Genomic DNA, 72089 nt, shown 5'->3' on the forward strand with positions numbered 1-72089 from the left:
TTCAAAGAAAAATTGTAAGTTTTATGAGGGGAGGTTGGTTCTTGCTTCGTCTGCCAGCCTTGCTCTGCTCCACTCTGGAAGCTCCCCTTCGAGTTCCCCTAAGTAGCGCCTAACTGTTATGGAAATAGAATTTTCGAAAAATATGCAATTATTGCTAAAAAAATAGAATTGTTGTGGAAACATATTGATATATCAAGTAATTTTGATGAACTAGTGACTTTGACATATTTCAAAGGCATTGCAACTCTCTTATGTTGAAATTTTGAGGGTCCTCCTCAAACTTTTGCCCTAGTTTGGTAGATGATTTTTAACTGTTTGCGGATGGCAGACCCTGCTGAATCTTCTTTGGAATTTTGAGAATCCTTCTCAAAATTCTGCCGCGGTTCTTGACTGATTACGGACTTCCAGACGCGCATCAGCGATGCCTGGACTTGCTCCAAAATTTTGAGGACCCTCCTCAAAATTCCGCCCCAATTTCTGATTTTGGGGAAAATGAAAATTTTATTATGATATGACCGAACCCATAAGATTGCCTACGTATCCCCTCTTAAACGGGAATCAGGTTAAGAGTAGTTCAATTACACCAGAAAAGAAATGTGAAATAATCTAGGCATAGTATCTCTTGCTGCGTCTGAATTGATTGGTTTTGGCCAGATTTCTCCATCCATTTCTGCAAGTATGAGTGCTCCTCCTGTTAGGACCCTGTGAACCATGTACGGAACTTGCCAGTTGGGAGAGAATTTCCCTTTGGCTTCATCTTGATGCGAGAAGATTTTCTTCAATACCAGCTGTCCTGGTGCGAATTGTCTTGGTTTGACTCTTTTGTTGAAAGCTCTAGACATTTTGTTCTGGTAAAGTTGGCTGTGACATATTGCGTTCATCCTCTTTCCATCGATAAGGGCCAATTTTTCATAGCGACTCCTTATCCACTCTACATTGTTGAGTTAAACTTCCTTTATGATTCTTAAATAAGGAATTTCCACCTTGGATGAGATGACAGCCTCGGTACCATAAACCATCATGTAGGGGGTTGCCCTGGTGGATTTGCAAACTGTGGTGCGGTATCCTAACAGAGAAAATGGTAACTTCTCATGCCACTGCTTGTGATTCTCTACCATTTTCCTTAGTATCTTCTTAATGTTTTTGTTGGCGGCTTTTATGGATCCATTCATCTGAGGTCTGTAGGCTGTGGAATTCTTGTGCTTGATTTTGAAAGTTTCACATATTGCTTTCATCAGATCACTGTTGAGGTTGGCGGCATTGTCAGTAATAATGGATTCGGGAACTCTGAATCGACAGACAATACGATTATTGACAAAATCAGCGATGACTTTCTTGGTTACAGCTTTATAAGATACAGCCTCTACCCATTTTGTGAAGTAATCAATGGCTACCAGAATAAACATGTGTCCGTTTGAAGCAGTGGGCTCAATCGGACCAATAACATCCATTCCCCAGGCGGCGAATATCCAAGGTGAGATTGGTGCATTGAGCTCGTTTGACAGCACTTTTATCATGTCGGCATGCACTTGGCATTGAAAGCATTTGCGGACATACTGAATACAATCCTCTCCATGGTCATCCAAAAGTAACCTGCCCGGAGTATCTTTTTAACCAAGACGAACCCATTCATGTGCGGACCACAGGTCCTAGCATATACCTCTTCAAGTAATTTAAAAGCCTCTTTTACGTCGACACATCCCAGTAAACCCAAATTAGGAGTTCTTCTGTACAAGTTCCCTCCGCTATGGAAAAAGTGATTTGACAATCTCCAGAGTGTGCGTTTCTGAGTGTGATTTGCATGCTTTGGGTATTCTCCTTTTGATAAGTACTCTTTGATGTCATGGAACAAAGGTTTTCCATCTGTTTCTTCCATGACATGAGCACAATATGCTGGCTGATTATGGATCCTCATCGGAATAGGATCAATATAGTTCTTATATGGATGATGTATCATTTATGACAAAGTGGTTAATGCATCGGCAAACTCATTATGAATTCTGGGCACATGTTGGAATTATATCTTTGTAAATATCTTCCTCAATTCCTACACGTGGTGTAGATATGGCAATATCTTGGAATTCTTGGTGGCCCACTCGCCTTGTACCTAGTGCACAAGAAAATCTGAATCACCGATCACCAACAACTCATAAATGTTCATGTCGATTGCCATGTTGAGCCCTAGTATGCAGGCTTCATATTCTGCCATGTTGTTGGTGCAGGGAAATCTGAGTTTAGCAGATACCGGATAATGCTAACCCATTTTTGATACCAAAACTGCTCCAATGTCCGCTCCTTTAAAATTTGTGGCTCCATCGAAGAACATCCTACAACCATCGTATGCTTCGGTAATGTCTTCCCCTACAAACGACACTTCTTCATTAGGAAAATATGTCTTCAAAGGTTCGTATGCTCCTCCCACCGGATTTTAAGCAAGGTGATCTGCCAATACTTGTTCCTTGACCACCTTTTGAGTTACATAGATGATATCGAACTCACTTAGTAGTATCTTCCATTTAGCCAACTTCCCAGTAGGCATGGGTTTCTGAAATATGTACTTTAGAGGATCCATCCTGGATATGAGGTATGTAGTGTAGGCACAGAAGTAATGCCGCAATTTCTGGGCTGTCTAGGTCACAAATAATATATGGCATGCTCCTTTCTTCCTGTCTCGTCATGTTTCCCAAAACACATCCAAAATCTCCATCTAACATGGATAGATAAAGTATCAAAGGCCGTCCACGTTTTGGCGAGACAAGAACTGGCGGTGCGGATAGGTATTCCTTGATCTTGTCAAAATCTTTCTGACAATCCTTGGTCCAACATGTCTCGACATCTTTCCTCAGCATCTTGAAGATGGGCTCACACATTACTGTGGACTGTGCTATGAATCGATTGATGTAGTTGAGCCGTCCCAGGAAGCTCATCAAATCCTTTTTGCTCTTAGGTGGTGGTAACTCCTAAATAGCTTTGACTTTAGTCGGATCTAGCTCGATCCCTCAGCGACTGACAATGAATCCTAATAACTTTGCTGCTGGAACCCCGAATGCACACTTTGCGGGGTTCAACTTCAAATTGTACCTCCTGAGTCTATCGAAGAACTTCCTCAAGTCTGCTATGTGATCTGCTGCCCTCTTGGATTTGATAATGACATCGTCCACATACACCTCTATTTCTTCATGTATCATATAATGGAAGATAGTTGTCATGGCTCTCATGTAAGTGGCCCCAACATTCTTCATACCGAATGGCATCATCTTATAACAATATATACCCCACGGTGTAATGAAAGCTGTTTTCTCTACGTCTTCTTCATCCATCTAGATCTAGTGATAACCTGTGAAGCAATCTACAAAGGATTTGAGTTCGTGCTTGGCGCAGTTAATGATCAGGATATGTATATTTTGTAGTGGGAAGTCATCTTTAGGACTTGCTCTGTTTGAATCCCAATAATCAACACATACTCTGACCTTCTCGTCTTTCTTCGGAACTGGTACAATGTTAGCTAACCAGGTTGGGTACTCAACCACCCTGAAAACTTTGGTTTTTATCTGCTTGGTAACTTTTTCCTTGATTTTCAAACTCATGTCTGGTTTAAATTTTCTAAGTTTCTGCTTGACGAGCGGTCACATGGGATTAGTAGGCAACTTGTGAGCTACTATAGATGTGCTCAAACCGGTCATATCGTCATACGACCATGCGAAGATGTCCTCATATTCCTTTAGAAAATGGATGTACTCTTACTTCTTTATTTGCGACAAGTGAATACTGATGCAGGTCTTTTTGATGGTCTCGACGTCTCCCAAATTTACTGCTTCTGTTTCGTCCTAGTTGGACTTAGGCTCGTTCTAAAAATTCTCGATTTCTCTAACAATTTCCTTGGGTATATCATCTTGTTCCTCTAAGTCACTATTCTCATATTGTGTTGCCTCATTACATGTCACAGTTACTGGTTCATCAGGAAAAGTAATAATATCACTGTGGAAAGAAAACGTGTAAAGATAGTAGTGAATAATAAAGAGCAAATGCATTTGATTAAAACTTGAGAAATTGTTCAGACAAAACATGACTCGATGAATTGAGCATTTATTTTGAAATAAGTAAATCTTAAAACAAAATTACTGGAAATCTTAAATGCCTAGAACGGCTATATAAGTAAATTCTGCCAAGCTACCTAGGGACTCGGAGGGCTCGAGATGGTGTGGCCGTCCAGTTTCTGAGAACAACTCCCTTTGCCACAGTCTGAATAGTGAGGCCTTCTTCCTCCTCCTTCTCAATTATGGCACAACAATACATGTCGTCGTCTTCCAAGAACAAATCCTTCAGCCCAACTAATGCTTCTTCTTGTGTAGTTCCCCATATTATGTTGGCCTGGTGAAAAGCTTGTTCCAAACGTGGCAGTGGTTGCTCAAGAGGGTAGTACGGCCCGCGCCTCATAGGCGACCAATCATTTTACTCTTGCCATGTATACTGGTATCCGAGTGCAAAGGTGGTACCATGATTTTTCAGCCGTATCGGCTTGGTAATACCTTGGAGGTTCTTTCCCAACCCTTTTCCGGGTTCATATCCGGAACATGCTAGTATGCTTTCTATTTTGTTACTCCACCATTTATCCTTCTCGACGACATTGACCCGTTCAATATGATGATAGGTTTCCCCTCTCAACCTTCTTCTATTTCCAATGGCCGATATGGTTTGACTAGTGTAGATGGGGTTACTTCCATCTCTATGAATGATTACCTCCTGACGGTTCCATTTAAATTTTATGGTTTGATATAGTGTAGAGGGCATGACTCCAGTAGCATGGATCTATGGGCAGCCCAACAAAAGATTATATGAGGATGGCATGTCAAGCACTTGGAATTCAACGTCGAACCAAGTTGGCCCCATCTGTAAGCAAATGTTGATTTCCTCGATCGTGGCTCTCTGGGACCCATCTAAAGCCTTCACATTCATGCTTCCGATCCGCATTTCATGGAAACCTTTGTCCAACCTTTTCAGGGTATCCAGTGGACAAGTATTTAGACTCTAACCTCCATCAACTAGGACCCTAGCAATGAACTTTTCTTAAAAATGTACTGTGATATGCAATGCTCGATTGTGATTTAAAGCTTCGGGCTGTAGCTCATCTTCATGGAAGATAATCTTGTGGCTCTCCAATACTTGACCGACCATGTTGGACATTTCTCCACCGGTGATGTTATTGGGTACATAAGCCTCGCTCAGTATTTTCATCAGAGCGTTCTTGTGTGCCTCTGAATTCTGCAGTAGTGATAAGATAGATATATGAGCATGTACTTTGTTCAGATGGTCAATGATAGAATACTCTTTTGCCTGTACTTTCCTCCACAGGTCATCCGACCCCGTCTCAATGATAGGCTGCCTAAGAGTGGCATCCTTACTTAATCCTCCCAAATGTTCAGGTGTATAGACTCTTTCAGTTCTAGTCATCCCTTGTGCAGCGTCAGATTCCTCTATCTGAGTCTTCCCTTTTCGCCGAGCCTTGGCAACATAATCCTAGGGTATTGCTTTTGAGTTGAATGGGGTGTGGTTTATATCGTTACAGTAAAAGGTGTGACCACTTCTACTTCAAATGGAGCGGAGGTGGTTGCGGGTGGAGCCACTTCTACCTTGAATGGAACTGATGTGGTTACCTCAACATCAATAGGTGCCTGAGTCTGAACCATACTAGGAGTGAGCGTGACTGCAACCTTAAAGTCATCGCCCTCTCAAATAAGCCCGATTGACCCCTCAGGGTCCCATTCTTCATTTGTCTCTATCACGTATACACCATCACCTCTATGATCAGGGAGGGATTGTTACAGACATTAGGTGTGACTTCCTTTGCCTGTATGACCTTGTTGTCAATGAGTGTCTAGATCTTATCCTTCAGCGTTCGACACTTAGCAGTGGTAAGCCCTTTCATACCGGAATGATACGCACAAGTTTTGTTCGGATTGACCCATTGGGATGGATTTTCTAATGCCACAGCGGGAACAGGAGTGACCTAACCTACAGCCTTTAACCTTTCATACAATTGATCGATGGGCTTAGTAATGGCGGTGTATTGTCTAGGTGGCTTGCGGTCGAAGTTAGTTCTTGGTCTTGGATAATTTTTGCAAGTTGGTGGTGATTGGAAGTGGGATGGTTGGGAATTATATATGTGATAGACAATGGCTGGTTGGAAATATCTGGGAGATGAATGTTGATATGTAGGTGGCAATTCTTGGCATGTGGGGTGGAAGTTTTTGATATGTGGGGGAGGTGTTTGATAGGTGGGTAGAGGTGTTTGATATGCGGGTGGAGGTGTTTGATATGTGAGTGGAGTTTTTGGGCCCTGGGCCACCATTACTGCACCAACATCTCTCTTCATAGATATTCCACCTGATTGTAGTGCCTTATTTGTGGCCTGTAGTGCCTCGAAATTCGTTACCATCCCACTATTGATTCCTTCCTCGATCCTTTCCCCGAGCTTGATAATATCAGAGAACTTGTGATTTTTGATGACCATCAGTCTCTCATAATATTGTAGATCATGTGCCCTGACAAAGAACTTATTCATCTGTTCTTCGTCCAAAGCGAGCCTGACCTTGGCGGCTTCTGACCTCCAACGAGTAGCATATTCGCGGGAAGTCTCAGTAGGCTTCTTCTTGAGATTCTGAATGTTGAAGACATCCGGTGCATTCTCCATGTTGAATCTGAACCGGTCCATGAAATCCGACACCATGCTTATGCAATTGGGCCATTTCTTGGGATTCTGGCTGATATACCAAGACAAAGCATCCCTAGTAAGGCTCCTCATAAAGAGCTTCATCCGAATCTTTTCATCTTTTCAAACCCCGACAAGATTGTCATAGTAGGTCCTTAGGTAAACCCTGGGATCACCTGTACCATCGACCATTTTGAACTTGGGAGGTTTGTACACCTATGGCAATTCCACATCTAGCTGTATGCACAGATCTTCATAAATCAAACCTTCTATTCCTCTATCACCTTCAACACCTATAACTCGGCTTGTTAACTTCTTGAGTTCTTCGGCCATGTTCTTAATGAGCAGGTCCTTCTTGGAGGGCTTCCGTGCACAAGAGATTGGCTGGGTAGAATATGGTATAGTTTCCACGTACATGGAGTTGCTCTGATGGGTGCTAGGAGGTTGGGTACAGTGATGGTCATTGGTGGAGTTTTGTGATCGGGAATGAGTGGTGGTGTATTTTGGGGAGTATGGTAAGTAGTGGTTAGTGGGTATGGAATTGGTTGATGATGATGTTGTGGTGGAGTTGGTATTGTCAATGGATTGATATTTTGGGGTGGAGTTGCGTATTGATTTGGTGCGAAAGGATTTTGTGGCTATTGGTTTTGTGTGTTCGGAGGAGGTGTTGAGTTTTTTGCGCTCTATTGGTGGACATCAAGGACATTGAGGGTGAGTGACAAGTTTGCCAAATTGTGGACATGCTCGAGATCTCCTTGTAATTCTAGTATCTTTTGTTCCAGTCTCAAAACTAGGTCATTCGGGGTTGGAGTAGTGCAGCCGTCGGAAGTCTCTGCGTTCTCAATGTTTTCTTTTCGGATTCCACTTAAGTCGTCCATCTTTGATTTTCCTCTGCCTTTTTGTGTTGCTTGGAGGATGAGGAGGTGGAGGTCCTTTAGATCAGGTATGATATGCTGATGAGGCCAGTATGGGCGAACCAACCTAAGGGGATGGGAATAATAATAAAGATAAGCAAAAACAAAAAGGTAACAAGTTAGTGAGGATTTTGAAATGTTTGCAGTATTTAATCACATATAAATGTGAACTCGCATCCTAATTTGGGATCCTCGTTGTGCCCGAGGTAGGCCTAGCGACAAATAAATTTGGAGAACTTCAAATACCAATAAATGCTTCATTTCATAATATAAAAGTAGGCAAATCCAAAGTGACACTAACATAATAATAAAACAAGTCGCTGCTGTCACTTGGCCTTATTAAATTTTAGGAAAAGCAAGTAAATCTAATCTATTTGGTCCCGGAAGGACCTTCCCCAGATTCGATCTTCCGGACTCCATCATACTGATCTCCCGGCTCATGCAGTCCTAGCAGCAAGTACGTTCTGGCCAGATGTCCTCCCTCAGTTCTCTCAGCATTCTGGCAGTTTTCAATCCTCTTTATGACTTTGCCCTCCAGTTCCACTATTCCTCGCTCCAGATATTCCAGTTTCCTATTGGAAGTGATTTACATCTATTTCTATTCCGCGATCAACCTCACATTCCTCTCATGTATTTCCCGGTGCTCATTCTCAGAGTCATGAACCCTCTTGTGCAGCCTGTTGTATTTGACTTGGGCTTCAGCTTCCTTGTCTATGATTTTGTTCCCTCGACCAGTCCCCGGTGTCACCATTCCTTTCAGATTTTCCTCCAACCATGTCGGGTAGAGAGGCTCGCACCTCGCGTGATATCTGTTTGGCGCAACAGTGCTTTTCTCCATAATAATTTTGTAGTGACACATGTGCTGAGCTTGGCACTTGTAAGGGACATCGTTGTCTTGGAAATCTGCCCTGAAATGACTCATCTTGACGACCCTTGGTACAACCTATTTTCTGCCTGCTTGCCTCAAAACTTGAATAGAGACATATGGATATATCCCTCTCAACCCGATCAACACCAAGTGTGGAGCATCCCTGGACCTGATAATAAACTCGTCTGTTGGGAACCATTTAGCCATCCACTACACCTGTCCCTCGGTCATATTGTCGAAGAACTCTACCCATTCGCTGGAACTTTCTGGCTGAGCAAATCTATCTGGAATGTAGGTCATCTGCTTAGGGTGATGGAAGGCAATGTGGTCGTTCCAAGCCCTTCGCGAAAATTCTTGACGATAGCGATCCATTTGGAGATGCTCCAACAATCATAACTATAGCAATAAATTACAACCCTCGAAATGCTTGACCCCTTATTGACAGCGCTCCAGGGCCCTATAGATGTCGGCTATGATCATGGGGACTATAATATATGTATATCCATTAATCCCTTCTATCAGAGTCTTGGCGACCATGGCCAACCTAGTGTGGATTCTTTCTTTTTTCATTGGGAACACTATCAGGCCTAGAAAGCACAAAATGAACACGAACACTCTGCGATGGATGTGACCCAGTGAAGTGAGGGCGATCTCATCATGGTAAGTGCGGAAAGACTTGCTATGGCCATACCTCTCGTACAAATATTTGAAAGGTATGTAGGTATCCTTCAAGAAAACTAGGTCGGTGTTCTTTTTAGCCCCATCATCTTCAAAGATCCCCTGCCCGTACGATTTTGTGGTACCAAAAGCCCAGGACTATCCCAAGTCTATGTCACCGAAATAGAACACAGCTCTTTCACTATCCCAGAACAAGGTGGAAGCCTCGATCAATTTGTTATTTGGTTCAATATATATCAAGGAAGACAAGTTACCAAGGTACTTTTTCACATGCTTCTTGTCACTGGAGGAAAGGTCCTCCCGCCAATCTAGCAACAATGGTGGGATATTGCTAACCATACCGAATCTGGGGACCTCGTGCCTCATTTTCTGCAAAACAAAAGGGTTAGACCTTACCCCTATCGGACTCGACTATTTATACATTTATGATCAACATATTAGCATTTAGTTGTCCAAATTAATGCACAGGACGTGGTTGTGTCCGTTGGGATTATGGAAAACCGATGGACATTGGATAAGGCTTATCTTAAAGGATCATTATGTGGACAACATAACTGATCCAACTAGGTTTGACCATGATGCATGCATACTTTTAACCAGAGTAAGGTTTCTATAGGGTTTTAGACTAGTACCCTCAAGCAGACAACTTGAGGGGGAAGGCACAGAACTGTCGACTGCACTGCTGATCGATTGGTTTTACCGCAAATAAGCCTTTCCGAATTTAAGGGTAGTAAATAGGAAGAGCGCAACCACTCATTAAAGCGTTGCTATAGGATTTGAGACGCACGAGTGGAATATGATGCGGAGCATGATTTATGAAGTAATTAATAACATGTAGTCAAGTATTTTCACGTAGGAAAATAAATACAATATTTAAATAGTTGAAAGGCAGTTACAAGAAAAAGAAAATAAAGAGACAAGTCAGTTTCAGGGCAATAAAGAAATCATAAATGCTTGAAAAATAGACAGTTAAATTCAAATAAGGGAGAAGGGTACAAGATAAACACGCTTGGACTAATTTGTAAAAGACGGGTTCGTTATGGTAAGAGCCTAAAGGTATTCCCAGCAGAGTCGTCATGCTGTCGCACCCCCTTTTTTCCTCTTTTTGATGGCGAAGTCCAGGTTTTGACATTCACGGGGTGTAATGACTTATCTCCTTTTGGGAATTGGGTATTTGAAGAGTCGCCACCTAACGGATTATGGTGCATTAGGGCACTTAGAGCGATTAACTCTTGGGTTGGCTTGCATTACTAGAGATTAGGGTAAGGGCTCGAAGTAACCTCGAGGGGAAGGTGTTATTCACCCCTCTTGGTCCACAACTGTGGGTCCCGGCCGAACTTATATTCACAAATTAGTACATTACAAGTAAATAATTGAATCAAATAGGTTGCAAGTAAAGCACGTTAGATAACTCAAGTAATAAGATTTAGACAAATTGTAAAACAGAGGTTTGAATAAAAAGGGAATCTGGTAAAGAAGGGTGCTAGGTTGGTTATCCTATAGGATCACCCCACACAATTTTCGGTAAACACTCCTCAATGAGGTGCTACACGTGACATTAGCGCGTAGTCATCATATCGCATATCTACCCTTCCCATCCCCTTATTGGTCATGCAAAGTGAGTGTTTGGTCAACAATTTCTATTGCGTGCTGCTACCCGTCCCTTCTTAATGGTCCTGGAGGGAGTTAGGACCTTTACCTATAGTTGGTTCTAGACGTACCCCTAAGGTTTTAAAAGGCGAAATTTCTAAGGAGACAATCAAAAAAATATAGGACTTTCAACACATAAAGGGGGCACTTAGAGGCTCAGAGTTTCCTCCTCAAACAAACACATAAGCAGCACGACTCAAGCACAGTTAAGGTCTTTTATTATACAATATCTTAAAGTAGGATATCTAGGTGAATATGCAGAAGACAAATAACCTCTTTTAGACTTAGAAGTTATAACCACAACAATTGCCTATAAATTCTTAAAGCCTGTTAGGATCAAAAAACATTAAGCAATAGAGACAGTTTTAGAGATGCAGTTTTGAAAACGCCCTAAGGGCATTCCTATACGTGGAGTGCTGATTAGCACACTTGTATAAAAACAAAGCAAGTTTTGAAACAGACTTCTTTAATACATATAGGCATGGTATTTGATGATAGGTTGAGACAATTTTAAGGAACTTGTTTCAGGAAATATGAAATACTTAATAAAACCAATTCAGAAATGAGCTAGGCATGGACTAAGTTGATTTATTAGACTAGATTAGACTAACAAGCATAATTTCGAGTATGGCTCCCTATAGGCATGATATCTAAGTGTAATACTGATTTTAACGATTTGCAGGTACGGAAACATACATAACACGTGTTACAACTAAATTTGGATTAGGTCCTATAGGCATGGCATCTATTATTTAATCCGATTTTTTAAGACATTGAAAGCATGATTCTTATTAAGAAATTTTCCGAATCCTATAGGCATGGTTTCTAAATGTGACAAGATGTAGAACCTTATAAACATGGTTTCTACTTAGTAGAGCGAACAAATTTAAAAGTAGGATCCTAGGAGCATGATTTCTACCCATATTACCTCATAAAGCATGTATCTACCCACCTTTTTCACTAAATACCCCAATATCTATTTACAAATTATTACAGACCAATGAATGAATTATACAAGTAAATAAAAAAAATCAAGAAGCTATTCTATAAGGAGCCTTCAATTAGGCCCAGATTCCCCAAAGCCTCCAATGACCTCATCTGCCTCAATTACATAGACAATGACATAGCCTAGGTGCATCAAAGTTCCCTAAGGATCTCAAGGATCCCGGGCAGTGCTTACACCTAGACGTGGTAACCAAAATTGAACAAGTGCGGTGTGGAAGGGTCAACCTCAGTATACCAGAGTTCAGAGGGTTCTCAAGAGGATCCCAAGGCAGTAAACATACTGGAGGGGGCAAAACTTATTGACTAAGAGTAGAGTGAAAGTGATTTACACAAGTTGGAAGGTTTTAGTAAAAAAATAGTATTAAAACAAAAGTCTTTTTGAAAGTAATTTAGTAAAGCAACAGAGACTGTTTGAAAAAGAGATTGGAGTAGTTAATAAAGTCCAAACACCTTAGGATAGGTTCATACACATCCAGGAGTCAAAGCATCAAGGCAGGTGTGGTAGTCACAAACAAGGGTAAAGGGGGTTTAGGAATACATAGGACATATAATTAAGCAAAGATCTAGGAATTAATATAGTCAGGCCCAAAAGCAGTTAACTAGACATAGTTACAAAATTTAGACATAAAGAACAGACTCACATGTAGGGGGATAGGGATTTGGGAATTCATGGTGGTAAACATATAACAGGTAAGATATGATTGGTATAAACATGCTCAGAAACAAACAGAAGGGGAATTATACTGATCTCAAGGGAGGGGAAGACATGATAACATGCTAATAATGTAACCCTCAACTAAAAGTTTCACAGCAAAACCACAAATAGAAGCAAACTAGAAACAAGATAAACTGAAACAATAAGAGAATCATATTGTTGTTGGAACTTGGAATTGAAACTAGGACATACCAGTAAAGAGGATAGTGAGTAGAATGAAAGCACAAAAGAACACAAATGGTTAGCCTTGGCTTGCAGCCGGCTAACTTAAAGCATTAGCAAGTAGCACAAGAGAGAGAGTAGAAATTTTTAAGTATGAGAGATAATTTTGAACCAAGAGTTCGTGTCTGTCTGTGTTAATGAGAGAGCATATATATAGTTTGAAACTAGGTAGAATAATAATGTAAGAATCAAAATCAAGCAGTAATTATGGAACTAGGTATCAATTAGTATCCAATTAGTAGTAGTACTCCCTTAATTAAGGGAGTTAATTTCAAATGGTAAAGTCAAATAAGGAAAGAGATCACATAAGATTAACATATAACAGACAAGGAAATAGTTTTAGCATAGTGCAAGTATATAACATGTAATTAAGGCTAGGTACATAATATCCAATTAAGGAAATAACATAAGAGTCGATTGACAGCATAGTCGACCATAAAATAAAGCAAGGAAAATAACTTAGAAGTTGAAAATCAGTAGAGAATATTACAAGAGATTAGAAGGATATCAATCACAAGGAATCAAGGATTTTGATGGATAATAGTACTGATTTAGGGGGGACTTACCATAAATTTCTATGAACAAACGAAATAAACACACAATAGGCAAGAAGAGGAAAAAATCAGAAACCCTAATAGCATAGTAGGATAAAAATCACACAAAATCAGGGATTCATAAGGAACATCGTACTGATTAGAGGAGTTTAATAGAATAAACATAGTAGAGACAAAATAAGCAAAACAATTAGAAACCCTAATGAGCATAGTAAGGTAAAATCACAGAAAACTCAGAGATTCATGAGAAACAAGCAAGCATACGAACAAATCATCAAATACAGACTCAGAACCTAGGGTTAAGATCAAGAACTAGGGTTTTCACATAGACGAGTTGAAAAAGGAGTAGAAACACATAATCAGTTGAGATATGCAAAGGATAGAGGTTTAAACATAAAAAAAATCGGTTTGAACAAGTGTAGAAGAAACTCGAAGAAACCCTAACTTTAAAGAAAGTAAAAACAGCTTGAAGTCGATGATTTTTTAAAAGAGGTTCGAGAACAGTGTAAAACATAGAAGTAATAGACTCGAATCGTTAAACAATGGCCCAGATCTAAGAGATACAAACAAAATTATGGTTCCAAAAGAAACCTAAATAGAGATGGAAGAACCTGCTTAAAACTTCGAAGATCGTAACAAATATAGTGTGAGTTTGCCCAAAATCACTCCGGAGAAACCATGAATAGCCAAAACAGCAACCTAGATATAAGTCGGCATGGCCTAGGGCCCTTGAAGGCCTCAGAGAGGATGAGAAAGGCAATGGAGGAGCCATTGGAGGCTAAGGGTTGAAGACTGGTCACCGAAGAAGACCGAAGAAGGGAGTCAGTTGAAAAAGATTTAGGGTTGGGTTGAGAGAAGAGAGGAGATGAGAGGATTCCGAGGTGGCAGGCTGTAAAGAATGACTAGGGTTAGGGGTATTAGGATTAAAAAAGGAAAAAATGGGTATGGACCGTTGATCTGGGAGATCAATGGTCAGGATTTGATCGGGTAGATGGGTCCCAGGTTGGGTAAGTGTATATAGGGTATGGGTCGGGTATTTTAATAAGAAATTGGGTTGGGGTTGGGTCCAATTTGGGCTGCAATTGAAATGCCAAATCTGGCTATAATTTAAAATATGTAATTATCATTTTAAAAATATAGGGATCAATTTTACGCATATAAAATGTAATTATACATTAAATGGTCTAACATTGCAATTATATGCAATTTAGCTTAAAAATACCAAATGCAATTATAAAAAATGCATAAAAATATATTATCCAAATTTTGGTATAAGTATAGAAATTAAATGAATAAATCATCGTAACACTAATTTGGGGAATAATTATTGGGATTTTATGAATAAAAGGGGAGGAAATAAATCAATTTAAATCCTTAAAATTATGGAAAAAATTATAAAAACCTTGTGCATGCTTATATATGCATATATATGCTATTTCAAAGGTATTTATGCATATAAAAAATATATAGGAAAAAATTGGTTATCAACAGCGACGACGATGAGGTAAACTTTCTGGATGTTTAGAGAAATATGAAATCTTACTCTCCTAAAAAGCTCATGCCATTAACAAATGTGCTAATTGATGCATACCATAGTCTTATCAATGATAAAGATATATTAACTATGGAACTAGGGGAAGCTGAACAAACCAGAGATGACCTAGTAGTCGTTGTAGTTGATATGAAAGAAGCAATAGAGAATCGAAAAAAAGAAAAGAATGCTTTAGAAGAAAAAATTGCTAGTATAGAACATGAAAGAGATAATCTAATGATGGTTGTGGTGGACTTAAAATAAACCATTGAGTGTGCAAGTAAAGAAAATGAAACCTTGACTAAGAGAGTTGCTATCACAGAGCAAGAAAGAGATGACTTAGTAGTGGTGGTAGTAGACTTGAAAGAATCAACTGAGGATTTTAAATCGATAAATAGGCCTGGAAACTCTGAAAAGGGAAAGGAAGTTGCAAGTGAAGCACACATTAAGCTTGAAAATGAGTTAAATTAGGTAAACACTAGTCTGTGTGCCGAACTTGAGAAAAACAAACAATTTTAGGAAGAACTAGGGAAAGTAAAGAGTGATCTTGAGAAATCGCTTAAGTAGATATGGTCCTCGGATGCCATCACTTCCATGTACACCAACTCTGGGGGAAACTGGCAGGGGATTAAGTTTCAAAGGGAAAAAATTCCCTACAACCCTCATATCAAGTATGCTACTGTACCTGATAATTGGATATGTACCCACTACAGTAACAATGGGAACCTCAAGGAAAATTTCATAGCCAGGGTTCAGTCTCATCAAAGAAATAAAGTCTTTGCCGAGAGAGCAAATACTGCAAGAGGACCTAGTCCGTCAAATAGGAAACCATCAAATAGGAAACGCATTGTACCTGGTTGGGCTAAGAGAGCACTCATTCATCCCTTTCACTTAACAAGGGACCCAAAGTTGTTTGGGTTCCTACATCTAACCCTTGATTTCCATGTGCATGGAGAATTGAAGGGGAGCAACCAATTATGACACATGAACAACGACTGCTCAAAAGAACATGATTAGAAATACAATCAATTTTCCTTCACTAAAAAGCCCTGCAAGGAGGGAGTGTACCCTTTTGAAAATGGCTAAAAAGGGGTACACTCTAGGAATTGGAAGATTTGTGTCAAAGGAAATAAGGTGAAATTCCTGTCCAGAATATGCACAATCTCAAATCCTGTGACTGGTGAGGTGATGTTGTAGCCAAAAAACACAAAAGTACTTATGTTGTTGTGATTGAGGGTCTACAGAGTGGAGATATAAGTTGGTTGAAAGCTTTTGAAGACAATGCTGAACTATGGGACAAAAGAATGGAGCATTGCAAGCTGTCTATATCTAAACAAACTGGATCTGAAGAACCTGGTTCATAGTCTGATCAAGTTGAATAACAAGTAAGATGAAGTGTACAATTCCTGTGCAAAAGGAAAGCATGTCAGATCTTCATTTAAGCCCAAAAAGGGCAGACAACACTTCAAGAACCAAGGATGAGATTTTTCAAGAAACTGTGGCTTTTGTTAAGAAGATCCAAGTACAGATAGAAACAAACATGTTTTGCATCAGATCATGTCATGGAATAGGTTTGGATAATGCCATAAGTGGATGAATGCTATATTCAAGAATAATTACTCAACCACTTAGCTCAAAGAACACCACATCAGATGGAGTTGTTGAAAAGAAGAAAAGGACTTTTGAAAATTTGGGCACATTCAATATTAATTGATAAAGGGCTAGCAAACATCTTGACCAAAACCGCTGACTCAATTGAGGATATCTAGGTAAATTGTTATGTTCTCAACAATGGGAAGGGTCAGCTTTGAAAATAGATGGTGTATGAGATGGAGGAATCCTCCTGACGTACTCATCTCAAAAGAGAACAAAAATACTGATCAAGGTAGAGAACGCCCATTGATTCTAGCAAGGAACCAAGTCTCGCATCTACAACAACAGAAGCTGAAAAGGGAGCTGTTGGAAAGAGGGTTTTTGCATAGAGACATCACTGAATCACTCCTGTATCTCACTGCATGTAGATTAGACATCGTGGTCAGAGTAAGGTTCTGTGCAAGGTCTCAATCAAATCTAAAGGATTCTCATCTGAAGGCTGGTGTAGGAATTTTGAGATATCCTAGAGGAACACATGACCTGGTTCTCTACTGTCCTCCAAGTAATGGATATGAAAGCTCACCTAACATGGGACATTCTCTGAGTTCCCGTCTTGTCTCATGAGGCTTTAGGAAGCAAAATTCAATGACACTCTCAACAGCTAAATCAGAATATGTATAATCAGCATCCCGTTATTGTCAAGTGTTATGGACCAAGCAACAAATTGGAAGAACTTGAGTCCAACTCAAAAGGGACAAATACAATGACTGCTGAAGATCAAGTTACAGACATCTTCACGAAAAGCCTCGAGAACAAAGCATTCTGAAAAAGATCGCCTTGCACTAGGGGATGATAAAACCCAACTGAAAACCTGGTTCCTCATTATTGGTTATGAAATTCATAGTCATGTAAAAGCTAGCTAAAGTGTTTTTTGGCTAAGTCTAACTCACCTCTATACCGTTACAAGTTGACACGCATGGTGACTACAGACGTAGATGTTGCAGTGCATGATGAATAAGGGGATAAAACTCCCTTGCCAAACCTATCATGGAACCTAGTTTTTGATGCAAGTTAGTAGCTTCTTGTTCTTTCACAAACAATTTAAAACAGACAAAAACAATGCCACATCATCATCAACGTGGCAGTCTCTTTAAAGTCGTGTCTCTTCAGCAAATATGTGATAGCCCAAACGTGACTCTATTTTTTTAATTATACATTTCCCAAGCAAAAGGGTGACGCTGTTTCAGAACTGGTCCCTTATCATAATTAAATCAACATCATAACCCTTTTTCTTCTAAACTCAAAATTCCCTGTTTGTCTTATCTCTTATCAAATCCACAGTCCTTCGAAAATAATCTCATCATGTCTGACAATCAAGTAACCTTCAGTGTGCCCGACAACACTTTGATTGAGTCCTCACCAGTTAGTATTTTAGTGGTAAACTCCTCTCCTAACACAATCACTAGTCAAAACCCTAAAGAAAAGTCTCCTCCACACTCCACTCCCTCTCCTAAAGAAAACACTGTGGTTGAAATCTCCATGGAACCACAAGAAAAGGAGGGAATAGAGAATACGTTTTCCATTGTGTCAAAAGGGGTCATTGTAGAGGAATGTGTAGGAGGGTCTGAGCCTTAGAGGGAAGAGACCCATCCATCAAAAGAAAAGGGATCCATTGTGCCATTTGAACAACCGACACAAGATGAAACTACTGGGGTCCTAAATGATGAACCGGATCCCTCAGTGGAGGATCCAGGTCAGGAGTCATCTCCCTAGGTCAGTATTGATCCTGCTCTCTCTCCCACTTTGATGCTGAGCCTTTGAATATAGTGGTGCCTGAGATGAATCTTAGCAGTGAAAAGATGTAGATAATTTGGTTTATGCTAGGTTTAGCAGGGATAGGACTACACCAGTGGTAACTTCAGAGCCACCTCTTAAGCAACCTACTACACAGTTGCATCAAAAGGATGCTCTAGAGTTTACTCTCAAGAAAAGTAAAAGGAGCCCGAGAAGGAGAAGGTTGGTCAAAAATGGAAAGTTGTACAAGCAAATGATGTTCCTGTAGTGGATGTGGATGAAGAAACCAAAGAGGAACCTAGTTCCCTGACCCATAAGTCTTCAAGGAAGAATCACTCTCTCACTCAAGAAGGGTTGTTGCTGGTTCCAGTGAAGAGTTGGTAAAAAATTCTGCTGACAAGACAGTGAAGAAGCGTAGCGACAAGTCTAATGAGGAAGAAGTGGAAACATCTGGTGAACATATATAGAACAAGTAAGTGGAGAAGGAAAATTCTATTGGCAAGTCAGTGAAAAGAAAGAGGGATGATGAGGAACCTGGTTCTGTCAAGAAAGGAAAAGTGAGTGGATCTCTAAGGTCTGAGAAAAGGAAGTTGGGGAATCAGAAAGTGTTATGGGGCCGCACATTTGCCTTTAACATTCTAGAGAGTGTTGGGATGAGATAACTAGTGGATATTTGTGATTCTCAATAGTGGACCAATCTGTTTACAAGTGAGACATCTATAGTGTATGAGGACGAGGTGCAGAATTTCTACACCAACCTCTTCATAGTAGATGGTGATCAAAGCTGTGTTGTTGGTAAATGGGATGGACATAGTGATGGACTCTGCCTTATTGGGGTCAATTCTGGTTGTTCCTACCGAAGGAGTGTCTCTGTTCAGGGTGCCTGCACACCGAACTTCAGAAATTCCATTGTTAAGGACAAGGCAGTACAACATGGGGAACAAATGTATAAGAAGGCACTCCTTCCAGTTTATCAACTGCTCTTTGAGATGGTTAACAAAGTGTTGCTTCCCCCACACTGAAATAAGATCTGTTGCATCCAAATCTGACCTATTCCTTATGAAAACCTTGGATAATTTCTCCTCCATCGATTTGCCTGCCATAATGATTGAGCACATGCAGAAGGTAGAAAACCTTAAAGATGGGAATCCTGGACTGCCTTATGGACTTCCTTCTCACAAAGGTCTTTGAGTTTTTCAAAGTACCTCTAGGACAAGACAAAGTGGGCACCAAAAAGCAATCATTTTCAAAAACTACTCTAGAAAAGTGTGAGTGTATGGACAAAGTCGGAGGAGTTGGAAGCACTTCCATAATATCTCAACTGATAAATGCTCAGAATATTGCCACAGCGGAGATCTGGAAGTTGAAGGCTAGGAACGCGGTTCTTGAGAGTCAGCTCAGTCAGTTGCAAGAGGTACCTGGTTCTAGTGGTTATCACAGCACAGAGCTTGCACGCCTATTAAAGGAGAATGTTGAACGCAGGAAACAAGTGGAGGACATGAAAGAAAGACTGCTCAATGAGCAAATATCCGCAAATGCTCGCATGGAACTTGTCCTCCAAACTCTTGCTCCTCTTCCAAGCCCTCTTCTTCCAGTGTCCCTTAAAGAATGTCCCCTTAGTGTCCAGTTTCCAATGCCTATCTTATTATGTTGCTTTTGGTCATTTTTTGTTATTTCTGGAAATTGTTTTTTGTTTGTTCTAGACTGTGGATGAAAATAATGATTTTGCTCCCGCTTGTAAAAGTCCAATTTTGGTTAATGGAAGTGTTTTCCTTTTGCTATCTATGATGCTGCTCTTTTATTTCTGTCTTCTATCATAATTGTGAGCACATAAGTGGCATGAGTTAGCTATGCTAGACTTCTTATGCTACTAACCTATTCTGTGCTTTTTATGATGCCAAAAGAGGGAAGATTTAATTGAATGAATAATAAAGAGTATGCATGAATGAATGAATGAGAGCATGAATGGATAATAATCTGAAAACAAAATACACATTCAGGGGGGAACGCATTCAGGGGGAACTCACAAAAATTCAGGTACTAACTAAGGGGGAATACAGAGCTTTAGGGGGAACATAAGGTCTTTTTGGTTCACAATCTAGCCCTTTGTGGCTCTTTCTAGGATATTTAATTATAAGCTTGTCATCATCAAAAAGGGAAAAATTGATAGGTTACAAGTACTTTGGTTATAAGTACTTTACTTTATTTTTTGATGATCTAACAAACTTACTATCCAGAACCAGATAAGGAACATGTCACACATTTACAAGACCTCAAGATCACAAGGTTTTAGGTTGGGATTCAGTGTGGAAATATTATTCAACTCTTTAGAGTGGAAGGAACAACTGAGAGACCAGGTCCCTACCAGTTCCCGAGGTGACTGTACGAAGTCAGCCTTCCAGTTGGAAAGTTGCTGCCTACACATGCTATAGTGGAGGAACAGTGCTACAGTCAACTTTCTAGGGAAGACTTCTTACCTACCTTGCTTACATCATTGTAAGTGATGTCACACATGTATATATGCATTCAAGGGAGGAAAAATAAATCACTTGAACACTTATAGATTCTCACTTAAGCTCACTTATGTGACCATTCAGCTAGCAAGTTTCAAGTGCTTCTAGAACAAAGAACAAAATAACTACGGACCCGTTCCCATATCGAGTTATTATGTGTCCTTAGTTGAGTTGTGACTTTGTAATAGTTCTTCAAATTGTAATTCCTATCTAGCTTATTTGGAAGCACTCTATAGGTACCCCTTTGTAAATCTTAAACCAGTGTGTTTGAGTCTTGGCTAGAGTTAGTCATGAGTCATACAAAGTTGCTTGTAATAGAGTATTACAAGTTAGTGAGGGAAAAGAGTTTAATTCCTATGTTACAAAAGGTTGTAATCTGAAAGTTGCTCTAGTGAAGTTGAAATCCTACAAGGGTAGGTCATGGTTTTTAATCCCGTTGAGCTAGGAATTTTCCATGTAAAATTCCTCTTGCATTTAATTACTGTTGTGTGTATGCGTACTGTTTGACTTGAGAGAGAACCTGGTTCTCTATAGAGTTTGGTGGACCCTTACATTCTATCACCTTTCCTCCAATACTGCACCACATACCCAATAATAAAACAGAACATTCCAAGCCCCTTACATAATCCACTGTAAAAGCTCAATACTTAACCATACTACGAACTCGAAATCCTTAGGCACCACACTTTAAATCTTGAACTCACTAGAACTGTTATTGAGAGTCACCCACTCTGACTTGTTCCCAAATATGATAAAACTCCAAGGCTCTGCAAGCACATGAATACCCTCTTAAAGAAGTACTTGGTTGAATCACTTTCCTTGTAAACCACCTCTACATGAAGCATAAATCCTGAGTCTTTCCAAAGCCTGAACATGAATCGATAAGGCCAATTATAGCACAGATTCTTCAAATCCTTTGCTCAATTCACCACTGACGTTCTCTTTCCTTAGTTGTAATAACCCACTAATATGACGATAAACATAAACCTTACAAGTAGACAACCATGCAATCCAATCGTAGGCGGTGGGCCTTTCCCACTTAGCTTGAAGCTACTTATTACATAAACCTGGAACCCACCAAGATTCCTTATCCCCCATTGACATGATCCTGCACAATCAAACCGCCAAACTACTCAAAATTCTTTTGTTAACATTTTATGAAGACTATGAATCACTAGCCACATATACATATTCGACCTCTTACCTGATAGCTAGTAAAATTCTTCGTAGAAGCTTCGTCAACAACATGCAATCGCTAACTTGCTCATATGAGATAACTCACATGTGGAAATTCCATGTCGACACCTTCCAACGATGCTATACTAAGTACAATTACTATGAAATCCATAAACCATCTTGAACCCGTGCTCATTCACCAGCTGTACAAGTCCGTTCACTCCCCATTGACATCAATTAAAGGTGTAACAATGCATTCCAATCCGAAGTCATGTTGCATCCCTCTTCATGTGGAGCAACTCCTTTCCGTTGTATCTAATCATCCTCAGTATAGTATCCAATATTCCAAATTAAGTTCGTAGACCTAGTCACTATCCACCATGAATCCCAAATCACTCTAAACTTTCCTCAAGGCGTGTAGCTATCCTAGCACATCACCCATGTGCTACTCTGGCACTTTCCCACTTTGGTCAAACCCTCTCCTTTAAGCAACTACTCGACTTCTGCTTCACACACTTGGCCTTCTAGAAATTCAACCACCGCAAGACACCTCTCACATGTCCTTCCTAATCAATGCTCAGTTGTTGCCTTAAATAAAATCCATATCTGTATCACTTGAACCAATTAATCGCTACCAACTTTAAACATCTCCGAAGATCATCTTTTTCAAGCCATCAACTCCAGGAATACTGATTCAATTGTGAACCACCATACACCGTGATCTCTCACAGCTGCTTCCCCGGTACTACTTCACAATACCTTTCCCCTAAGGCAAATTGAAGAAGACCATAACACCGGCGAACTTAACACATTCAATCAAGGATGACGACACCATATTACAGATAAAAATTCCACCACGCTCGAAAATACCAAGTCTTGTTACTCCATGAACCCAAACATGAACATTCATAGTCCCATTGACATTCCTCTGCCAGAAATAATTGCTGAACCTCTAAGCCGTGGATTGAGAAATCCTTCTACCAAGCCATTCCTGCCGCGATCCATAAATAAGCACCCTACCAATGCTCAGTTGTTACCTTAATAAAATTCATCTTTGTAGCACTGGAATACAAGCTAGATAGGAAAAATATAAATAATTCTGAATGAGACTCTGCTGGCTGCGCATCGCAATATGGAATGCAGCTCGCCTATGTCCCCACAAATAACCACACTCTGCCCCCACAAGGCCACTAGACCTATATGTAGCTGCACAAAAATGTGCAATAAGTGTAAAATGAGTACGTAAATTAATGCGTACACAGTAAGTATCCAGTCTAACCTCGAAGAAGTAGTGACGAGGGGTCGATACCGACACTTACTATGGGCTAATAATAAAATACTGATTTTATAATTAAGCATGGATTGTATAAAACAACTGAAAACTCAATAACAAGAAGTAAGTAAACTATTTTTTATTAATAGGAAATTTCCGAATTTTTTTTGTCATTTAACAATTTATCTCGAGCCAATAAAGCAATATCAATTATTATTAGTTGCAAAGATTTATCATGCGCAAATCATGACGAGGTCGTACGACCCGATACAACATAAATATTTAAACTATGCACACTCGAGGGTCGAACGACACAAACCACAGATGCGTCCATCTGCTACCCAGGCGTTTGCCCGCTAAACAAAAGAGAAAATACATTTAAAACAACAAATTCAAGATTTATTAAACGGAAATTATTCAAGGAAATACCAATTCTCATTAACGGTCAAGAAAATGATGTTTAACCTTTTACATTTCCTTCACCACGTTTCAATATGATTTAGGCAGTTAAATTAACAAGTAGGTTGCAAACATCGCAAGTATAATATGATTTGGGTCCTAGACTACCCGGACATAAGCATGATAGTAGCTATGCACGGACTCTCGTCACCTCGTACGTACGTAGCCCCCACAAATAGAAGCACATATTAAATCAATTTACCTATGAGGTTAATTCGCTCTTACAAGGTTAGAGAAAAGACTTATCTCGCTCCAGAGTTCCATAACCGGCTCCAACGCCTTTCTAACAACTCAAACTGATGCCCATCGCTCCAAAACTAGTCAATAAATGTGCAAATCCATAAATGTATACGCTAATACTCATAATTATTCAATTTACAACAATTCCCAACTCTGCTCGAAAAGTCAATAAAATTACCATTAGGCCCACGTTCCCGGATTCTGAAAAAATTTGAAGATAAACATTATCCATAACCCCACGAACTCAAATGTATAATTTATTCCCAATTCCATGCCCAAATTCATGTCTAAATCCATATATAAACCTTGTATTTAACTCACAACTAGTAAAAATCACATACCTCATAATAGATGATTAAATTTCCTCTTCAAAAGCTCCAAAAATCACCCAACCAAAATGAAATATGAAGGAAAATGGGCCAAATCCCGTCTTTAAAATGACACTACCCAACACTGCCCTTCTTCGCGATCGCGATCGTAAAGGCCAAAAATGCACTGCCTCCAACTTCCCCTACGCGTTTGCGACAGCGTGGTCATGTTTGCGGACCTTTGACCACCACCCTTTGCATTTGCATTCCAGCAGACATGTTCGCGAAGGGAAACCACTCTAGCCCCCGCTCCTTCTTCTTTCTACGCGTTTGCGGCAAACCTTACGCTTTCGCGTAGGCTGTTCCAGGACCTCTTCCGCGTTCGTGGCCCCTGTGCCGTGTTTGCGACGAAGAAACATAGTAGCCCCCAAAAACCTTCGCAAAGGACAACACTAGAACCAGCAACTTCAGTAGCCAAACATCCTAAATTGATCCGAAATTACCCCGAAACACACCCGAGGCCCCAGGACCCCGTCCAATGACACCAACCAGTCCCATAACATAACACAAACTTTATTGATACCTCAAATCATATCAAATAACGTCAAAACCATGAATTGCATCCCATTTCAAGCTTAATGAACTTTAGAACTTCAAACTTCTACATTCGATGCCGAAACCTATCAAATCACGTCCGATAGACCTCAAATTTTGCACACAAGTCACATTCGACATTGTGGACCTATTCCAACTTCAGGAATCAGAATCCGACCCTGATATCAAAAAGTTCACTCCTTGTCAAACTTTCCAAAAATCTCAAATTTCCAACTTTCACCAAATAACCCCGAAATGACCTACGGACCTTCAAAACCACTTCCGGACGCACTTCTAAGACCATAATCACCATACGGAGCTATTCCTAGACTCTAAATCCCAAAAAGACATTGATAGCATTGAAATACACTTCAACCCAAATTTATAAAATTCTTCCGAGATGCCAACTTTCCACAATAGGCACTGAAATGCTCCCGGGTCATCCAACACCTGATCCGGACATATGCCCAAGTCCAAAATCATCATACGAACATGTTGGAACCTTCAAATACCGATTTGAGGCCGTTTACTCAAAAATCAAACCTTAGTCAACTCCTCTAACTTAAAACTTCTGAAATTAGAATTTCTTTCCAAATCAACTCCAAAATTCTCGAAATTCAATTCCAACCACACGTACAAGTCATAATACTCTAAGTGAAGCTACTCATGGGCTCAAACCACCGAACGATGCGCTAGAGCTCAAAACAACCGGTCGGGTCGTTGCATACTCTCCTACTTAAACATAGGTTCATCCTCAAACGTGCTAAGTACTACACTGGAATTTTGCCGAAATCATAATTTAAACCCTTGAGCAGCTACCCGTGCTACCACAACCTAGTTGAGCACATATACTTTAGCTAATCTAAGGATTCCCACTTTTATTTAGTCAAAAAGCCTTAAAGCCAAATTCCAACATCCTAAATTCTATACTAGGCATGTTTCCAACATACAAACACTATATCAGGCACTACATTGTCAAGCCCCACACCCGGGGGCGAGACCGTCATCTGGTGCCTCACCTATCCCCGCGTACCAACTTACGACTAAGGAACTCTGAGCATATGATATCATACTTTGGCCATGGGCCACATTGCAAGACAACGGCGAATGGTGACTAAATATCAATATAAAGCTGGGGCAACCAAATATACATACAAGCCCTACAAGCCCATCATACTGCACTAACTAACAAAATATGTCTACAAGCCTTTACGGATGGATATACTATGATCGGAACAGGTCCATGACCTACTCATAACATATATACACAAGATGTACATAAAGCTATAGACCCGACAACTCCGAAGAGCATGGAGCTTACCGATCAATCTGAACTCAAGCAACACATATTGAGGAGATCTACCCACTTGTCTATCTAAACCTGTACGCATGAATGCAGCGCCCCAGAAAAGGGACGTTAGTACAAAATAATGTACCGAGTATGTAAGGCAATATACTAAAAGCAGAAACTGAACTGATCATATGATAACTGAAAGTGACTGGAAATGAAAGATAATCTAAAGATATGCTTACCTGCTGATACTGACCCAACTCTCTCAATATAGTAAGTAAAATAGTTGTCCGGCCCTATAAAGCTCGATATATATATATATATATATATGTGTGTGTGTGTGTGTGTGTGTGATCCCATAGTAGGCTCACTCATAGGTGTTCAGCCATACTAGGCTTTGTATTTCGACCAACTCGGCTCGCTCATAGGAGCTCGACCATAGTAGGATTAGTATATAATTTGCCATCTGATCAGAGGTTGCCCAATCTTGCCCATCGATTATAGCTCGATGGTAATGAAAATATTGTGATACTATATTTATAGACTCTCTGCTCCCTTGACAGGAATAAGGAAATACTCAATTGGATATGTTTACCGTGAAAATCGTAATAACACTTAAATTTGATTATGGGACTCTAAAATACGTGATCTATTTTTATGCTAGTTGTTAAGCAGTTGATGCCATATATATGAGACTTAGAAACGAAATGAGTGTTAAGGATAGGGTGATAACCAAACCAATGAGTTAATAATGGGGGCCTCGAGGTCGATTCCGGAGCTCGATTGAGAGCTATCGACTGTGGTCGAAGTATGGCTAACAGTTATAATAAAATCAACGAAGGATATTTATGGCCAATAGTAAGAAATAAATGAATAACAATAATGAAGATAATAAATGGAAGCAATAATATCAAGAGAATGTGTTAGAGAGCAAAGAAAATGTTCTTATATATTTCGTGTGGAGCAACTGAAGCAACATGCCTCTATAAAATGGCAAGGACCCCCTTTTTATAGAAAAGGGGGAATCTCAACATGGTACAAACACATTTATTACAAAGAAATGGGGATGGGACAGCTAGCTAATGTCATGATGCGGGTTTAGACTAGCCTGACTGACTTTATCAATTCTGGCTGCACCCCTTGGGAACTTCCCTCTTTTCTGGAATAGCCGTCGATCTTCATTTCCCCGAGGCCGAGCCTCGACAGCCCTCGAAAGCGAAACTCGATCCCAGTCTCAAGCCTTGGGAAGTATGTTCGCAAGGCATCATAATGACGAGGAAATTGGACCCTCCAATTTCACCGTGCAGAGATAGTCTTCGCGTTTCTTAGAGTGAAAGTGATAAGAAACGACTTTGAACCTTTGCCCCCTTTGATATTCTTGTAACTGCGGTAGTTATAAGGTGCCAAAAGATGGTGCACACGTAGCCCTTGAAGGCCTCCGCATTGATTATGGTAGTTAGCTGCCCCTTCACCTCCTTCAATGCGTATGCGGGACTTCTATAAATACTCCCCTTCTCGTTCTTCCCCACTCACTACATTTCCAAACCTCAAAAAAGGTTCCTTCTTCCTTTACCTTTGTTCTTTCCTAGGAACGCGACTCCCTTTTTTCTTCCGGAATTTTCCGGTAATGGCAAAATCTTCTGCCTCTGTTTCTTAGGAGAATGTGAACTCATCCTCTTCTCTTTCATCTCAAGGTGAATTGGCAATGCCTCCTCGTGCTGAGGAATGCATTCCATGATTTTTTGTGATGGCTTTTGATTTCAAGGTCGAGATGCCTTCTTCAAAGCTGGGGCACAGTGAGCCCGTAACTCAGTATATTAGCTCGATAATAGACGTTGGAAGAGTGAGAGATGATTTCCACCGGGGGAAGCTGTGCTTGTGGAGATCCCTACTTAGGAGGAGGATATTACAACATACAAAGCTGGTTTTCTCAATGTGTATACTTACACGTGTACCCTAGTGCTTGTGGCATCATCTTTGTCCCCGATCGACCCCGTGATTCTCGACTTCTGCCAATGGTATCAAGTGACCCTTGGCCAAATTCATCCTTCATTCCAGTGCATTGTTTACATGATCAGGTACTATGTGAACATGATCGTGCAGATGCCATTTACCCTCGATCATCTGATTAGGATGTACAACCTCCATCTCTTTCGCGGGGGTCTAATCAAGCTCCGATGTCAAGCCCCGATGGCCCACTTTGCCTATACCGAAGAGCTCGAGAATGGGGGATGGATAAGCCTCTTTGTTCGAGTAAGGACCTCTAACCTGATCCTGTTGGAAAGGATGCAATTTCCCGAGAGGTAGAATGTGGAACGTAAGTAGACATGTTACCTAGTTATTTCCTCGCTTATTTATTACTACATTGCCTCAGGAACTTAATGTCTCTTGCTAATGGAGCTACATCAATTTATCCTAGCGCGGTCATGGACCTCCCGAGTTGGGTAGGCCGCCTGGACTCAATGTGCCCGTATGTTGAGCGAGTGTGGTGTGATTTGTCCCAGGCTTGGTAGGATGCTAAGGATCATAATGAACCTCTACTCCTGCCGTAGTCATTCTTCTCGACCTAAATCACAACTAGCAACTCTCTCATTCCCTGTGCTTACCTCTTGCATTTGTGCAGGTTTGGGGTAAGTCCCCTTGATGAAGGGAGCATTACCTAGCGAGGAGGATAATTTGGTACCCGAATAAGGGAAGAAGAGACAAAGGGATACGTCGGACGGGCCTTCTAAATCTAAGAAGATTAAAGAGAAAGAATCTAAGGCCGACCCGGAAGCTCTAACCCCGAAAACAGCGGGAAAGCCTCGAGTCGAGGGTAAGGAGGAAAATAGCTTCTCGATAGTGCCCTAGGGGGGGATAAATTTGGTCGATCCTGGGGCCATAAAGATGGTGGCTTCCGAGACGAAGTCTGGTGTCGTTGCGGTCCCACTTCATGGCAGAGAGACAATTGAGAGAGTATCAGGTTCTGGCACCGAGCTGGTTGGTAGTGTGAGTTCCCCTCGGTCTGGGGTGCCTTCGTTAGGTGGTTTGGATGGGCCTAGTTCTAGGGCCCTGAATGGATAAGGGATGGTCCTGACTGACCCTGCCAGTGTCGTGGTCGTGATTAATTCTCCTCAGGGAGCGACCCTACCTCCTAAGGGAGTGCAAGATGCCCCCCACGAAGAATATACCAATGTGGGGATGCCTGTCAAAGGTGGAGATGTGCTTAAAAGGCTTCCAACTATTCCCCAGGAAGTCCCTGAGATTGATGCTTCCCTCGTCTTTGGTGATATGAGCATGTTTTGCGAGCAGGTAATCTTTGCAGACCCTATCTGTCGCTCGGCCCTCGGTTGCCCTGACCTTTGTCTTTCTAACTTGTCTTTTTCGTGGCTTCAGGCCAAGGCGCTTTACAATTAGACTTTCACCTAGTATCAGGTCAAGTTGACCCGTCTCGAGCATGAGAAGGCTCTTCTTACTGAACATGTTATCTAGTCCCATTTGCCATTGTCTGAATGCTTTGCAAGATCCTAGTGTTTTAACATCTTAGATCTGATTTGTGCAGTTTCTGAAGAAAGATGCCCTGCCGAAGGAGGAACTTCAGGCCAGATACTCCGAAGTCTCCGAACTCAAATGGCATAAGAGAGAGATAACTTCGGAGAGGGATACCCTCCAGGAGAAGGTGTCCCTAGTTGGGCGTCAGCTTAGTGAGGCGAGGAAGGATAGTAACAAGCACAGAGGTCTCCATTTTGAGTTGGTGGTTGCATTATCCGGGATCAAAACTGAAGCCGATGTGCTTATATCTTTGCATGTAAAGAATGATATTGCGCCAAGTGCTCAGGATTGGGGAGGGGGCGAGGAGGCCGAGGCAAGATTGACTCATCCAGTGTAGCGTGCTCGATTAGGATCTCGGTGGCAGACTTTTGGGGACATACATGTGGAGATATCATTTTGCCTGCCGAGTTCTAGAGGGTGAAGACCCTAGAGAAGAGAGATGTTGCCTTGCTTGCTTTTGGAGGTGCACCGAGCAGTGGCTCAGGAGGTGATAAAAATGAAGGCGGAGCCCCCGGAGGGGAAGAAGCCATCGAAGAGGGGAAGCTGAAGGACCCGTAGTTGTCGGGGTGCAACCTTTAGTGGAGACATCGAAGATTTAGGTTCAATGGTAGATTAGGATTATATTCGGTTCTCTCTTTGTAAGGATTTTTTCAAGACTTGTAATCATCCCCCTAGGGCCATAAGAAGGCTTTTTATTTCCTATCCCTTCTTTTCCTTTTGTTTTTCGGAAACACTATGTGATGTACTTTGATTTTTGACACATGGTCCCAGACTTCGGGTTAGACCCTCGGGCTTTGCTATCGTCGGGTGACCTGGCTTTTATGTATCCGGCCGGTGCGTCCTTTGATCTTAGCACTGGTGACAGTGACTCATGCATATTGGGTCGATACACCCTTTTAGTGTAAGCTAGCATTTGAGCTCTTATGCTTTTGCTCTCAAGCGTTTTTATTAGTTTGGGCTCAGTCTCCGAGTCGGATCTCGACTTGAGTTCATCTGATCCTCAAGTTTTTTTAGAATTTCAAGATAGCTATTAGGCTCTTACTCATTGGGTTGGAGCGACCTGATATGTAGGCTGGCGACAATGGCTCTTATGCCTTGCCCTTAAGCATATTTAGTTAACTATTTTGGGTTCAGTCTCTGAGTCGGGTTTTGACTCGAGCTCATTCGACGCTCAAGTTTTTGGATTTGAGTGGGTTGGTGACAATGGCTCTTATGCCTTTCCTTATGCGTATTTAGTTAACTATTTTGGGTTCAGTATCCGAATTGGGTTTCGACTCGAGCTCATTCGACCCTCAAGTTTTTGGATTTCAGTGGGCTGGCGACAATGGCTCTTATGCCTTGCCCTAAAGCGTATTTAGTTAACTATTTTGGGTTCTCATTTAACCCTCAAGTTTTTGTATTTGAGTGGGCTGGCAACAATGTCTCTTATGCCTTTAGGTCGAAGTGACCTTTTAGTGAGGGCTGGCGACAATGGCTCTTGCGCCTTCGGTCGAAATGACCTTTTCGTGTGGGCTGGCGACAATAGCTCTTACGCCTTGGGCCGATGCGGTCTTTTATTCTCTTTATTTTTCCCTCGTTAAGGACTTTGAAATAATTTTGCTTGACTTTTCAACGGTTCGATAAGAACCTTGATTACAAGTCGTTATATGACGATAATCAAGCACCTCAGGAGGTTTGGCTCGGAGGCTGAGTATCTCGAAGCCTGTGATTTGGAGCTAACATGGTCGAATCTCTTTTGCCTAAGTCGAGGGTAGCTTGTTTAACTGGTTATTTTTTAAGTAGATTTGAAGTAATTGAAGGCCTATGATTTCATAGCGACGGTCAGGCATCCCTGAGTCGTGTTAGTTTGGCTAGTACAGCCTTATGACCAGAGTCATTTGTGTTCGGCTGGAGCCTTTAAGTCTCGAGTGAAGTAGTTTCAGCATCTATATCGAGGGTATGCCTTTTTAGGGGTCTTACAAGTTAGATATATAGCCGAAACTTTGAAATCGGGTTTGTGCCTTTAGTAAGGTCTTACAAGTTTTACATGCCTTTGAGGTCTTACAGTTTTGGATACTTTGTACAAGTATTGTTCATGCCTTGCTTGAGGTCTTATAGATTTGGATACTTGGTACAAATTTTTTTCATGCCTTGCTTGAGGTCTTACAAATTTGCTATTGCCTTATGAAGGTCTCACAAGACCGAGGCTACCTGTATGTGGCCTTACAACCTTGGGTCTTGATAAGTTGATGGAGATAGCACTTGATGAAAGTCCTCGAGTCGTCGAGGGTTTCTTGACTCGGGAGCCATTACTTGTAAACTTTGTATTGCCTCATTGAGGGCTTACAATTTTGGTGATTCTGACCCTGAGGTCATGCGATCTTTTAGATTTGGCGTCAGTCTCCGAGTGTTTACGACACCTTCGGTATCAGAGACATTTTATAATTTTGATGTTGTCTCGTTGATGGCTTATGAATTTGGAGTTTTTACCTGGGGGTCGTACATGTATCGAATTATTGACGCCAGTCTCCGAGTGTTCGGGACATTTCTGACAGAGGAGTCCTTTTCGCTGAAACGTTGAGTTTCTTTTGAAGCATGAAATTCTTTGATGAAAAGTGTTCTTCGATTACTTGGTACAAGTATACACGTTTTTGCCGTTAAAAACTTGGTTGCTCTATAAGGGCAAGGTTCGTTCGACCGTTTGGCCTGGTACATTACCTTTCCTATCGAGGTCCCGTTTGGGGTGTCTTGGCTTTCCAGTATGGTGACCTTCTGGGGGGATGCACCCCAGTATTCGAGGTTGACTGTAAACGAAATATTGAATACTTGTTGAGTCTCCTTAGGTGTCGTATAGCCGTTGCCTTGTTAAAAATCTTGCCGATAAAACCCTTCTAGGGACAAAATCCGGTCGAAGTAAAAAAGTTCAACGCTTGCTCGAGGGTGTTCTAGAGATTTTCAATCGGATACCCTAGCAATAATATCGTTTTAGCATTGATATGTTTTAGTTGCTTGAAAGCTATTCGCCCTCCATGGTACCGAGCTTGTAAGATCCTTTGCCGACTATTCCGAGGACGTGGTACGGTCCTTCCTAATTTTGGCCTAGATTTCCTTCATTGGGGTTTCGGGTGTTAAGGGTGACTTTCCTTAGAACCAAGTCCCCAACTTCGAAATGTCGAAGGTTTGTTCTCATGTTATAATATCTTTCGATCCTTTTCTTTTGGGCGGCCATCCAGACCAACGAGGCTTCTCGTTTTTCATCTAGTAGTTTGAGGTCCGTTGTCATGGCCTCGTTGTTCAAGCTCTCAATGGTGTGTTGGAATCTGGAGCTCGGCTCCTCGACCTCTACTGGTATCAAAGACTCAACGTCATATACTAGAGAGAAAGGTGTTTCGCTTATGCTTGATTTTGAAGTTGTTCGATATGCCCACGGTACTTCGGGCTACATTTCTCTCCACTTTCCCTTGGCGCTTTCCAGGTTCTTTTTTAAGTTTGGGATGTTCGTTTTATTTGTGGACTCGGCCTGACCATTTCCACACGGGTGGTAAGGTGTCGATAGGATTCTCTTGATTTTATGTTCCTCGAGGAATTGTCTTACCTTGATCCTGATGAACTGCCTCTCGTTATCGCATGTTATCTCGGAAGGAATCCCGAATCGGCACATAATGTGGTCCCAGATGAAGTTAATGACTTCTTTTCTCTTACCTTCTCGAAGTCCTGTACATCCACCCATTTTGAGAAATAGTCCGTCATAAATAAAATGAATTTAGCTTTACTTGGTGCCGTCGGCAGGGGCCCGACGATGTCTATCCCCCATTTTATGAATGGCCTTGGCGATAAGATCGAATGTAGTTACTCACCGGGTTGGTGAATCATATGGGCAAATCTTTGGCATTTATCGCATTTTCGGACGAATTCCTTAGTATCTTTTTCCATATTGTCCTAGTAGTAGCCTGCCCTGATTATCTTTTGGACCAAGGAATCAGCGTCGGAGTGATTTCCGCAAGTACCCTCGTGAATTTCTCGGAGTATATAATCTGTATCCCCCGACCCCAGACATGCTGCTAGGGGGCCATCAAAAGTTCTTTTGTACAGAGTCTTGTTTTCATTGAGCGAGGATCGGGCTGCCTTGGTTCGCAGGGCCCTCGGTTCATTTGGATCTGCGGGTAACTTTCCGTCTTTCAGATAATTAATATATTTATTTCTCTAATCCTATGTTAGGCTAGTGGAATTAATCTCTGCATGACCTTCCTCGATCACTAATTTAGATAGCTAAATAACAGCCCCGGGGAGTAGGTCATCTTCTTCAACAGATGATCCCAGGTTTGCGAGGGCATCAGCCTCGCTATTTTGCTCTCGAGGTACATGGACTAAAGTCAATTATTTGAAGCGACGTAATGCGATTTGGACTTTGTTCAAATACCTCTACATCCTGTCCTCTCGGACGTCGTAGCTCCTAATCACCTGGTTCACTACCAGGAGTGAATCACATTTTGCTTGGATGGTCTCGCACCTAGGTTTTTGGCCAGTTCTAAACTTGCAATCATAGCCTCGTACTCGGCTTCATTGTTAGTCAATTTTGCAGTTTTTATAGATTGTCTGATCACGCTGCCCGTAGGTGGGTTTATGACTATACCGAGTCCAGAACCTCTCACATTTTTGGCGCCCTCAGTAAATAGAGTCCATACCCCGGAAGATGTGCCTAATTTTAGTAAAAGTTCCTTTTCTACATCGGGCATGAGGGAGTGTGAGAAATCGGCCATGAAGTCCGCCAAAATCTGGGACTTGATGGCCGTTCGAGGTTGATACTCGATATCATACCCCCCGAGTTCGATTTCCCATTTGGCCAATCGACCCGATAGTTCAAGTTTGTGCAATATGCTCCGGAGGGGGTATGTCGTTAGAACGCAAATATAGTGTCATTGAAAATAGTGTTTCAACTTTTTCGATGTGCTTATAAATGCAAGAGCTAATTTTTCAAGGTGTGGATACCTAGTTTCTGCATCCCCTAGGGTCCGGCTTACATAATAAGCAGGGAATTGCGTACCTTGCTCTTCTCGAACTAGCATGCCACTTACCGCTATCTCAGATACAACCAATTATAGATATACTGTTTCATCTTCCTTTGGCGTGAGGAGTAGATGTGGTCTAGTCAGATATCGCTTCAGCTCTTCTAATGTGTGTTGGCATTCTAGAGTCCATTCGAAGTTGTTTTTCCTTTTGAGTAAAGAGAAGAAATGATGGATCCTATCGGATGACCTTGATATGAATCTGCCCATAGCCGCTATTCGCCTTGTTAGCCGTTGCACGGCTTTTACATTGTTTACCACCGTGATTTCTTTAATGGCTTTGATTTTATCGGGGTTAATCTCAATCCCCCTGTTTGATACCATGAAGCCTAAGAATTTGCACGAACCCACTCCGAAGGCACATTTCTTGGGGTTGAGCTTCATGTTCTAACTTCTGAGGATGTCGAATGTTTCCTGCAAATGTGTTAAATGGTCCTCTACGCAGGGACTTAATTAGCATGTCGTTAATATAAACTTCCATGGATTTACCTACTTGATTCTCAAACATTTTATTAACTAGACGCTGGTATGTAGCCCATGCATTTTTTGGTCCGAAGGGCATTACATTGTAAAAGTAGGTACCATACTTTGTGATGAACAAGGTCTTCTCCCTATCTTCGGGGTTCATCTGAATTTGATTGTACCCCGAGTAGGCATCAGAAAGGTGAAGGTCTCGTGGCCGGCCTTAGCATCGATCAAACGATTGATGTTAGGCAATGGGAACGAATCCTTGGGACACGCCTTATTTAAGTCCTTATTGTCTACGAACATTCTTAGCTTATTTCCCTTTTTGGGTACCACTACTATGTTGGCCAGCCATTCAGGGTACTTTACCTCTCTAATGGACCCAATTTTAAGGAGTTTTGTTACCTCATCCTTGATGAATGCGTGTTTTATCTCGGACTAGGGTCTTCTTTTTTGCTTCACTAATTTAAACCTGGGGTCGACACTCAGTCGGTAGGAGTTTATTTCCAGTTGGATACCTATCATATCTAAGTGGGAACATGCGAAACAGTCAATATTATCGATAAGAAATTGAATGAATTTTTTCCTGAGTTCGGGGGTTAATCCCGTTCCCAGGTGTACCTTTCGATCGGGTAGGTGTTCGATCAAAATAGCTTGCTCCAGATCTTCAATTGTAGATTTCGTTGCATCCGACTCTTTGGGGGCAACGAAAGTTCGAGGAGCGAGGATATCCTCCTCGTCATCCTCGGGGATCTGTATGTTCATAGGCACATCCGAGGTCGGGAGTGTGGGGGTCGACTCATCCTGGTAAACTGCGAACATTTCTTTCGTTGCATGTTGTTATCCATATATGGTTGTTATGCCATCCTTTGTAAGAAATTTAATCATCTGGTGTAGAGTTGACAGTACTGCCCTCATATTGTGTATCCACTGCCTGCCAAGCAATGCATTATACCTTATGTTGCCATTGATGACTTGAAATTTGGTGTTCTGAACCGTGCCAGACGTGTCGATTGGAAGGGCAATTTCTCCTCTTGTTACTTCGCTGGTCATGTTGAAGCCGTGGAGGACCCGAGAGGCGGGTATGATCTGATCGATCAACCCAAGTTGTTCTACTACCCCTGACCTGATTACGTTGGCCGAGCTGCCTGGATCCACGAGCACACGTTTAACTTGAATGTTGTTTAAAAGAAATGAGATTACCAGCGCGCCGTTGTGTGGTTCTGTTATTGTCTCGACATCCTCTTCGCTGAACATAAGGGTGTCTTCGGCCATGCGGTCTCAGATCGACCCTTCTATTGCGGCGGATATTTTTGTCCGCTTGATCATGGGCCCTTGGGGAATGTTGATCCCTCTAATAATCATATGAATGACATGCCAAGGAATCTCTTTTTGTGCCAAGGTTGGAACAGCCACACCATTCTCCCATTGGTTCTCGAGGTAGTTGTTTTCATCTCTATTTACTAAGTTAGGCATTTCGACCAGAAATTTGAAGATCTTGGACAAGAACAGGTGTGAAAGATAACTTGCATTATGTGACGAAACCTGCAAGAAAATATTCACTATTATTTTTAGCCCAACGGTGGGCACCAAACTGTTTACATGAAAATGGTAATAACAACTAAATTTGATTATGGGATTCCAAAAATACGTGATCTATTTTTATGCTAGTTTGTTAAGCAGTTGATATTATGTATGTGAAACTTGGAAACGAAATGAGAGTTAAGGATAAGGTGATAATCAGATCGATAGATCGATTTCGGGGCCTCAAGATTGTTGTTTTCACCTCCATTCACTGAGTTAGACATTTCGACCTAAAATCGAAGATCTTGTACAAGAGAAAGCATGAAAGATAACTTGCGTTATGTAGTAAAAACCAGCAAGAAAATAATCACTATTATTTTTAGCCCCACGTTGGGCGCCAAACTGTTTACCATGAAAATGGTAATAACAATTAAATTTGATTATGGGACTCTAAAAATACGTGATCTATTTTTATACTAGTTGTTAAGCAGTTGATGCCATATATGTGAGACTTAGAAACGAAATGAGTGTTAAGGATAAGGTGATAACCAAACCGATGAGTTAACAATCGGGACCTCGAGCTTGTCGATTTGGGGGCCTCGAGGTCGATTCCGGAGCTCTACTTAGAGCTATCGACGTTGGTCGAAGTATGGCTAACAGTTATAATAAAATCAATGAAGGCTCTTTATGTCCAACAGTAATCAATAAATGAAGAACAATAATGAAGATAATAAATGGAAGCAATAATATAAAGAGAACGTGTTAGAGAGCAAAGAGAATGTTCTTGTATATTTCGTGTGGAGCAACTAAAGCAACATGCCTCTACAAAATGGCAAGGACCCCCTTTTTATAGAAAAGGGGGAATCCCAACATGGTACAAACACTTTTATTACGAAGAAATGGGGATGAGACAACTAGTTGATGTCATGATATGGGCTCAGACTAGCCTGACAGACTTTATCGGTACTGGCTGCATCCTTTGGGAACTCCCCTCTTTTCTAATATTGCCATTGATCTACATTGTCCCGAGGCCGAGCCTCGACAGCCCTCGAAGGCGAAACTCGACCCCAGACTCGAGCCTTGGGAAATATGTTTGCGAGGCATCATAATGGCGAGGAAATTGGACCCTCCGATTTCACCATGCATAAGATATAAAGTCTTGATAAGGAAAAATACTGTAATTTCTAGCATTTTTATGAATAGAGTCATTTATGAAAGTTGTGCATTTTTTTGTTTCGTTTGTATCGTATAGATCATGGTAAAATGAAGGAAGGGCTTAGCCTTAACATACCTGGAGTAGGGAAAACTCTGTATGATACTCTTGAGAAGGATTGCATCGTACTCCTTTAGAATTGCAAAATCCCGTTGTTAGTACATAGTGCAATTTCGTATGAATTTCTTTACCAATCTGAGAATTGTCATTGCCATTGTAGCATAAAATCTTATATGAACTTCTAAAATATCCTCCAAATGGATCTTTGATGCCAACTGAGCATAGTGATAAAGATGAATAGTTGAGCATAATGGTAAAGATGACTAATTGAGCATGTTGGTAAAGATGGATAAGATAGTCATGCCCTCCACATTTTTGAGAGCCAAATTCATAGCCATGTGTCTTGCTAATCTAGTAAGCTAAATCAAGAGTCATTAGACACTTCTCTACTTGCTGCCACATGTGGGGGGGCTTTGTCCCCACCTACAATTATTCACAAATCCTTAATTACATGATTAATTTCCTATTAAACCAATAATTAACCAATCCTTACACTCTCTCCTTCATGAATTTACCCATCACTTGATTGAAATAGCATAATACTTAAAATCCCAAAATAGTCTCATTCTCGAGCTTATGTCGATTGACTTACGATGAATCATTAACGTACAAGAAAAATGCAGGATGTAACATCTCACTTCTGAGCTCTCATTAGTTTATTTACGGTGTACTTTCATGTACAAAAATATGGGGTCTAACATCATTCCCCCATTGGAACATTCGTCCTCGAAGGTTTACTGATGCACTTATCATTTTCATAACCCATGGCTTTTGTGAATACTTTAGTACTCCTCTTGCCATATAGGCAACTGTTCTGTGAATAAGTCCAAAAGTCTGTGCATTCCCCCCTTTATTCCTCTTTCTCATACCACGACTTATGGTCGAAATTTTTCCAATCTCGTAACTGTTGCTACCTTCTGTCATACAACCTGTATGACTCTGACCTTATAGGTATGCCTATGCGACTCTTCTTTCCTTTTTTTTTGCTCTAACTTCTAGCCAATCTCTAGGCCTCACTTTGCAAACACATATAGAGCTTGATAAAATGTCCCTCTGGGCATTTGTAGGTACACTAAAATTCTTTACTTCGTACTTTGTTGAAATTACGAATATTGCTACATCTTGTTTCATAGACACTATTATCTATCCGCATGATTTTACTGCATCTAGGTAGGTGATATTATACCATAACTCTCACTTCAATTTATTGTTGTTGAGGTATGCTACCAAATTCCAGCTTACTCTTGTTGCTTATCCCATATGTATAAATGTAAGTCCTTTAATGCTTCCTCATTATCGTTCCTCTTAAGAATGATGACCTAATTTCAGCTAATATTTTGTGTCTTTTGTTCGCCTCAATATTGATCTACAATATACCAATAACAACTTGAAACTTCTTACGTAATACCTTGCCAATAGGGCTTACGTTGCATCGAAAAATATTTAAAGTGATTTCCATAATCGTATTTTATAGTATCTCAATGTGATTCACCTTGTGGGGGTATTCTAAGCTCGTGCCATCCGCGAAATCTTTTATCCTTCCCTTTTTCTTTTCTTCAAATCATAATTCAATCAAAGGCCTAAACATCATCTTTTATCTGTCACCATTACACCCTCATTTTATTACCAGGTCAACATTCTATTTCTTCTAAATGCTATACTGAGAAGGCTCCTTTCAGCTTGAGGTTAAATCATTATTCAACCTCATTTTAGTCATAGGCTCCTTTGAGCTCATTCATGCTAAACTAAGTCAGCTCTTCACCAAATCCCTAATTCATGTTTAGTTTATCTTGTTCACCAGCCCATACTGATTTATATTATTATGGGGTCTAGCTTTTTCCTACTGGCAATCACATTAGGGTCACCTGCTTATTTCTCGAAATGAGTATATGACTTTATGGCCTATACTCTTTTGTTGTCTTAAGGCCTACCACCTCTTGTCTCTTCCTTCACCTGACTCTGGACCCAGTAATATCGTCATCTTTTTTATCTACTATTGTCATCCATATATCACATCTTACTCATAATTTTTCCTTATCTCTACTAATATTTCTGCCTATCCCTTTCTTGTGAAAACTTCAACAAGACATTCTTTTGTTTTTAGCTCCCCTTGCTTCATTCATTGGCTCTTCGGGTTGCTCAACGTCCTCGCTCTACTAGGGACAGGAATCACATTAAGGTAATATTTATCCCTTCCAAGCTTTCAGTGCCTATCTTCTGAATTTTTGATCATGCTAGTATTCACACCTAATTTTAATATTCTAGACTGCACCATCTGGGTGTCTCACAAGGAGATCAATTAGCACATTTGTAATATCCTTCGGAAATGTCAACTAACATAAATAATCCATTCACCATTTTGGGTTACTCTAACCCTAGTTGGATACTGATGTTCTGTCCTTTTCTTAAACTACACCTGTCAGCCCCCATAGGGCATAACTGAGATGGGTGCGATCAATTGCACAGACCTCTGTTATTAATGAAGGTAACTTAAAACACTTATATCTCTCTTCTTGAATTGTAGATAATGTTCATCTCTACTAATTCTGTACCTCGTACCCTTCTTCACCTTGCTTCTTTTATTTGTTAAAACTTGTATCTTTAGATTCTTTTATTACTTTTTACCATAAGAAGGGATATATATTTTTTCCCTAGGGATGCTTATTAAGAAGCTTACACCTTTCAGTACACACATGATCTGCTGGAGACCTCATATTTACTTATCCTAAGCATGATGCAAAGTCGAGTTACTCTGAATCAACTCTTCCTTAGCCATATCTCTTACAAACCGTCTTTCTGGATGTAGATGTCGTCTTATTATGAATAAAATAGAGTTTAATAGTTTGAATTCTTACAACTAAGCTCTACAACACGATCTAGAGTAAGAAGAAAGAGTGACAGGCCTAAATGCCATGTAGTCTTCTGCTTATAAGTGTGGTGCACAACATACCCATAACAAGACTCTACTAGGCACGACTTGTAAACTCCATAGGACATAACTGTTATGATACCACTTTTGTCACGCCTCAAACCTAGGGCGAGACCGGCACCCGGTGCCTCACCTATCCCCGTGTACCAACTTGAGACTAAGGAACTCTGAACATATGATATCATACTTTGGCCATGGGCCACATTGCAAAACAACGGCGAATGCTGACTAAATATCAATAAAAAGCTGGGCCAACAAGGCCGTTGTAACAACCCGATCGGTCGTTTTGAGATTTTGCACTTTGCTCGCCAGTTCTCGGGAATGACTTGCCCTGTGTGATGTATTGTGACTTACATAAATCGTTGGTTTTGGTTTTCAGGATAATCATAATGAATTTAGAAGATCAATTCTCAGTTTGAAGCTTGAAATTTGAAAGGTTTGACCAAGATTTTACTTGTTGGTATATGATCGCGGATCGGAATTTTTATGATTTGATTAGTTCCGTTAGGTGATTTAGTACTTAGGAGCGTGATCGGAATGCATTTTGGAAGTCCGTGGAAGGTTTAGACTTCAATTGGCGAAATTGAGATTTTGGCGTTTTCCGGTTGATAGGTGAGATTTTGATATATGGCTCAGAATGGAATTCTGGAAGTTGCAGTAGTTCCATTATGGCATTTGGGATGTGTGTGCAAAATTGTAGGTCATTCGGACGTGGTTTGGTTGGGTTTTTGATCAAAAGTGAAATTCGGAAGATTTTGGAATCCTAGGCTTGAATTTGATGTGATTTTGGTGTTTTAATGTTGTTTTCAGTGTTCTGAAGGTTGGAATGAGTTTGAATAAGGTTATGAGATATGTTTGTGCTTTTGGTTGAGATCTCGGGGGCCTCGAGGTGATTCCTGATGGGTAACAGAAGGATTTGGAATTGAGTTTTGCAGCTGAAGCATTTGGTTTTGTTAAAACCGCACCTGCGGTTGGGAGACCGTAGGTGCGATGATCGCAGAAGTAGAAGTACAATGTAGCCGCAGATGCGACCGAGTAGAAGTCCTCAGGAACCGCAGAAGCGGTGGCTTGGGCGCACCTGCGGTAGCGCAAATGCGAGTTTTTAATCGCAGATTCGGTAAATAGCAATTTAATGAAAACCGTAGATGCGGTTGTTTTAGTCGCAGAAGGGATACCGCAAAAGTGGGAAAAAGGACCGCAGGTGCAAACATAACAGGGTCAGAAAGTATATAATGTTCATTCGCGAGTTTTTGCTATGTACTCCATTTTTGAAGATAGGAAGAGAGTTAGGGCAGTGAATTCAAGGGAAAATCGAAGAGAATCAATTGGGTAAGTTCCCTGAGTTTTATTATTCATGTTTATGATCATTTTCCATTGTTTAATCATGGTATTAGTGGAAATTAAGGAAGAAAGTGAGGGATTAGTGTTTGAGATTAAGAGACCTTTTTGTGGAGATTTGAGGGGCCATTTGGGGTCCGATTTTGATGTTCTTCATATGTATAGACTCGTGGGATGATGAGGATTCTATTGATGTTAATTCTGTTGGATTTTGAGACGTGGGCCCAAGGGACGGGTTTGAGCAATTTCAAAATTTTTAATTTAAATGCGATATTTTCGAGTGGGCTTTGTTCCCATAGCATATTTTAATGGTTATGTTCTGATTGTGGCTAGATTTGGAGAATTCGGAGGTCAATTCATGAGGGCAAAGGTATCGTGAGCTAGAGTTCGAACCCGATCGAGGTGAGTAATGATTGTAAATGATGTTATGAGGGTATGAATCCCCGGATTGCACGTTGTGCTATATTGAGGTGATGCACATGCTTGAAGACGAGCGTGGGGTCGTGCACTATTGGGATGTGACTTAGTCCATCCCAAGTGACTATTTTACCGCGTATTTGACTGAAATCTATTTGTGAACATCATGTTTTGGGATGAATGCCATATTTGGGCCTCGTACCAATTATTTGAACCCTTCGGTGATTTGTATGGATATTTCCTCACTGTTTTGACTTTAAACTTGTACTCAGTCATGTTATATACTACTGTTTTCAAAACTCAGCCATGCTTACTCTGCTTTAACACTTGACATGATATTCTAAATAATATTTTGGGCTGAGCATCATGTTTTACTATTGCCCGAGTTGCTTATGTGATTTTTGACTGAGTAAGGCTGAGGGCTTGTGTTGTGAGGATACTTTTGGGTCGGGTTGCACGCCGCAGCAGTGATACACTAATTTTGATTATGAGGTTGAGGGCTTGAGATATGTACGCCACGAGGTGGCTTGTTGATATGAGGCCGAGAGCCTAGTGATGATGCCACGAGATGGCTTGATATTGCACCTAGGCCGTAAGGGGCCCCTCTAGGAGTCTGCACACCCCCAGTAAGCGCGGGTATCCATTGTGATGTGAGATATAGCTCGAGGGGCTAGTATTGTTCAGAGATATTTCCCGAGGGGCGGATTAGTTGACATTGTGACCGAGGGGCAAACCTTTATGTGTTTATCTTTCTTATTGCTTGTCATTTACTTGGTTAATTGTGTATTTGTGCCCAAGGGGCACACTTTTCCGTGCTTATCTGTTCAAATTGTTTTGTATTCAATTGCTTAACTATTGAAAAGGTCATTTTTATAGAAGTTTAAACTGAGCTAAGGTGATTTAAGAGATTTTATAGCTTCATTGCTTTCTTACTGGTTTTGTACTACTCTATACAGCATATTGATGTATTTTTTGTGATTTCTTATCACTCAGTCTTTAGTTATGATTATTACTCACTAGGTCAGAGTATTCACTTTACTTCATGCACCTTGTGTGCAGATTAAGGTATTTATGAACCCGGTAGCGGGTATTGGTTGATCGAAGGAAGAGTCATCGGAGTTTAGCAAGGTAGCTGTCAGTGTTCGCAGAACTGCTTTTCTCCATCTTGATTTCATTAGACTATATTTAGTAAATTTCAGACTTTTCCGTTGTATTTAGACCCTAGTAGATGCTCGTAACTTGTGACACCTCGATGTCGGGCTGTATCTATTTCCGCACTGTTCTTTTAAACTTACATTATGCAATACCTGATTAACTAAAAGGGCATAAATTGACTTATTAAATCTTTTGAAATGAACTTGGGGGATTGTGTCGGTTGGCCTTGTCTTCACGAGAGGTGCCATCACGACCAGGTCCAGTTTGGGGTCGTGACAAGTTAGTATTAGAGCCTAGGTTACATAGGTCTCATGAGTCATGAGCAAGTTTAGTAGAGTCTTGCGGATAGGTACGGAGACGTCTGTATCTATCCTCGGAATGCTGCAGAACCTTTAGGAAAAACTTCACATTCTTAAATTCTTATCGTGTGTCCTTGATTTAGCTTGAAAAGTAACTCTTTGAATTCCTTCCACGCATTTGTTTACGCGTTTGAGCGCTCAGTATCCGATGGGCATCGATGGCTTGTGATTCCCTGATCGAGGGGCGAGATGTGATCTCTGTGTGTTGATGTTGGGCCAGTCTGGATGACTTGAGGCCGATTTTTTGCCTATAGCTCGAGCCTGAGCTGTTGATTTCGTGAGCGCGTGCTTCTGGATCTATATGTTCTGTTGTGTCCCTATTAAGGGGAGTAATGACTGGATAGCTACGTGATGAGTATGTTATGACTGCGAGGTGTATTCATATGATTTGAAAATGACGAGAAGGGTGTGCTGGAGGATAGAAGAACTATTAGTTACTTGATTTTCATCTTGATTTGAGGTATAGCCCCGAGTTATGGGTGTGTGAAGAATCTTTTCATGTTCCCTAGCTGGGAGTGAAGTAATTTCATGTTGCGGTATGAGTTCAGACTCAAGAAGATCAAGCGACTACGAAATGTCTATGATTGTGTAAGTTATACATAAATGCTAGTTTGAGGCAAAACAAGTGGGTTATCTCCTCAGAGTGTTCTGAAGTTGTGTGATCCTTATGTGTTAGTTAAAAAATCTCATTTACAAGTGAAATATATATGTTGAAATTTAAATTTGGGGTCGCTTATGAGAGTGGGTTTAACTGTTACGAGAGTGAATGCAAGATTTGCAGAAGATTTAAAGTACCAGACAGTTTGTGTTTCACAAGCTTATGAAGGATTGAATTTAATCTCACTATGGTATTATGGCAGCAATAGAGTATATGTGTTATGAGTTATTGAGTGTGTTTTGATCTATGGCTTCGAGCCAAGTGGGGGAGTCTACTATTGATTAGTTGGTTGCACGGTTATGTGCTATGTTGGTTCCAGTTTGAGGCATACTGGTGAATCAATTATGGCTTACGGAGATTTAGACCGAAGATGGCTCGAGTAAAGGAAAATTTTGACAAAGGTTATGTCATGCTTCATTGGTGTATGAGAATCCCATATTGTCTTGAGTTGTTGTTGGTAATGGATGCTCGGTGCATAGAGTAGGGAGTTGCTTGGTTGTTCTAGGATGAGGTTATACCCTGCGGTGTTGGAGTGCTATTGAGGCACGGGTGGTCCTATCGTTTGATCAGGCTAATTGCAGTTTGAATAGAGTGAATGACTCTCGAGAATGGTTCTAATGTGTTCAAGATTTTATGTGTAACAATTGGGTATTTTCAAGTTGTATATGTGGCTAGAAACTGAGTTTTCATTGGAAGATGTCAGGACTTGTGGTATTTTCTATATTAATTATGGGATTCTATATATCAGTATCAGGAAGGTGAAGGTAATGGCTTTGGATTCGTAGGAAGTCTCTTCAGGGTAAACATTTTGAACGTGGTGCCGTCGGGAATATTTAAGAGAGAGTTCGGGGGCTTGTGAGCCTTAGACGGTGTGGTTTTATGCTTAGGTCTCATGTGGTGAGTCTGGGTTGAGGAATTGTGGTGTTACGGCAAGGAGAAGTATTAATTTGAAGGTAATTTAGAAGGAACTAGGATCAATAGGATAGCTTGGTAGTAGGTCGGATCGGCATGGTAAAGATATGATTAGTCCTTTGGGTGATTACAAGGTAATGAGTTTCTGCAAGTGTTTCGCGGCAATTCTCTTGGGTTTTTAGTGGCATACGCTTGGTTGAGTTAGAAGAATTCGGTTCTGACGGTTTAGTTTTTGTGCGAATGGAATTTGGGAAGTTCTTGATGATTCTACCACGGTTAGAGTTGTATAATTTCCACGGACATGAGGAGCATGGGATGTATAGTGATTTTCTCTCAGATAAGATCCAACAGAAAAGTTCTTGGCTAGTTGAGTACGTAGTTGCATGTGGCTCGGAATGGATGAAGTTCTCATGTTTACCTTAGGACGGTATGGTATATGTGGTATGTTGTGCAAGACTTAGATTTTGCATGTGTAAGGTCACAAATTATTTCAGAAAGGAAGGTTACAATTCTTAGGGAGCACGGGCAATTTCAGATAATTATAGAAATGAGCTTCAGATGATTTGAGAAATGATCTTCAGATGATTAAGGAAATGGTAATGCTAATTGGGGTGATTTGACGAGGGTATACATTTCAGAAAAAGGGCAATGTGATTGAGATTGATGATACTTCATTAGTATTGCGGAACTCTCTTAATAGATCGATTGTTGATATTCGAGTTTGCTTGGTGGCACAGAAGAATTTTAGAGTATCTCTCATGGAATGATTCGGTATTAGAGGTGTGGTATGTATTCGGATAACAGGACTGGGATCAGATATGGTGATTCGTGTGCTATATGGAGTTGGAGATTGGGAGTTCTCATCTTCAAGCTATGTTAAGGTTGTGGGTCGAGTGTATAGGCACCGTTTAGTGACTATCGGGGTTTGGAGACCCCAGTGGATCTTGTGTGGCTTGGTATGTTAGATTCTAATGTAATATTGGGTATAGACTGGTTGTATTCGTGTCGTGTTATTTTGGACTACTATTCTAAGGAGGCGATGTTGGCTATGCCGGGAATGCCACGAATTGAGTGACGAGGTTCGTTAGATTATGCTCTAGTAGGGTGGTTTTGTATTTCGAAGAACCAGCGGATGGTTGGGAAGGAATTGTCTTTCTTATTTGGGCTTTCGTGATGGATGTCAGTGTAGAGACTCCTACCATTGATTCAGTTCTAGTGAGGATGGACTTTTTTGGTTGTCTTTCATGTTGTCGGGCACGTCGCCAGACAGGGTTGTTGATTTCGATATGGATTTGGTGCCGAGCATCATATTGTGTGGCATCGGCGGAGTTAAAGGAGTTAAAAGAGTTGAAGGAGTAGCTTCAAGGACTCCTTGAAAAAGGGTTCATGGGTAGGCCAATGTGGATGTGTGTTCTAATTTGAGTTGGCTTGGTTGACTTCGAGTTGTATTGTTGAGAGGTGTATTGATTCGGTTGTTATTGAGCTATTAGTGTTCTGAGGTGATCTATGAATTACTTTTATGTGTTGAGAGACCTTATGATTTGTTGGTTATAGGCATATCTGGTGCAGTTTTGATTGGGGTCTCTTAGTAGAATTCGAGCAGGAAGAGTACTGGGTATTGTTCGGAGGATGGGTATCGGTTATGTCCTTTCGGGTCTGTGTAATGTAATGTTATGTCAATTACTTCACAATGGTTATGACGAATTGCTTTGGTTCTAGAGATCAAATTGCGCGTGGTTGTCAATTTTGAGCATAGTGACTTGAGGTGTTTCATGTGGACCAGTGTTTGGATAGGGTCGCGCATTGCAGCGAAGTTATGTAGAGGTATGACCCTTCGGGTTAGATTTGTGTGCTCTATTTCTATGATGTGTGATGGGTTCTCAGCATTGTGTGTGGTGGTACTAGTGAGCGTGCGGTACAGCTCTTTCGTTTGAGTCATTTTCATGATTTGAGTATGTTCAGATCGTTGCTTATTAGTGTGTGAATTGCACAAGTTGCGGTTTTAGCCTATATTGATGTGTCATATCACTAGAGTAATGATGTTGGATTAGATAAGATCGTTGGGGTTTTTAATGAATACAAACGGATTCGGTTTCAGTGTGTGGGAAGGATAACATCGAGGTTTTGAATCAGAAATTTGCTATGTCCTTGCCAAAGGAGAAGTGGCTTCATGAATGGTTGATCTAAGAAATGGTTACGGTTTATTGCGTGTTTAATTTATCATTGGAAGTATATGAAATTGTTGGGATGAGACTTTAGTTGATAAGAGGTTTTCTATCGGTATTCGATTGTTGTGTGCAGTTGCTGTAATTAGAAGTTATCACTACAAGCGTTTGAGTTATGTGTTATATCATGCAATTGCACCTGAGGTGGCAGGTGTGGGTTATTACAGCTTGATTGGTCTCATTTAGAGTATAGATGTGAGATTCTGATCTGGTGGATGATTTCGGGAGTGGAAATGTGGTTCTAAGGTTTATGGGCTAGGTTGGATTGTGAAATTTTAGTTACATTGTATCATCGGATCCATATGAGATTGGGTGACGTGGGATCACCCCTGGGTATGTGCATGGTAAGGTTACACAGCGATTTGGTGGGTTTCAGTACAACTCTAGGCACGTTCGCGAACGAACGTATGTTTAAGTGGGGGAGGATGTAATAACCTAACCAGTCATTTTGAGCTTTTGCACTTTGCTCGCTAGTTTTCGGGCATGACTTGCCCCGTGTGATGTATTGTAACTTATGTAAATCATTGGTTTTGGTTTTCAGGGTAATCAAAATGAATTTGGAAGAACAGTTCTAAGTTTGAAGCTTGAAATTTGAAAGGTTTGACCAAGATTTGACTTGTTGGTATATGATTGCGGATCGAAATTTTTATGATTTGGTTAGCTCCGTTAGGTGATTTGGGACTTAGGAGCTTGATTAGAATGCATTTTGGAAGTCCGTGGAAGGTTTAGGCTTCAATTGGCAAAATTGAGATTTTGGCATTTTTCGGTTGATAGGTGAGATTTTGATATAGAGGTCAGAATGGAATTCCGGAAGTTGCAGTAGTTCCGTTGTGGCATTTGGCATGTGTGTGTAAAATTTCTGGTCATTCGGATGTGGTTTGGTTGGGTTTTTATAAAAAGCGGAATTCGGAAGATTTTGGAATTCTAGGCTTAAATTTGATGGGATTTTAGTGTTTTAATGTTGTTTTGAGTGTTCCAAAGATTGGAACGAGTTTGAATAAGGTTATGGGATATATTTGTGCTTTTGGTTGAGGTCCCGGGGGCCTCGAGCTGATTCCGGATGGGTAACAGAAGGATTTGGTATTGAGTTTTGAAGCTGAAGCATTTGGTTCTGTCATAACCGCACCTGCAGTTAGGAGACCGCAGGAGCGATGATTACAGAAGCGGAAGGCAGCCGCAGATGCGGCCAGGTAGAAGTCCTCAGGAACCACAGAAGCGATGGCTTGGGCGCACCTGTAGTAGCGCAGGTGCGAGTTTTTAATCGCAAATGCGGTAACTGGCAATTTAATGAAAATCGCATATGCGGTTGTTTTAGTCACAGAAGAGATACCCCAGAAGTGGGAAAAAGGACTGCAGGTGCAAAAATACCTGGGTCAGAAAGTATATAATGTTCCTTCGCGAATTTTTGCAAAATTCTCTATTTTTGAAGACGGGAAGCGAGCTAGGGCAGTGAATTCAAGGGAAAATCGAAGAGAATCAGTTGGGTAAGTTCTCTGAGCTTCATTACTCATGTTTATGATCATTTTTCCATTGTTTAATCATGGTATTAGTGGAAATTAAGGAAGAAAATTGAGGGATTAGGGCTTGAGATTAAGAGACCTTTGAGTGGGGATTTGAGGGGCCATTTGAGGTCCGATTTTGATGTTCTTGATATGTATAGACTCGAGGGAGGATGAGGATTCTATTGATGTTAATTCTGTTGGATTCCAAGATGTGGGCCCGGGGGCCGAGTTTGAGCAATTTAGGGATTTTTGAAGTAAATGCGATATTTTCGAGCGGGCTTTGTTCCCTTAGCATAATTTAATGGTTATGTTCTGATTGTGGCTAGATTTGAAGCATCCAGAGGTCGATTCGTGAGGGCAAAGGCATCGTGGGTTAGAGTTTGGACTAGATCGAGGTAAATAATGATTGTAAATCTTGTTCTGACGGTATGAAACCTCGTATTGCACATCGTTGTGCTATATTGAGGTGACGCACACGCTTGATGACGAGCGTGGGATCGTGCACTGTTGGGAATTGTGACTTAGTCCGTCACAAATGACTATTTTACCGCGTATTTGACTGAAATCTATTTGTGAACATCATGTTTTGGGCTGAATGCCATATTTGGGCCTCATGCCAATTATTTGAACCCTTCAGGAATTTGTATGGATATATCCTCACTGTTTTAACTTTAAACTTGTATTCAGTCATGCTATATACTACTGTTTTCAAAACTCAACCATGTTTACTCTACTTTAACACTTGAAATGATATTCTAAATAATATTTTGTGCTGAGTATCATGTTTTATTGTTGCCCGAGTGGCTTATGTAATTTTTGACTGAGTAAGGCCGAGTGCCTGGGTTGTAAGGATACTTTTGGGTCAAGATTCACGCCGCAGCGGTAATACACTGATTTTGATTATGAGGCCGAAGGTCTGAGATATGTACGCCATGAGGTGGCTTGTTGATAAGAGGCTGAGAGCCTAGTGATGATGCCACGAGATGGCCCTATATTGCGCTTGGGCCGTAAGGGGCCCCTCCAAGAGTCTGCACACCGCCAGTGAGCGCGGGTACCGATTGTGATGTGAGATATAGCCCGAGGGGCTGGTATTATTCTTAGATATAGCCCGAGGGGCTGGTATTGTTCTGAGATATTGCCTGAGGGCCGGATTTGTTGACATTGTGCCCGAGGGGCGAACCTTTATGTGTTTATCTTTCTTATTGCCTGTCATGTACCTGGTCAATTGTGTATTAGTGCCCGAGGGGCGGACTTTTACGTGCTTATCTGTTCTAATTATTTTGCATTCAATTACTTAACTGTTGAAAAAGTCATTTTTAATGAAGTTTAAACTGAGCTAAGGTGCTTTAAGAGATTTCACAGCTCCATTGCTTTCTTACTGGTTTTGTACTACTCTATACAGCATGTTGATGTATTTTTCATGATTTCCTATCACTCAATATTTAGTTATGATTATTACTCACTGAGTCAGAGTATTCACTTTACTCCCTGCACCTTGTGTGCAGATTCAGGTATTTCTGAACCCGGTAGCAGGCATTGGTTGATTGGAGGCAGAGTCATCGGAGTTTTGCAAGGTAGCTTCCGGCGTTCGCAACACTGCTTTTCTCCCTCTTGATTTCATTAGACTATATTTAGTATATTTTAGACTTTCCCATTGTATTTAAACCCTAGTAGATGCTCGTGACTTGTGACATCCCGATGTCGGGCTGTATCTATTTCCGCACTGTTCTTTTAAACTTACATTATGCAATACCTAATTAACTAAAAGGGCTTAAATTGACTTATTAAAACTTTTGAAATGAACTTGGGGGATTGTGTCAGCTGGCCTTGTCCTCACAAGAGGCACCATCATGACCGGGTCCGGTTTGGGGTCGTGACAGCCGTTACACTTACTACAACTGACACACCAACCAAATATACATACAAGGCTTACAAGCCCATCATACTGCACTAACTGACAGAATTTGTCTACAAGCCTCTACTGATGGATATACTGTGATCGAAATAGGGCCACGACCTACTCATAACATATATACACAAGATGTACGTAAATCTCTAGTCCCGGCAACTCCGAAGAGCATGGAGCTTACCGATCAAGCTGAACTCGGGCAACATAAAATGAGGAGATCTACCCGCCTGTTTGTCTGAACCTGCAAGCATGAATCTAGCACCCCTATAAAAGGGATGTCAGTACAAAATAATGTACCGAGTATGTAAGGCAATATAATAAAAGATGAAACTGAACTAATCATAAGATAACTGAAAGTAACTAGAAGTCAAAGATAATCTAAAGATATGCTTACTTACTGATACTGACTCAATTCTCTCAATATAGTAAGTAAAATAGTTGTCCGGCCCTATAAGGCTAGATATATATATATATATATATATATATATCTGCTCTGCTGTAGTAGGCTTGCTAATAGGCGCTCGGCCATACTAGGCTCTGTATCTTGACCAATTGGGCTCGCTGATAGGTGCTAGACCACAGTAGGCTCGGTATATAACTTACCACTCATCAGAGGTTTCCCAATAGGGGCCTGCCCATCGATTATAGCTCGATGGTAATGAAAATAGTATGATACTGTATTTATAGACTCTCTGTTCCCTTGACAGGAAGGAGAAAATACTCAATTGGATATAAAGTCTTGATAAGAAAAAATACTATAATTTCTAGCATTTCAATGAATAGAGTCATTTATGGAAGTTGTGCATATTCTTGTTTCGTTTGTATGGTATAGATCATGCTAAAATGAAGGAAGGGCGTAGCCTTAACATACCTGGAGTAGGGAAAAATCTTTATGATATTCTTAAGAAGAATTGCACCATACTCCCTTAGAATTGCAAAATCCCGTTGTTATTATGTAGTGCAATTTAGTATGATTCTTTATCAAACTGAGAATTGTCGTTGCCATTGTAGCATAAAATCTTATATGAACTTCCAAAATCTCCTCCAAAATGGATCTTTGATGCCAATTGAGCATAATTGTAAAGATGACTAATTGAGCAACATGGTAAATATGACAAAGATAGTCATGCCCTCCACGTTTTTGAGGGCCAAATGCATAGCCATGTGTCTTCTAATCTAGTAAGCTAAATCAAGAGTCATTAGACTCTTCTCTACTTGCTGCCACTTGGGGGGCTTTGTCTCCACCTAAAATTATCCACAAATCCTTAATTACATGGTTAATTTCCCTTTAAACCAATAATTAACCAATTACCTACATAATTAAAAATTATCTCAAATTACTTAAAATACTACTCCTTTTTAATACACTTTATACATCATATTGTCATGGTTATATGGTACCTTGTATGACACTAGTCGATAAATAACGGGTATAATAGCTCGAACTGTATTTTATCCCAAATTGCCAACTTCGACGAAATTCATTTCTTCGATTTGCTTACCCTCTCTCCTTCATAAATTTACTCATCACTTGATTAAAATAGCATAATACTTAAAATCCCAAAATAATCTCATTTACGTCGATTAACTTATGATGAAACATTAACGTACAAGAAAAATGCGGGATGTAACATCTCACTTTCGAGCTCTCATTAGTGTGTTTATGGCATACTTTCATGTAGGAAAATATAGGGTCTAACATACATGATGTACCAATACATGATTGTATACCCTTACTGAATTCATACCATGCACCGCATTATTCACATGACCATAAGAACATCTTCCGACAACAACAACCGAATTCCCACGAATCTGATACTCACAATACACCTTATGACGCAAATAGGTCATGTTCTAACCCTTGAAATACTACCACAATGGAGGAGACGTGTAGAAATTCTTAACCAACTACCGAGTTAACAAATCATTGAGTCTCTCCTCCTGACAAGAACCATTACATCGTAATGAACCAAATAATGATATTTGCTCTTTAATATGCCTCATAATAATGCATTCGCACTGATCCCAGGTCCAAAGATCTCGTCTCACCCAGTACAAGTCATTTCGGTAATAAGCCACCACAAACACTACCAAAGTCTCATATGATTCCACCATGTGCCAACCAGCCACAAATCGAACGTGAATCATAAAGAAAAAGAACTCTTGAAAGAAACACTTAATGCATATGACTATTTAAACAACCGAAAGGTGTTATAAACCTTCTCAGAACATGAGAAACAAAACGCACAAGAATAGATATGGGAAGATGTACTTAACATCACATTGTTGTGATATACAACCCGAACCACACGATACCGTTGTGGCATGCAACCCGATCCAACTTTCACGCCCCAAACCTGGGGAGGCGTGGCTGGCACCCGATGCCGTAGTGACCTGAGTGAACCACTCTGTAACTCATTTGCTCCTTTTGTAAATAATGTGGGCCAACATATCCACAACTCGTAATGTACAATTGTTAGTGGGCAAATATTATATTAATGAACCATCATTTTAAAACATGAATACATATGGGTCATTAAGGCCTCTGACATACTTTACAATCTGAATCTCTGTCTATGAACTCTCTACAATTATTTGACATCAAATGGAACAAGGTATCGACCTACCCATAAGTCTTTATGACATGATGACTCATAGACCTGGATGTACTCTGAATGAGGTGGAGTCGTACCGATCCTTCGCTGAATGCTATTCTCATATACTATGAGGGCTCGTCAAATTGATTATCTATACATGCAGGCATGAATGTAGCATCCCCAATAAAAGGACATCAGTACGAATAATGTACTGAGTATGTAAGGCGGAACTGAAACATAACAGTAAGTCAACACTAATTAAAGACATGGAAGAAACATGGAGTGAAGGACTCAACTTGTAAGTCTAGATAGCTCTATAAATCATGAAATATCTATTATGTCATGCATATGCGTATAAATGTCATGTAATGCATAGGTCTGTACGTACATAACATCATCAAGCCTATGAAAGCAGTCCATCATATTATTTCGGCCACTGTGGGCAAAATCATCATCGTATACCAGCTGATCATGTGGTGATGCGTATATAATACCATAACCTTTTCCCATATCTCATATACATATATATACATATATACGCGTATATAATACTGTCTGAGTCATAGATAAATGCACATGTATAAATGAATGCAATGCATAATGAAGTAAGTCAAAATAATCTCTTGGAATATTATGAGATCCATATATAGACAATATGGTACTAGGACAGTTGGGGAATCAGGAACATAGGCAACCTTAGTACTTCTAAGAATAGAATCATTTCTTGAAAAAATTCAAGAAAGTCCAGATCTCCACTAATATATGATAATACGAAGTAGTGACATACTTTGTTTTGATAAGGAAAATATTTATACACTTTCTTTGTATTCATTTGATTTAAAATTTTCTTGCCTCCTCCAATAGTTTTATGAGAAGGCTGGAAACTTTTGTGACTATGAGACCGAAAAATTTAGAAGTTGAGACATATATCTTAATCTGATACAATATATGACATTTGAGCTACATCAAACTACACCTTGAGGGATCAACTTCATCTACTTCATCTTTTACAATTATAAGAAAGAAAAAAATTAAACACAAACAAAAGCAGATGACATGATATCAACCATAAAGCATTACATCTCTTAGCAAATATCCCTCCCAATTAAGAAGGAAGAAGAACGCCATAATGGACTGTGCTTTATTTCCTCTTATTGCTATAGTTTTTCTTTCTAATTTCCAGGTATCAGGAAGTGTAACAAGATACTTGTTCCTACAATGTATTCATAAGAATTGAAAGGAAATTAAAATCAGTTCATTGCTAGATTTGGCCAACATAGGATGAAACCTGATAAAACTTCTCCGATGTGGTCAATAGGATTACAAATAATTCTAGCCTAGCAGATTTCCCCGGCTCTCTTGACTGGAAGGAGGAAATACTCAATTGAATATGAAGTCCCGATAAGGAGAATATTGTAACTTATAAAACTAGGAAAATATACGTAAATTTCGGGATATGAATTTTTCTTTATGCCTCATTTTATTTGTGTCGTATATGGTCTTTCTTAATTTCTCTATTTCTATCTTATTTCTGTCAGAAGAGTAGATACTTAATCATTTCATGCATAATCCTTGAGAAGGATCACATTATCTTTATACTCAAATAATACATGTGGATGCGTGAGTTCTCATATTATCTGTGGTATGTGGTATGATGGTGTCTCACAATTAAGTATCTTTAAATTTGTCTCTTTATCAAATACCTCAATAGAGACTTCGGAACATGCTTAGACATGCTTCAATATCATTTTACAAGAATGAATAACATAGACATCCTTACTGCTAAGAGTAGAACCACTTATGGAATAACATTATATTTACATATTGTTACTTGGATCATGCCAAAAGAAAAAAGGTTTAGCCTTAACATACCTGGAGTAGGGAAAAATCCGTATGATGTTCTTGGAAAAGGTTGCATCGTACTCCTTTAGAATCACAAAATTTTATGTTGTTAACAATTCTCGTTGGATTTCTTTTAGTTGCAAAATTCATGTTTTTTTGAAAACCTTAAGAATGGCTAACGTGATATAGTACTTCTTAACTATCAATTCATGGCTTAATATTTCTAATTGTAAGAATGACATTTTAGATTGTAGGAATGGCTAAAGGACTTGATTGTAGTAATCTTGTATACAAAATATAGAGAATGAGTTGTCTTGAATTTGTTAAGGTGTGTTGCCACCTAATTAAAGGTGACTAAGAGTCATTTTTTGGAAAGTGGCTTATTGCTGCCACGTGGGGTGGGGTGGGGGCGAAGGAATTTTAATCTTTATCTGCTTATTAGGTAATTAGGAAATATTCCGTTATCCGATAATTAACCAATTACCCACGTAATTAAAAATTATCCTAAATTACTTAAAATTTTACTTATTTTTAATATACTTTATACATCGTACTATTACGGTCATGTGGTACCATGTAAAACAAATTCATACATTATTATTTCATTAAAATATCTATATAAAAATATATATATATATATATTCTCAACTTATAATTTTCCTAATCTCATATAAAGAGTACAAATTTTTTGTATGCTCAATTTTTAAAATGGTAAAAAGATAACCTTCTTTTCTTGTGACAAAATAATTTCTATCTTTATAATAAAGAAAATCTCATAAACGTTTATCATATTATGTGTATAATTTAAAACATATTCGAAAGTAGTAATATTAATAACTATATAAAATCATATTTTTCAATTTTTTTTTTTACAAAAATGTTCCACTCAAAATACCATATCAAATGTACATATATAACAGTATCAAGGTTGTTAAGCTTACGGGGTGTAACACCAACCATGTTACCCATGGAGGCATGCCACCTGATCTGTCACGACCCAAAATCAACCAAGGGTCGTAATGGCGCTGGACACCGTTGTCAGGCAAGACAATCATAAATACTTAATTTAGGCCTTGTTGCAATAATTTTGAAAACTATGATTTTTCCTTCAATCTTACTAGTAAAAGATAACCGTTTCAAATCAAATAGAAATGTTTAGGAAATTAATACAAATACCCTTTAGTCATCCCAGAACCCGGTGTCACAAGTGCATGAGCATTTACTAGGGAATGAAATAAAATACAATAATTGTACGGAATACAATTGGACAGAAAATAAATACAGTACAATACTCTGAAAGAGACTCTGTTGGTTGATGATCGTCTCGAGAGGTATAGCTCGCCTGAGTCCCAATATCAACCATGTCGTTGCGCCAAACTAGGCCACTAGACTTACATGCGCATGTGCAACAAAATGCATAGCAAGTGTAGCATGAGTACGAAAACAACGTGTACCCAGTGAGTATCCCGTCTAATCTCGAAGAAGTAGAGACGAGAGGTTGACTTCTACACTTACTAGTGGTCCAATATTAGTATATTAATAATGCAAATAATCATGAATTTATTAAAAGCAGCAGTAAATTTAAGTAAGTCACGAAACAAGTAAACACCCCTTTTTATATTAAGAAGTCTCCAAATTCATAATTTATTATTTATCAATTTATATCAGATCAGGGGGGCAATATCAGTTCATAAATCTCAAGCAAGCATTACAAACATGCGCTAAACATGCCGAGATCGTACGGCCCGATCCAACAGGTATTTAAATTGTGCACTGTCATAGGTCGAATGGCGCAAACCATAGATGCATCTATTAAATCTGCCGAGGCGTTCGGCCCGTTCCAAAATTAAACACACACAGACAGTCAATCAAGAAGTTATCAGGGAACAATTATCCAAAGAAAAGCCAATTCTCTTTTTAACAATTCATGAAAATGAAGTTTAATCATTTTAGAAATTAATTTACTAATTCAATGTGATTTAAGCAATTCAAACTGTCAACAAGATTACAAATATTCCAAGTATAGCATGATTTTGGGTCCTAGACTACCCGGACTTAAACATAATAGTAGCTACGCATGGACTCTCGTCACCTCGTGCGTACGTATCCACTAAAAATAGAAGCACAATCCAATTAATTCATCTATGGGGATAATTCCCTCTTACAAGGTTAGAAAGGAGACTCACCTCGCTCCGAAGATCCATCACCGGTATCCCACGTCCTTCCGAAGACTCAAATTGATGCACGACGCTCCAAAACTAGCCAATAATTATGTAAACCCATTAGTATATTTTCAATTACTCATTATAATCCAATTTATAACAATTCCTAAATCCGATCGAAAGGTTGACAAAAACGCCCTCGGGCTCACGTGCCTGGATTCTGAAATTTATTGAAGATAAGGTCTACCTATAACCTCACGAACTCAAATATATAATTGATTCTCAATTTCATGTCCAAAATTGTGGTCAAAATTCAAGAATACTAATATTCTAGGTTTTCCCTCAAACCCCAAGTTTTCCACAAGTTTTCATGCTCAAATCTATATACATTCATGTATTTAACTCAAAAATAACATAAACCACTTACCTCATGCTTGGTGGTGAAAATGACACCTCAACGTTTCTCCAAAATCGGCTCCAATGGAAGAAATGGGGTTGAAATAAACCCAACCCGCGATTTAAAGGAACTTCACTGCCCCCAGCATTTTCGCACCTGCGGTCACTGGACCGCTTCTGCGGTTGCGTAGGTGCGACCCACTAACCGCTTTTGTGGTCCTCCTCCAGCCCCCCAACTTCCGCATCTGCTTCCTTCCTTGCGCAGGTGCGGCCACGCTTCTGTGGCAAGATGACCGCATCCGCGGTCCCAGCCTAGCCCAGCCACTTCCGCTTATGCGGCACCTAGACCGCTCCTGCTGCTCCGCACCTGCGGCCAAAACCTCGCAGGTGCAGTTACACCAGATACCAGCTGCGTCAGTCCTTCTTCAAATTTCAAATTTGATCTGTTAACCATCCGGAATCTACCCGAGGCCCCCGGGACCCCAACCAATCATACCAACCCGTCCCATAACATAATGCAGACCTACTTGAGGCCTCAAATCATATCAAACAATGCTAAAATCATGAATCGACCTCCAATCCAAGCTTAATGAACTTTAGAATTTCAAACTTCTACATTTGATGCCGAAAACTATCGAATCATGTTCGGTTGACCCCAAATTTTGCACACAAGTCATATTTGACATTACGAACCTACTCCAACTTTCTAAGTCAGAATCCGGCCCCGATATCAAAAAGTCCACTTCCGGTCAAACTTCTCAAAACCTTCAAATTTCTATCTTTAGCAAAATGACTCCAAAATGACCTACAAACATCCGAATTCACTTCCGATCGCGCTCCCAATACCAGAATCACCATGCGGAGCTATTCCTAGACTCGGAATCCCAAACAGACATCGATAACACTGAAATGCACTACAACCCAACTTATGAAATTCTTCCAAAATGCTAACTTCTACAATAGGTGCTGAAACATTCTCGGGTCTTCCAAAACTCGTTGCGGACATGCCCAAGTTCGAAATCATCATACAAACCTGCTGGAACCTTCGAATCCTGATTCCGAGGTCATTTACTCAAAAATCCAATCTTAGTCAATTCTTCCAACTTAAAGCTTTCGGAATGCGAATTCCCTTTCCAAATCAACTTCGAACTTCCCGAAATTCAATTCCGACCATGCACACAAGTCATAATACCTGATGTGAAGCTGCTCACGGTCTCAATCTACCAAACGACGTGCTAGAGCCTAAAATGATCGGTCGGGTCGTTAAATTCTCTCTCAGTTAAACAAATGTTCGTCCTCGAACGTGCTGAGTACTATATTGGAGCTGTCCGAAATCACTGTTTAACACCTTGAGCACCTACCCATGCTACCACAGCCCAGCTGAGCACATTAACTTGATCAAATCTGAAGATATTCTCCTTTATTCAACAAATAAGTTTAGAACCCAGTTTCAACATCCGAAATTTCTTGCGAGGCATGCTTCTATATTTGAACACCGTATCAATCACTACACGGTGTACCAAAACATGACTACATACCTTTGCCGAATTCTCACCATGCACCACATCCTCCACAGCACCATATTTAACATTCTTTGATCCTAATAACCGATATTCCCCGAATCTAATGTTCACAATGCACCTCATGACATGTATAAGTCTTGTTCCAATTCTTACAATACTGCCACGACGGAAAAGACGTGCGGAAATTCATAACCAACTGCCGAGTCAACAAATCATTGAGGCTATACTCCTAACAAGAATCATTACCTCATTCTGAACCACTTAATGGTATTTTCTCTTTGATATACTTTATATAATCCGATCGCACTGATCCTAGATCCAATAATCTTGTCTCACCCAGTACGAACTGCTCAGGCAACAAGCCACCCCTGACATGACCAAAAGTCTCATATGATGCAACAATGTGCCAATAGGCTACCAACTCGAACGCAATATATAAGTAAACCGAACTCTGGAAGGGACTACTCAACTCACACTGCTAATATGGACTTTCCTCAGAAAATGAAAAAAAACACACAAAAATTAGAATACAGAAAACTGCAGTCAACATCATACTATTGCGGCGTGCAACCCGATCCAAACAACATACCCATGGTGGTGTGCCACCCGATCCACACATAAAATTCACATAAGAAGATACACACCGAGCTAAATTGCTCATTACAACAAAATACTGAATATCGGTCCCAAGCACACTAAGTGCATAATACCATCCCTGGGGAGACATATAGCGCCATAAGCCACAAACTCAAGCACAGCTGAGGTGCGATATATGTTCTGAAACTAAAGAGCCATCCTCATATAACACCATCGGTACACGGAATCTCAACACATAAGAAAATTATCGAGCCGTTCACAACTCACACGGCACAATATAGCATTACATAAAACAGTCGACGACGAAATAACATCCAACGTCCGAATACTCCTCCATAAGGAGCTCTATGCCGAAATGAACATATCCGGCCTGATATAGGGCACATATTCGTATTAAATCCATTCACAGACCTCAATCCGATTCTGATTATACCGAACTAAGTCCATAATCTTTCCTGGGTCCATAATAACCATCTTTTCTACCATACACACAAGAACAACCATCATAACCAGAGTAATCCTCCACAGTCCACAACCCAATAAATCGAGTGCCCTCCAGGCATCAATTCTCAAATTAACAATATCTCTACAATCTTCATAGTTGGTTTAATTTTTCAATAAATCAAGTGACTACATGCCAAACTTATACAACCTCCCCGTGGGGCACACTCCCACAACCTTTTGTAACAGATAATAGGTATGTATATCCATACTACCAGCCGCATAACGCTGAAAAGCAATCAAGAATCCTTAACCAGGATACGAAGCCTTTTCACAAATCACCGATCTTAGGCGACGTTGAAGACAATGCCAGCTTACTCTGAACATTCAAATCCCTTTCCTGTTCATCCGAGCTCGTGACATCCTTGTCAACACCGAACTGCAACCTTGATCCTCACTTTCAAGTTCCATACCACTCACCTCTCCTACCACGCCAATATGCGACAGCACCAGAATTTCATCATAACTCCTGGACCACTAATAGATTAATACTTCATCATATAAAAACTTTTCACTTAACTCATTTCAGGAGAACCATCGCATCAAGTGAGTGAATCCTCATAACTATAGAACATGCCAATCCTCAAGTAGTGGTCTAAGCCACCATAGCCCTTTCGAGATCCGCCTACCCATAACAGGCCACAATAGTTGAATACTTCCAAAATAGGATCAATCACGACGGTCGTCAAGCCTCACACGTACTGTCACAAATCGCATGCATAACTTAATCACGGTGAAGGAACTAGTCACTGCCACCAGCATGCCAATTCAACCACGGCTAACCAATCCAACCTCTTCTAATTTATCCTCAACTGCCTTAGAAATAATAATAACTCAATTCAACACATAACACACTTCATCCGCTCTCACCCCAAGTAACCTTGAATCATGAGACCATGCTATCTCAAATCCCATGAAACATCTCTTACCTTCCTTGTGAGCATATCTGCATCCTCAACTGGTATACCCATTCCGATAATCCAGCTATGGATTCAAAGTCTATTTCCTCCCATTCCTTCAAATGCTACACTGCAAGCCGAAAGTTCCATAGAACATTTCAATTCTCTTAAAATGATCTGCTGTAAAAGCTCAATTTTTAACCATACTGATGGACTCCAAATCCTTAGACACCACTCTTTAACCTTTGGATCCACTAGGACCGCTGTTGAGAGTCACCCGCTCTGGCTTGGTCCCGAATATAATCAACTCCAAGGCTCCACTGGCACATGGACACACATCTCAATAAAGCACCTGACTGAATCACGTCTCTTGCAAATCACCTCTGTACGAAGCATAAATCCTAAATCTTCACAAAGCCTGAACATGAGCCAATAAGGCTAACTTTAGCACACCTTTATCAATTCCTTTGCTGTAATTACCACTTATGTTCTTTTCACTTAGCTGAAATAACTCATCAATATGCTAATTTTTCAGAAACCTCGCAAGTAGTTAACCATGCAACCCAATCATAGGCGGTGAGACTCTCCCACTTAGCTTGAAGACACTATTACACAACTCTGGAATCCACTAAGATTCTTTATCTCTCATTGACATAACCTTGCGTAATCAACCGCCAAAATTCTCGGAATCTTTCTGTAAAACCCTTTTCGAATACTCTGAATCATCAACCACATTCACATGACCGATCTCTTTGCTGTATAGCCAATAGAATTCTTTGCAAAAGCTTCGCTAACCATGCGACCACTGATCTACTCACAGGAGATAACCCACCTATGGAAATTACGTGCCGACATCTTCCAACGCTGCTGCACGGGGTACAATCACTACGACATCAATAACCCATTCAGAGTCCGAGCTCACTCTCTAGTTGCACAAGTCCATTCACTCCTCATGGACATCAATTAAATGTGCGACAACATCCTTCCATCCCAAGTCATGTTGCATCCTTCTTCATATCAAGCAACTCCCTTCTGTCATATCCAACCTCTCGCCACATAATAGCCAATACTTCAAATTAAATCCATAGACCCAACCACTGTCCACTAACATTGCCGAATCATTCTAAACTTTCCTCCAGGGTGCGTAGTCATCCTACCACAACCTATATGCAAGTCCGCCACACTTTGGCGGAACTCACTCATTTAATCAGCTACTCGACCTTCACTTCTTTTTCCTGGCCTTCTAGAAAATTTAACCACAGCCTAACACTTCCCACATGTCCTTCCTCATCCTTTGCTGCTCAGTTGTTGCTCTAATTTAATCTCTATCCCTGCAACATTCGAGCCAGCAGATCGTCACTAACTTTAAACTTTTTCGAAGATCATATTTTCTCGAGCCATCAACATTAGAAACACTGATTCAATCCTGAACCACCGCACTCCGCGATATCTGACAGCTGCTTCTCCAATACTTTTGCTCAATAACATGCCCCAAAGGCTAATCGTAGAAGATCATAACACCGGCGAACTTAACACATCCAATCAAGGATGACGATACCATGTCGCAGATGAAAATTCCACCACACTTGAAAACACCAGTCTCGTTACTCCATCAATCCAAATCTGGACATTCATGGGCCAATTGCTTTTCCTCCGCCGGAAATGAAATACCGAATCTCTGAATCATGCACTGAGTAGACCTCCTTCCAAGTTATCCACTGCCCCAACACATAGGCAAGTATCCTATTATCACATCAATATTGTGCGATAACCAATCATGAGAAATCATTGCAATCTGCGTATAACCTCAAAGCTCTCAAAAGTGCAGCTACCGAGCTGAAATGACAGAATATCTTTCCGCCAGTGATGACAATAGGAAACAGACTCTACTATCAAGGAAACAAGGGCATAAGCCTCAAAGGAATCAAATCACACGATGAGGAATCAAGAAGGGAAGTACTCTTAACAGCCCTGTAGCCTCTTTAAGATAAGTACATGCGTCTCCATACCAATTCGCAAGACTCTACTAGACTTGTTCATGACTCGTGAGACCTAAGGGAACCTAGTGCTCTGATACCATGTTGTCACCACCCAAAATCCACTAACGGTCGTGATGGCGCAAGACACCGCTGTCAGGCAAGCAAATCATAATTACTTAATTTAGGCCTTGTTGTAATAATTTTGAAAACTATGATTTTTCCTTCAATCTTACTAGTAAAAGATAACCATTTCAAATTAAATACAAATGTTTAGGAAATTAATACAAATACCCCTTAGTCATCCCAGAATCCGGTGTCACAAGTGCATGAGCATTTACTAGGGAATGAAATAATATAGAATAACTATTCGAAATACAATTGGACAGAAAAGAAAATATAGTACAATACTCTGAAAGAGACTCTACTGGCTGCAGATCGTCTCGAGAGGTACAGCTCGCCCGAGTCCTAGTAACAAATTATGATATCCCACATCCTTCCGAAGACTCAAATTGACGCACAACGCTCCAAAACTAGCCAGTAATTATGTAAATCCATTAGTATATGTTCAATTACTCATTATAATCCAATTTATAACAATTCCTAACTCTGATCGAAAGGTTGACAAAAATATCCTCGTGCCCACGTGCCTGGATTTTGAAATTTTTCAAAGATAAGGTCTACCTATAACCTCACAAACTCAAATATATAATTTACTCTCAATTTCATGTCCAAAATCGTGGTCAAAATCCAAGAATACTATTTTTTTAGGTTTTCCCTCAAACCCCAAGTTTTCCACAAGTTTTCATGCTCAAATCCATATAGAATCATGTATTTAACTCAAAATTAACATAAACCACTTACCTCATGCTTGGTGGTGAAAATGACACCTCAACGTTGCTCCAAAATCGGCTCCAATGGAAGAAATGGGGTTGAAATGAACCCAACCCCCGATTTAAAAGAACTTCACTGCCTCCAGCATTTTCGCACCTGGAGTCACTTGACCGCTTCTGCGGTTGCGTAGGTGCGACCCACTAACTGCTTCTGCGGTCCTCCTCTAGGCCCCCAACTTCCGCATCTGTGTCCTTCCTTCCGCAGGTGCGGCCCCGCTTCTGCGGCAAGATGACCGCATCTGCGGTCCCATCCTAGCCCAGCCACTTCCGCTTTTGTGGCACCTAGGCCTCTCCTGCGGCTCCGCACCTACGGCCAAAACCTCACAGGTGCGGTTACACCAAATACCAGCTGCTTCAGTCCTTCTTCAAATTCCAAATTTGATCCGTTAACCATCCGGAATCCACCTAATTCCCCCGAGACCCCAACCAATCATACCAACCCATCCCATAACATAATTCGGACCTACTTGAGGCCTCAAATTATATCAAACAATGCTAAAATCATGAATCGACCTCCAATCCAAGCTTAATGAACTTTAGAATTTCAAACTTCTACATTCGATGCCGAAAACTATCAAATCCTATTCGATTGACCCCAAATTTTGCACACAAGTTATATTTGACATTACGAACCGACTTCAACTTCCAAAGTCAGAATCCGACCCCAATATCAAAAAGACCACTTCTGGTCAAACTTCTCAAAACCTTCAAATTTCTATCTTTAGCCAAATGACTCCAAAATGACCTACAAACCTCCGAATTCACTTCCGATCGTGCTCCCAATACTACAATCATCATGTGGAGCTATTCCCAGACTCGGAATCCCAAACAAACATCGATAACACTGAAATGCACTACAACCCAACTTATGAATTTCTTCCAAAATGCTAACTTCCACAATAGGTGCCGAAACATTCTCGAGTCTTCCAAAACTCAATCCGGACATACGCCCAAGTCCGAAATCATCATATAAACCTGCTGGAACCTTCGAATTCCGATTCTGAGGTCGTTTACTCAAAAATCTAATCTTAGTCAATTCTTCCAACTTAAAGCTTTCGAAATGGGAATTTCCTTTCAAAATCAACTCCGAACTTCCCGAAATTCAATTCCGACCAAGCACAAAGTCATAATACCTGACGTGAAGCTGCTCACGACCTCAAACTGCCGAACGACGTGCTAGAGCCCAAAACGACCGGTCGGTCGTTACACGATCCAAACAAAATACCTATGGCAGCGTGCCACCCTATCCACACATAATAATTTATAAGGAAATACTTACAAAGCTACTACAAAATACTCGAATATCGACCACAAGCATGCCAAGTGCGTAATACCATCCATGGGGAGACAGATATCGGCATACGCTACAAAACTCAAGCACGACTAAGGTGCGATATATGATCTGCATCTCAAGAGCCATCCTGCTCACACAACACCATCGCTACGCGGAACCTTAACACATTTGCAATTAATCAAGTTGTGTCACAACCCATACGGCACAATTGAGTATTACATGAAATAGACGATGATGAAATAACATCCAACGTCCGAATACTCCTCCATAAAGAGTGCTAGGCTGAATGAACACACCCAGGCTGGTTTAGAGTAAACATACATATTTGGACCCATCAACGGACCTCAACCGATTCTGATCGTACCATGCTTGGGCAAAGAACCTCTCAAGGACCCACGATGACCTATTCATGACACATAAGAATATCTGTCGAATCCAGAACAAGCTTCCACAATTCACAACCAACTGAATAGAGTGTCTTTTTGGCCAAAACTCTCATATTAGCGATAGTACTAAAAATCTCCAAACTTGGTTTCAATCTTTAATCAATCAAGTGACTACATGTCACACTTATACAATCTTCCCGTGGGACATGATCCCACGACCTTCCACACTAGGTAACAAGTCTACACATCCATACCACCGGCCACACTAATGTTGTAAAGGAAATCAAGAATCTGCAATTAGTGTGCAAAGCCTTTTACATAGGATACCGATCTCAGGTGACGCTAAAGACAATACCAGCTTACTCTAACTGTCTAAATCCTTTCTTTCTCATCCGAGCTCGTGATATTCTTGTTAACACCAAATGGCAACCTTGATCCTACACTTCTGATTCCCATACAGTTCACTGGACCTAACATGCCAATACACGACAGTACAAGAATTTCACCATAACTCCTGAACCACTAATAGGATAAACACTTCATCATATATAAACCTTTTACTTAGATCATCTCACAGGAACCAATGCAACACGCAACTGAATTCTCAAACCGCGGGAAATACAACCTCATGTCGTGATCTAAACTGCCATGACTCTTCCAGAATCCATTTACTCAACCTAGTCCTTAGAACCAAATACCTCCCAAATCAATCAAATTATGGTGGTTGTCAAGCCTCGCACGTACTACCACAAATCACATATATAACTAAACATGTTGAAGGAACTGATCATGGCCACAATCATGTCGATTCAACCATTACTAGCCGGCCCATCTTCTCCCAATATATTCTTAACTAGCCTTAAAAATAATAATAGCACCATTCATTAACGTAACTAAACCCAACAACACTCATCCCGAGTGACCCAATCTACGAGATCATATCATCTCAATACCCATGAACCATATCAAATTCTCCTTAAGCACACAATTGTCGCGCCCTTTTTTTTCTTGCGAAATCGAATTTATGACATTTGGTTGGGACAACTCGTTCCTTTTGGGAACTAGGTTTTGCATTTTTGAAGAGTCGCCACCTAATGATTTAGGGTGCATTAGGACACCAATAGGGTTCAGTTCTAAATTTATTTGAATAACCAGAGATTGGGTAAGGGCTTGAAATTATCCTAAGGGGAAGGTGTTAGGCACCCCTCAGGATCCACTAGTGTGGTTCCCGGCCAGTCAGTTTATTGTGAATTTGTGCAATTAGCAAGTAGGAAAGTATGGGCTCAAATATTAGGGGATTTAGATTAAACACATAAGAGAAGGGATAATTAAAATAAGAGTTTTTTGAAAAGAAGTTTGCAAATAAAGGGAAATGGGTCCTAGGTTTATATTTAATATGGATCATATCAATGCGATACCCGGTATGACACTCCTCAGAAGAGGAGATACACGTGATATTAGCGCACCGGTCATCATATCCATATCTACCCTTCCCACCCCGTTAAGGTATTTAAAGCACGGATTGGTCTCGATCACTATTGCATGCTATTACCCGTCCCATTCCTATCAGTCCTGGAGGAGTTTAGGACTACTATTCCTAAAGGTGAGGGACATTAGGCTGATTTTGGTTTCAAAAGGTAAAAATCTAAAGCGACATACAAAACACATATACTGCATGTTGGAGGGAAGCATATAAATAGATAAAGGCCCATGTACACCCCCTCAAATGAAAACACATAAATAGCATGACTTCCACATACTTTTTAGGTCTGATTAAAATACAAAAGACGAGGGGAGTTAATTATTAAGGCAGATCAGTTTATTACATAACTCAGATAAGAAGTCCGAATCAGGCTTGCCTGCTGGTTGTAGCAATTAACAAAGCGGATTCAGTTTTATGGTTATTACTCTAAGGCTTGCCTAAGTGTTTAGATGAGGTCCTATAGACATAATATCTAATTGATTCAGAATGTGGTGAAACAATAATAACTTAAAATAAATGGTTTGAAATCCTATAGGCATGCTTGCTAAACCTCGTTAAATAAGGAAATTAGGTTATTTAAAACCGATTCAGAATAGACTGATTTAAGTTAGACAAACTCCAGATTCTATAGGGGATGGTATCTAATATTGCTAATTTTAATCCCTATAGGCATGATATCTAATATATATTATTGATTTCAACATTATGAACATGATACATACTTATAGCCATTTAGAACCTAAAGCATGATATCTAAGTGGCATGCAGAATTTTAAATAAATCCTATAGGCAGGTTATCTAGATACGAAATTGATCATGAAAAGATTAAGATAAACCCTATAGACATGGTGTCTAAAATGCAGAATTGAACACGCAGAATAAAAAAAAGTCCTATAGGCATGTTTTCTACCCTTGAGCGTACATGATTACCCAATCTCTTCACTAGCCAGCCCAAGTGTTTATTACAAATTATTACAGACCAAAAGTAATGAATTACATGAGAAAAGTACAAAGAAAAGTTACAACGAGAGGAAGCTGATTCTTGACTTCCTTTCTGAGTTATGGAATAAACCACCTCAAATGCCATTAATTCCAAGACTTTCTCAGACTTGAGTGTGGCAAAGTTCCCTAAGGGTCTCAATAGGACGCCAGGCAGTGCTCACACCCAAATTTCATAACCAGAATAGAGATGAGTGCAGTGTGGGAGTGTCAGCCCTTATGTGTCCAAGTTCAGAGAGAGATCATGGGTCCCAAGGCAAAGCTCACACAAGGGGGCCAGAACTTAAGTTCTAGGAAGATAGTGAAAGTGCAGAAACAGAGTTTTAAAGTGAGGGAATAAAGGAGAGGGGAAAGGGTGATAGGGGGACAGTAATTAACACATAGAGTTAATAACTTCATACAAAGGGAGGTCAAGGGTTGATAATCCATTGCAAGGAGCCCATGCACTTAGGCATGAATTAGTTTTGCGCATGCACATCAATAGAAGGTTCTGACATACTTACAAACCAATAAGAATACACAATATCTAGGAGAAACATGGAGGTTATGACCCTAGGGGAATCAGGTTTGGGTCATGCACAGCAATGTCCAATGTTGTCATGCCCCAAACCAACCAGAAGTATTAAACACATTGGGTGGGGATTTAGGATTCACAAGTCATGATAAGTAATGGCAAGACATTAATTCAGAATTAGGAAAGGGCAAATTACAGAATGCTTAATAATGGAACTTGGTTAAATACAAACAGGAGACAAACAAGGATGCATGAAACAGTAAATAAGCATTTTGTTGTTAATGCAGAAGTTAAATTAGAACATATCATTAAAGATGCAAATGCAGAGAAAATATAAGCAAGCTTCCCACAGCCTAGCCTTGGCTTTCAGCCGGCTAGGTAAGGCAGCAGTACAAGTAGCAACAGAGAAAAGAGAGATTTTAGTGGAGTGTGTGTCCGAACTCAAGTATTTATGCCTTGTGTTAGTGTGTTTGAAAGAAGAGAAGTGCATGGTATTTATAGCTTTTGAAAACGAATGAAAGAGAAGTAATAAGCCACAAATATGGAAACAATCACGATTCAGAATCAATTACATACATGATTGCCTTTAATTAAGGGATCACTTGCTTAATGGGAAGTGACAGATTCAAAATAAGGAAAGAAATTAATTTATAAGTAGACTGATTATTGCCATAAAAGAAGTAGTAAAACAATTGAGTAAGTGATTAAGTCTAAGTACATGAATATACTTGTTTTGGAAAGGATTCAGTAAGGCAAAACAAGGAAAGAAATCAATTAACCTTAACAGGCAAGTGAATTCAGATTTTCACAAAAGAAAAGTTTGAAATCAGTCACACAATTGAAGATCAATCAAAGAAAGAAACTCGGCATATAAATATAATGCACAAACACTGGACATGCGAGGACAAACTATTGGCAAAAGGAAACAACATGCAATAATAGTAGATAGCAAACATTCGAAATATGATAGTCACGTAGGTCAAGCTTCAGTGACTTAGTAGTAGAGAAAAAGATAGAATATCACAAGCATGTAAAGGGTCAAGTGAAAAACCCTTCTGAAGACATAGTCGATTTTCAAAGATAGTAAGAACCCAAAATGGCATAAAGAAAAGAGATGTTGAAACAAAGGAATTTCAAATCAAGTCAAGCAACTTCAAACAGATGTATTGCACAAGCAGTTTCAGAAACTCAAATAGACCCCAAAGAAATTAGGGTTTTGAAACCAATCGAGTTTAAAGATCATGAGCAAACAGATTGCACAAATACTTAGAGACTCGAATGAACCCAAAAGAAATTAGGGTTTTTCAACCCCAATCGAGTCTAGAGATGATAAACAAGTAAATCAAACAAACAAATATCTCAGGAACTCGAATAAACCCAAAAATTAGGGTTTTCAACACCAATCGAGTCTAGAGATGCTAAACAAGTAAATCAAACAAAACTAACAAATAGACCCAGAAACCTCAGAAAAAATTAGGGTTTTTATCATGCAAACTCAGAGAGGAGAACAATACGAGCAACATAGCAAAACATGTCAAAAATCAGAGAAAGTTTTGAAATAACTTAACAAGAAAACCCTAATCGGAAAAGATAAAGAGTTTTGGAAGCAGAGTTTTAAAAGAAACTTCGAGAAAAACGCTTAGAAGTTTAGAGCAAACATAGATCTGAAGCAGATCTAAAAGAAATCAAAAGAACCTTAGAAATTAGGGTTTTAGAAGAACCCCGAGTGACGAGGAAGGCCTCGAAAGCCATTGATCTCAGCAGGAGAGTCAAAGGTCTGACTCCAATGGCCATGGCTGGTCGGAGAAAGATTAGAGACGACCGGAGAATAGTCATCGAGCAAAGTCTGGACCAAGCCCCTTCATGATCTGGTCATAAGACCATAGAAAAAACACGTAGAAGCCATTGGAGGCTGATACAAGTCTCCGATGACCTTGGAAGGCCATGGGTTAGGGCGGATTAGGGTGGCAGCGGCTAGGGTTTGAGGGTGTTGTAGAGATGATTTGAGAGAGGAGGGGGATTCATAGGCGGCATGTTGTGAGGTGATAGGGTTTAGGGGGTCGTTTGGGATTAATTAAGGTAAGGGGGTCAGGTGGCCGTTGATCATTTTGATCAACGGCCAGGATTGAAAGGGTAAGTGGGGCGGTTTAATAGAATAGGGTTTGGGTCGGTTCAGTTGCAATTGGGTCGGAGTAATTGGGCTTCAAATTGGGTTAAATTGGGGTTCAAAATCAGGCTATAATTGAAATAAAATGGGCTAACATTTAAATAGCCAATATTTCCTATTTGATTTATAAAAAATAATAAAATAACTTCTGTAAATAAATTAAAGGTACTAATATGATTTATAGTATATAGCTATTAAATTAAAAATATTGGACTTAACTTTTATAGATATAAACACAATTAAATCTAAAAGAAGCTAAACTTGCAATTATATGCAATTTAGCTTTAAAAATACTAAATCAATTTATAAGAACATGCAAAAAATATCTTAGCTATATTTTATTATAAATATGATAATCCAATAAATGAATCACCAAAATAATAAATTTGGGATTTATTATTATTTTTTTATGAATAAAATAGGGGAATATATTAGTTTAAAAATCTTTAAAAAATTAAGAAAAATGATAAAACATTTGAACATATTTATACATACATACATATATATATATATATATATATATATATA

The sequence above is a fragment of the Nicotiana sylvestris genome, chromosome 4 (assembly GCF_000393655.2).
Source record: "Nicotiana sylvestris chromosome 4, ASM39365v2, whole genome shotgun sequence".
NCBI classification, from domain to species: Eukaryota; Viridiplantae; Streptophyta; class Magnoliopsida; order Solanales; family Solanaceae; genus Nicotiana; species Nicotiana sylvestris.